We start from the raw sequence: 72089 nt of genomic DNA, 5'->3' as shown, positions 1-72089 counted from the left end.
TTTTGGCAGCTGTTATGGGATAAGTGGTGAAAAATAGGTGTTTTTGACTAGGCTGGATGTCTGTGACAATGTGTACTTGTAACCTATAACAAAAGTAATATATATATATATATATATATATATATATATATATATATATATATATATATATATATATATATATATATATATATATATATATATATATATATATATATATATATATATATATATATATGCAAGTAAATCACTGTAGGTGTGCGTGATCTAGGTATTTGTTCATTTGAGGGTAACAAGCAATTCAACTGATAATGCCTCAAATTACCTTGTAATTCAATTGACAGTAGGAACATCATAGAATCCTCATTAAACATACCGAAGCATTCAACATCATGTACTCCAGGTCAGACCTGACTATATTTAAAGATTAGTATATTATAATACCTGGTGGAATCTCATATATATATATACTAGTCTGTATCATTGTGAATACACATATTATAGCATATATATATATATATATATATATATATATATATATATATATATATATATATATATATATATATATATATATATATATATATATATATATACAGTATATATCAGGGATGTACTGTTGTAATGCCATACAAGACATGTGGGTTTATTTACAACGTTTTGTAAATAGACTGTCAGCTGATGTGTAGCATCACATACAACCCCACTACAGTATATACTGTATGTGCTGGGCTTTGGATATCAATAGCATCCCACCCATACAATTGCTAAGAAACCCAGTCATTTTTTAACAAAAGTTAGAGAAACAAAAAATTATATTCTTGCTGTCTTAAATCGTGGAGTTGTGTTCATATCAATATTTAGATGTTACGCCCTCAACTTAAGCAATAACAATGTGTCATGTATAAGCAATGATATATTTTTTAAAAGTATATAATTAACTATGGATTAATTGGCATATTGTTCTTTGTAAACGTATATAACAAGCGACTAGACTAGCCCAAGCAGGACCATCAATTTCACCACTCTAGCCTAGCCAAGTGCCTCTCAACACACGGGTGGATAATTGGAACTACAGTACTACTGTACTGTATTTGATAGAATTCACATCGCCATTGACTCAGAATTGGTACCCTGTTGCTTACTGTGTAAACACCAGATAAAATATAATGACTAAGGCTCTGATTCTGGCTTAATTTGATGTTATTACACAATTTAACGATTCAAGATGTATAAGTAATATCTCCGTTAGCCGGAATCCCTCAAACCTGGAACTCTCCGATATCCGGAATTAAAATTTTCTTGGAAAATCGTTCCCAAAGCCAAACACACATGTATCACTGACAAAAAATTCCAACACTACTATATCAGAACAAAACAAGTAAAGAACACACACCACATCATATTGTACATGTCTGGTCATCATCACATGTCCCCTTCGAGACTCAGAGGACTCTTGTAGGTGGAGTTGAGACGTTACTCTGACTCCCACACAGCGTCTGGGGTGTCTCATGCTGCTTAACAATATCAAGCTTCACCTCAGAGACAAGGTTTTCTTGGATGCCTTGGCCTTCCCAGACATTTCAAAGTTACACTGCTCACTTCACAGTCACAAAAATAGAGCATAATCACTTGACACAAAAACAGAGTGAACAATGATAACAAAAAACTATGATAGTGGCCGACACTGCTCACATTTTCAAAACAACTGAGTTGATGCACTTTACAGTCACAAAAACACAGAAAATATCACTTCAGTCACTATAACACAGTTCAGTCTAAATGTTAGTGCTGTCCTCTCACTATATAAGAAAAAAAAACTGATGATAAGTATAATGTATGATGTTGGCCAATAATCGTGGAGCCTTGGGCTGGTGGGTTTGCGATCGACAAAGAGCCAAACACAGGGCTGCGGGTTGGCTGTGTGGCAGTGCGTGAAGGTAGAGATGTCACAGACTTGACGTAGAAAAATTTAATTTGCATTGCTGGAATCCTTGCAAGACGGCGATTAATTTGAGTGCGTACAAACCATAGTTTGCACTAGAGATAACAAAAATAAATTCTAACCAATGGATATCGATGACTATTCGATGGATATTGTTAAAGCAAGATATTTTGATCGTATTTAGCGAGATGGTCTTAATTTATGACCATCGTTAAAGCGTAATATTGCTTCTTGGGATATCGTATCTCGAGGTTTACCTGTAATTCTTAATCGCCAAGGTTCGCTCCTCATCGCACTGTTCTGGGTATCTTATGGCCCACTGAAATGCATATTCCTCAAAATCAGTAAAGTCACCCTGATCTTCCTGTTGTAATGGTTGGTCAGTGGGAGGTGTAAGTCTTCAAATTCATCAGCCAGTCTCACCCATGGATGTAATACAAGTTATTTGTTGTTTGTCTAGTAAGTTATAGATTATCAATTTAAAGCAACTGTCTTATCATAAAAATATGTGAGAGCTATTTAATAAAATTTTCAAGAGTTTGGTAAAATACGGGAGCGTGAGTCGACAGAGTTGAATTTTAAGTAGACTTTACCAGCGGCGCCCTAATTCTTAGAATACTTTAAGATAACTAGTTTAATTACCTAGACAACAGGTCATTAGGAAATGGTGAGGGGGTCAATAGATAATTTGGGTTTTTTCTTTAGATTACAAACATCAACAGCCCTCTAATTTAAAAAAAAATAAATAGATAATAGTTTACATGCCTCGGCAGGAATTTATTAGAAAGTAATGGGTTGATAGATTGCTGGAAATTTTTAGAAGACTTTTAAGCCACCAACAACCTTAATTGAAACTTTTTAGAACAATATACATAACCAGCAACCCTTTAATCATTAGGAAGTATTTAAGAGTTAGTTTCAACAAGTTAATAATAGCTCTTTAGAAAGTTTACCAAGGGTTAATAAAGTGCTGAAATCGAGTAGGTAGGTGGACCCTGCATCTAGTCAGAGGTGTGTACTGAGAGCAATGGATTAAGCCTTCTCTATTAACCCACCTTCAACTCCTCATTCACTTACAACCACAGCATTTGACGGATGTTTCACACTTACCCCTGATCCTTCTAGTGATCTCCACTATAGTCCCAACCAGGGTGAACTACATTATGAGGGTACATGCAGGTGTAGTTAGGCCGAGCTTCTCTCTGGTGTAGGGTAATGATGCTCCTGATGTTGAGAGAGTTGGATCTTCCTTACTGAATGCTCAGAGGATTGGACACCATTCTGGAGAGTCTTGAGTCATACAATTGCCTTCTTGTAAGGTGTCGTTGGTGAAGATCTGTGAATGTTGAGTACACTTTACTTAATCAAACAAAATATATAATTTAAATACAGTTTATACAAGAACGATTGTTAATATACTGCAGATAAACTTATAAGTGTGTACAGTATTTGATAGCTTTTGTTCAGAGGAATTAGAGGAGAAGGGTAGTTAGATTAAACATTCTTGGAATTTATGGGAAACATATTCCTGTAGATGGGTACTGGTGTTAAAGGGGACAGTTCAGGGGTTTCTAGTTGGCAAGGTACTTGTTTTGGAACCTATTTGTGTAAAGATGTTTATAATGAGCTGAACTAGCCTCATAAATGGACTAGTGGGGGTTGCATGGGGTAGACCTATTCCCATGCAAACTACTTCTAACATTTATGCCATATCTTATATATATACATGAATGCAAACATTTATCAGTACTAAGGAGAAAATCATAAACAGATCGTGGTATTATTAAGGTGTTGAGTAAGTGGCTATATTGTATGTAATGAGAGTGAATATCTTAATGTTTTGTATGGGGAGAGGGAAGGTGTGCAGAGTTGGTGGAGGGAAACAGCTGATATGAGATAAAAGGTGCCAGACACTGAGTACTGTTCCTGTAGCACCTCACTGTCCTACACACCACTCACATCAGACTGGTGGGATCATGATATAATTTCTTACATTACTTTAAGAGTGATCTTCATTCATAAAGTCTTACTTGATATACTATATATATGCTATTTATCAATTTTAGAGAGCTATAAACATTAAGATGCTCAATCAGCATTTAAGCCTGTACAGTACAGTAATTGATAATTTATTTTTAAAAATCATCCTAGAAATAGAATAATTACATTTCATGTTGTTTGGTCACCAGTTAGCAGGTCAGTATAATAGCCTTTTAAACTTGTCGCAGTTAATGAGCTGATCAGTGGTGAAGAGGATAAAGGTAGCCAAATAGCATTCTGAAGTCAGACCTTCATATCAAAGCAGCCAGCCAATCAGCATTCAGACAGTATCTTTAAATTAAGATGTCCAATCATCATCCAAAATATAAACTTTTTCAATCTGGGACAACCAATCTGCACCTAAAAACAAATTCTTTTCAACCAGAAAGAGCCAATCAGCACCAAGGAAGGTGTTCAAGTAAGACTTTATGTTGTAGGTCAGTCAGTGTCTCCAGATGCCAGCATGATAAAACGGTATCCTTTTCTAAGCAATTTTCCAGACAATTTAGTCTTAGTCATGCAGCCTTGGCCTTACCCTTGTCACCTGTTGAGCCTCTGGTGGGTCTTAGATCACAGCTGGGAAAGTCTTAATATTACAAGTGGGTTTTAGATCACAGCTGGGAAGGTCTTAATATCACAAGTGGGTGGGTCTTTATATCACAGCTGAGTGGGTTTTTGTATTACAGCTGGATGGGTCTTAATATCACAGCTGGATGGGTCATAATATTACAGGAAGGTGGGTCTTTATATCACAATTGGGAGGGCCTTTATATCACAACTGGGTGGGTCTTAGCGTAACAACTAGGTGGGTCTTAATATCACAGCTAGGTGGGTCTTTATATCACAGCTGGGAGGGTCTTTGTATCACAGCTGGGAGGGTCTTTGTATCACAGCTGGGAGGGTCTTTGTATCACAGCTGGGAGGGTCTTTGTATCACAGCTGGGAGGGTCTTTGTATCACAGCTGGGAGGGTCTTTGTATCACAGCTGGGAGGGTCTTTGTATCACAGCTGGGAGGGTCTTTATCACAGCTGGGAGGGTCTTTGTATCACAGCTGGGAGGGTCTTTGTATCACAGCTGGGAGGGTCTTTGTATCACAGCTGGGAGGGTCTTTGTATCACAGCTGGGAGGGTCTGTATATCACAGCTGGGAGGGTCTTTGTATCACAGCTGGGAGGGTCTTTGTATCACAGCTGGGAGGGTCTTTGTATCACAGCTGGGAGGGTCTTTGTATCACAGCTGTGAGGGTCATTATATCACAGCTGGGAGGGTCTTTATATCACAGCTGGGAGGGTCTTTGTATCACAGCTGAAAGGGTCTTATACAATTTATAGACCATGACCCACCAAGGACTAAACAGAGGTCAGAATTCTCAAAGATTCTTAAGCTAATATTTTCTCCTAAATGTAAATGAAAGAACCCATCTAATAATCAATTCAGTTACAAAGCAAATTTAGTGCCATTTTGGCCGCCATTTTATTACTGGAGCATAAGTTAGGGGAAAATGTACACATCTATGAGAATCTGAACTCTGCTGGCTGACAGTGAAACAGTAGTATTGTGCTGCTTAGAGTATGAATGATTCATAGCTATACTAATGAATTTTTAATAGATATCCAGTCACAAAAATACTCGAGGATAATGTATACCTATACATGTGTATGTGTCATTGTCATGGTTATACTGAGTGAAAGTAAGTGTGGGGATTTTGATGCCAAGTGTATTTACGGTATACATAAATGAACATAGAAACTTGACCATTCTATCATTCCTAAGAGATTGCTCTCAAACAGCTAGGCTCACGGATACAGGTACTGTATAACTAAAGCATGTAATGATGCACCTAATTTATTGACTTTAGCTAAACCACAGAAATAGAATCAGAATTACACTAAACCTTGGTCACTTAACACTACTGAATTGATGTAGAGAATATTGCAAAGTTTCTGTGCATATCGTCCACTTGCTGGTGCTAAGTGAACATATCTATAGTCTTTAAAGGTAATAGCATTGTCATAATAGAGTTTTGAGTTATTTTTGTGTTTTAGCTTAGATCAACCAAGAAGGTGATTTCTTTCATCTTCAGTTATGGGGAATATTCATAGTTCGAAGCTCTGAAATCCTGGACCCTGATTTATAAGTAATGAGCTTCACCTGCATGTGCTCTGATTGGATTTCATTTGAGCTGAGAGTAAGGTAGAAGTCCATGTAAACTAATGAAGTGTATAAATATGTCATGTAGGACTTTGTTGAGCATTATGCTTGTTTATGTTTACATGGTGCAATGATCCCTTGTTAACAGTGTGTGGAGCTGATGACACTTCTTATTGTATCTTGTGAAAGTCAGCTGTTGTGTTTGTTATTATCTGCAGTGTATAACTGTCATCGTACATAATGTAAAAGACGGGCAACTATTTTGACTCACATTGGAGGAAGCAGAAAGGACTTAATTACAGCAGAAGAGCTTAATAAAATGGCTGGTCAGTGTCTATCTTAATGAGTCTCGTGTTATACATGTAAAATTTGAAGAGAGCCTTTGCATATACAGTACACACAAACTGTATGCTTGCTAATATAATGGTAGGTTAATTAAACTTAATTTGTTGGTATGTAGGTGAAAGTACACCTTTAGACTGCTCTTTAATAATGATGGCTATCTGCCATGCTTGGGATACTCAGTGTTTCTCTGCATACTGCACCTGCTCCTGACTGACAAAGTGACATATCTCCATCTTTATTGGTGTTTCATGTCACTACGAGTTTGATTAAAACCAACAAAATCAGGCGATTAGATGGGTGATATAAATTTACACCAAGAAAGTGTGAGTCCCTTAAAACAATGAAGGCATGGGGGTAAATTGAAGTTGGTGGGTGGTAATACAGTAATCCCTACCAGTATTGCACTTCCTGATCTAATGACTTGGTCCTTTTCCTACTGCAACACACATGGATACTGTCAGCAATCTTTTGTCTTCACAATCTTATTACTTTTGACAAGTTGAAAACATATAAGTTGATTCTCTATACTCATTCACCTGGTGACATTTTAAATTCACTGTTCACGGTACTATTTGTATCCTCTCCATACAGTCATTGGTACAGATTGCCCCATACATTTTCTTCTAATTTTTTCCCCATGAATTCTTGATTTAACTTGGTAAATTATGACCACCGTTGTCTCACTCACAATTCCTCAGATTCTTGTCTCTGCTTCGTGATCATAGCTGATGCAGTACATGTACTGTATTGTGTAATAATTACTTTACTTGTGGTGTTTTCCTCCTCATCCTCTGTTGATCAGCTGTGCCAGTTCTCCTTGTAAAAATTAGGTAAATTTGCAAAAGTGCACAACTCTGTTAGAAAGTCAAAAATATGTTTTAATAGTGTATTTTTGTGCGTTTAGATCGGTTATGACCTTCATTTCTGTCGGAAATTGGCCAGGGTTTTTTTTTTTTTGGGGTGTCATTTAAAAGACAAAGATTATGGCTAAACGGATACAAAAAAAAATGCTAGAAAAACATAAACCTGACCTAACCTAACTTAACTGACTCTCACTATATGATGGAATCACTTATTTCTTACCTTATTGATCTGGTTCTCGTTCGTTGTTGGAGTTACCACAATGCCACATATGTTGGTCTTGATGATATTTACATTCGTTCTTGCACTTAGGACACTTTATTGAGGTCGGGAGAGCACCATGAGATCTAAAAAATGCTTAGTTTCTTCTTATTTTTTTTTCCCCCAAAACTCGCAATCAGCTCCATATAATTGAAGTGACACCCATCGCAGACTTCCATGGTCGGAAATGAATTGGAATTTCGAAATGTGAGAGACCCAAAATAAAAATTGAATTTGATTGGGACAAAAATACCGCGAATTAAACCACAAATCATTTTAATTGGTTGCCCCCCAAAAAACGCTTTTGATTGGTCGCGTGACGTGTACAGGAACACATGCGCGTGATGATTTATGAAGGAGACATGCAGTGTGGGAGGTGAGGTAGCCGATAATGGCGGAAGATTAATGGAAGAAAATAGAGAAAATTTTGAATAAGCAATCTCCGTTATTATACATTTGCGACGGTAATGTAATAGAAGAAAATTATCTTATAATTAGACGTCTGATTCGAATATGATAATAGAGTAGGGGTAGGAATGTTGTGTGCGGAAATGCAATAATACCAAAAATTATTTACTTTAACCTCTGGCATAATTACTTGACAGATTTTTTATTTATAATTCTACCACTTATCTACTTACTATCTATCCAGGCGGTCAGTTTGTTCTTTGTTATGACGTTCATTGTCCCGTGTTAGTACAGAAGGAAACCGGAATACCCAGAGAAAACCTGCCATGCTTGGTAGGGTAACATTGGTTAAAACCCTTCTCATATCTGATCTGGGAAATTTACCTAATCTGCAACCACAGTGGTGAGAGGCAAACACGTTGCCACTGCACCACCAACACCCTCCACCCATGCCTGTGTAAATGACAGACTGCCTTGCTGTTGATTGATGTTAACCACTAAGATAACTGCAAAGAGAACATTTGTTCCCTTCACAAAAGTAACTTCTCCATTCTGAATTACAGTATTAAAAATCATTTAACTCTCTCAGACAACCATATTGTTGATCACCTCCATCACCCAAAGGTCACCAAATTTGAGAGCTTTTTACAGGCCAGTTACAAGCTGCATTGTGTTGTTCAGGTATTCCCAACTTGGTGAACACAGACCTCGGCTTACATGCCTTCACATATAGCCCCTCTTTATAAAGGTAAAATGGGATGTGCATTCAGGATGTCTGACTAAACTTTGTATCGTGAAGACAACCATAAAGTAACACTCAATATTTTGGTGTTAACAATGTACAGCATCTGTCACTGAAACATTATGTTTCCAGTGATCAATTATAGATTACTGACTGAGTAAATAAATTACATTGACAAAATATAGATTTGTATACAGTATTTATAATATTTATATCAAGATGATGAGTAACAAATGGAAGCCCTTTAGTCTTGTTTTGTATTTACTTATATTTTAGCCACAATAGTAATTACCCAACATGATTTTAAACTGTTCTCCTTCAAGCCAGGGTTGCCAAAGACAGTTCATACAACATAGTTGACCTCATTCTTGATTATCCAAAGAATATTCAAATATAATCTTAATACAGTACCATGATTATGTTTATTTATGTTTTAGATATGTACTGTATCTAGAAATTAATGAACTGTAAATGCAATTATCCACACTTGTTTAATTAACGTGGGTTAATATTCTGCGTAACCTTCATTAACCAGACCCGTGTATTGTATTAATCTTCACACCTGGCTAACTAAGAGTTGTTTATCCCGGATCTGTTGAAGCCTTTCCTTTATTTCCAGGTTCAGTGCATTACAGTGTTGATTATCCAAGTTGTACTGTAGCTTTTTTTTACATACAGAAATTCAGGGCTAGTTTAACTAATATTTTGTTGTCCAAGTTCCAGTTAACCCACATTTTCTTTATTTTTTTCATACCAAATTCATTAGAATATATTGATTATTCAAGATCTATTAACTGGAATATTTCTCATCCAGACCTGATGACATGTAATTAGATTTTAGTTAACTAAGATTCGGTTAACCTAAATACATGTATTTCTTATTCTGACTTAATTGAGAATATTTAAACAATACCAAATTAACCTATACTTGTGTAGGTTAACCATTACTCATAAATTTATTCAAATTTAGATTAACCCAAATTTAAATAATCCAGTTACTGATAAGCTAAATCATCATAAGCTGAAAAGAAATACTTATACAGTACAGTAGTATAAATTGTATGACAACATTATATACCTTAATTGAATGTAGGTAACCAAAACAAATATCAATGGGCTGGTGAAATAGTTTTTCAACAATCAATCTTTGCTAAACTTACTCTGAAGTTCTTTCCATGCTATAGTGTATTAATGTGTATTAATGTGCTTCAACAACTAAGGCCTTAAAGCAAGTATTGTACAGTACAATAAATCTATGTTAAATCGTACACTAGCCGTCAACAACCCTGGTATTAATAATTGTAAGACTTACATCTCGGTGGTTAACACATAATAGACATCATTGTACTGTACTGTATTTTCTTTAAGTCTGTGCTTGTGTCGTATTATAGGTCATTTGTATTGTTATATTGACATTTACTGCCTTCATTTTTGGCTAATTTATTTTAAGTCATCGAAAGTAATAATGTGAATATGCTTATGAGGCAGAAAGACCCAAAAAGCTTTAATAATTCCAGGAAAATATAGTATGAAATGTTTACATGGTTACAATGCAAATAGAAAAAATGCACCGACTTGCTTTTTCACTCAGGGGTGATGGAGGTACTGTTCTAACTGATTTTAACATGCAAGTAAATTTATGGCATAAGAATGGAGAGAAAGATAAATATTTTTCATTAAAATTATCATACAAGTTCACATTGATTCAGCATGTACATAGTGCGGGTATACAAACACTGGTGAACATTATGTTGATTCAACAAAGGATAGTCCAAGAAAGCTATTAAAAGTATATTTTGGTAAAAACTCGGAGAAGGTCGGCCACGGAAACTACTAACAAAAAGAGGTTTTCTAGTGTATTTTGTGGTGTTACATTTGAACCTGACCTTCACATCCATCATAAATAAGCCATTATGGAAATTTGACTCCCAATTACCAACAATATTAGTTGCACAAAGTGAGCAGGGTTTTGAAGTAGAGGGAGGTTGTGGGGTAAAAACATGAAAAAAAAATTAACGAAATGAAACCTAACAAACCACATAACCAGAGGAACCAGAAGGACCTGACCTAACCTAGCCGTCCTCTTGGATCCCCAGGTTGTGGAAAAAACTTACCTTAATTAACAGATGCTGGAGGATAAAGTGATACTACTTGTACGAGGAAGTGGTGGAGTATAATCTTGTCATCATTGTATATTCGGCTTGGAACGTGTACAAAGTCAACTATTGTCAGTAATGTTCCTTCTTATTGCTGGCATGAAGCACCAAACTTTTGATATCCTCTCACAATTGTTCTATATTTTGCAAGTGAACGCTTGTAGCACTTCACAGAGGTTGGCAGAAAACCATGAATGATTTGCCAAGTCCATAAAAAATGCCAGTGCAGAGAAAAGAAGCCAGCTGCCAACAAAATTCAAAATTTGGAGGATACGTAGGAGTATCACGTGACACCAAGAGCAATGCTGATTAGTGAGACATGGTCTGCATCTCAGTTATCCAGACAGATTAGAACACCTGCAACTGCCTAGCATATACGACAGACGGGCAAGGGGTGACCTAATTGAGGTGTATAAACATCTCAAAGGGCACTACTCAGTCGAGTGACCATACCTGGAGCTGGCAGACGCCCACCCCACAAGGGGTCACAGCTCAAGGTTGAAGAAGCAACAAGCCCAGAAAACTGTAAGGGCAAACTTTTTTGGAGTAAGAATTGTGAACTCTTGGAACAACCTGCCAGAGTGTTGTGTCGTCACTGAGTGTGAGCTCTTTCAAGACCAGACTTGACCAACACTGGAGCAGTTTCAGATACAGTCAGGAGCCAGTGTATGCCCAGGACTTGCCAACAGTGCATAACAGAAACGTGACCGACCACCCAAGTGGCTAACGAGCCAATCAATGACGAAGAGGATAACAAAAAAAGGGAACATCGAGACTCATGGTGATTAGCGGAACATACTCACCTGAGTCTGGTGTAAATGTTTATGCGTGAATTTGATAAGTCCAAAATACTCAAAAAAAATATATTTGCTACAGAAAAATAATAGAATAAAAAAAAATTGTAAATAAGAGGTTCCGTGGTTGACCTTTTCCGAATCTTAGCCGTTTATTTCCATTGGGGTCTAGAAATATATTTGATACATATGTAAATGACTTCATTGAGGATTATTATACCCTTTCATTATGATGAAGTATGATGGCATTCCCCTAAGTATGATGACATATACTCAAAGGGTTAAGTCACCATGCACAAAGGGTTAAACCATTATACTCAGGGGTTAAGTTATTACACAATACTCAAGGGTTAAGTCCTCATACTTAAGTGGTAAGAAAGTATGACTGCTATTGGATGAACCACAATGAAAAGCACTCATAAAACAAATAATGCAAGAGCCACAACAGGTACAGTGGGATGGGTGAATATTCAACTGTAGAAAATAAGTGAGAAAAAATCAACAATGATTACAGTACTGCAAAAAGAAAAAAGTTGTCAAGAAATAACAAGTGTTCCACAATGGAAAACATTTGGGCAGGGGAGATTAATTGTTCTGGAGTAGAAACAGCTGGTTAATAAACAGATTGACTGGCATCATGATAAACACTGTAAACATCTTGAATGTACTATATTACCATAGAAAAAGTTTGGAGGGTAAACCCATATTAAAACAGCCACCTTTGAAAATGTATTTGAATACCCATGAGAAACTTTGAAAAGAAAGAAAAATGACAGACTGATGAAGGAAACTATTGAGTGATTATGTTTTTACTGAGCTACCATGAAAATTGGGCAGTGGGTTGAATGGTAAAGTTAGCTTATGTGAGTTATCAGTTGACAGTTGTAATGTTAGTGAGTCTGAATTAGCCACTGATTCGCTAATTTTTGCAGTTTGCAGAGGTACTGTATCAGGAATCCTGAATGAATGAAACTTGTGGCATTACACATCTCTTGAACTTAGACTAAAATTCAAGCACTTACAGATTTATTGCATGTGGAGAAAAGTTTTAATCTCATATAATATAGTACCTTAATATGGTAGTTTGGTCCCCACTAATGATCTAACTTGCAGTTTAAATAGTCCTCTGAGTTTGAGTATTTGATACTGCCGATATCTGTGTCTTCAGAATGCTGGTGCTCCTTGTCCCATATTCCCGTGATGGGTGAATAGGATAATGAATGCTGACTTCAGGGGATGAGCTAACCCCTTGAAATATCTGTCCTGTGTGGGAATATGAGTTATCACTTTAGTGACTGTATTAAAGCAGAGATCTATTAGTGATAATGATGTAAGGTATTTTTTACTAAGCCTTATGAAAGCATTTGCTGTGGCATAGTGGGAAGGTGCCTTGTGTTAGATGAGTTGATCCTTATCATAAGATTAGTACTGTAATGGAAAAAAGTTGTGAGTGTCTGGCACAGAGGATTACCACAAAATCATTAAGTTAGTCATAAAAACCAAACAGAAATAAAGAAGTTCTTTGCCTGGAGATACAAGCTACCCTGCAACATGTAACCATACATGATTGGAGATGCTGAGAAAAATAAAGATATTAGATTGATTACATACAACAAGAAATGTTGACAAATAAAGAAGTAAAATACAAACATTAGATGAATTACCTGTACAATAATATAAATTAATAAGTAAGGAGGTGCCTCTACTAGATGAGTTACACTCAGAAAGACCCACAAGTAAACTATTATTTGATGATATATCATAGCAAACAGAAGCAAATAAGCAGACTTTAGATGAATTTAAAAAAGAATCATCTGACAAGTATACAAATATAACGGAGTTAATTCAATGGGAAATGTCTGGAAAGTAACGTGAATTTTGTGTCTCTTTAAAAGACCCTTGATAGCATAATGGTGACCATGTGTTAAGATGTGTATGGAAGCATGTATGTGTGAGAGCATGAAGGCGCTGTCAACACGTAGGCAATAATACCAGCTGATATGCAAGTGATATATGCAATACGGCTCTTGGCCATCTTAAGGTACATAGTCTTGTAAGCTATCATATTTATAAGGAATCATTTTTAACAGTTTCATAATTACTGTCCCTAGACGAAATAAATACATGTAAGTCTTTTCCTATCAGAGTTTTATTTACCAAGGATGGGTGTGGATGGATTATATTCATTTGGAAAGTAGTGGAGGCAAGTGCACCTGTACAGAACCAGAGAACGGCGACACACCCTTCCCCAACTTGACCTTTCCCCAGGAGGTGAGCGCCGTGTAAACAATGTTATCTTCAGCCACACCCCACAAAATACGACGAGTGCAGTAAACGCGGCAGCTGTTGAGAATGAAGGGAGACCGGAGTTACGACCAAGATCAGAGACATTAACAAGGACTAATTCCAGTTTAAAATTCATGTACAGTATACACTAATACTGACACTACTTGATAAGAGAGTGGAGTTTGAAACCTTACTCATGTCACCTCAACCCGATATAGGGTAGTGGGTGTTGTAGAATTGCTGTACAAGAATATGAGAATTGACCTGAAGGAATGTGAGTTCAATGTAGATGGATATGACTCATTTACAAAGCTTTCTCAGGTACTTGCAAGAAGGGTGTAGTTATCTATGCAAGGCAAGACCTTTTAGCCAGTCAGGTGAGGGTGCAGATGGAACATGTTTTTGAAGAATCCAAGTGATGCAAAATTAAACTAAAGGGGAGAAACTTGCTCATTGTTGGATGTATCTACAGATCCCCAAATTGTACCTTTATAAACAAAAGGAATTTAAGAGCCTTGATAGACAACGCAACAGCACTCAACCCTAGCCACTTCCCCTTCACGGGGGACTTCATCTATGGCGACATCGACTTGAGAAATGAAACCACGCCAAATGACCTTAATAATCCTGCGACTCTTTTTGTAGAAACTCGGAGACAATTTTCTATTCCAACATGTTAAAGATCCAAATCACTACAGAGGGGAACAAACACCCAAACTACTAGACCTCATCATAATTAATGAGGAGGGTATGGTGGCAAATCTGGAACATCTAACCCCTGTCGGCACCAGTCACCACATAACATTGTCCTTCAGATTTAACTGTTACTTGTTTCATGATAAAAGCAGGCCAAGGTTCAAATATTACAAGTGCAATTACGACGGAATGAGGGGTATTCTCTGGCCTGATTCACTGAGATACAAGATTGCAGACACTGCTGAATATCATACCCTAGATTTTGCCAAGGCTTTCGACAGTGTACCCCACGAAAGGCTGAAGATCAAACTATGTAGAAGGGTACGGAATTCGGGGAAATGTCCTTGTGTGTATAGAAGACTTTCTACATGACCGCAAGCAGTGTGTTGTGATTAATGGCAGGAATCATCATCTGTACCTGTCACAAGCAGGGTACCACAGGGCAGTGTATTGGGCCCACTGTTATTTGTTTGTTTCATAAATGACATGCCTGACGTTGTACACTCCTCCATACAAATGTTTGCCGATGACGCCAAGTTATTTCGGGAAATCAAGAACCAAGCGGACTGTGAAGAGCTGCAGAAAGATCTCTGTGAGCGCCAAGAATGGTCAAAGAAGTGGCTGCTGAGATTCAATGTCACGAAGTGTAAGAGGATGCACCTGGGGCATACGGTATGGAGAAGTATCATATGTCCCAACGGGGTGAAGAAACTGCGCTATTTGAGACTGAATGTGAGAAGGACCTAGGTGTGTATGTTGACAATGAGCTGAAGTTCTCGGGCCATTGCGAGAAGAAGGTAAATCAGGCAAATAAATTACTGGGTCTTATAAGAAGGTCGTTCAGATATCTTGACAGTCCATCCCTTGTAACAATCTTCAAGAGTGAAGTGCTTCCCCATCTGGAGTACTGTCACCCCGTCTGGTGCCTGAGATATGCTGGGGACTGTCAGTTGGTTGAAAATGTTCAAAGGAGGACTGACTACCAGACTGGTGCCTGCACTTTGGCACCTCAATTACCCTGAGAGATTAGAGCGCCTGAACTTGCCGAGCTTATACAGTACTATAGATGGGCAAGGGGCGATTTAATTGAGGTGTATAAGCATCTCAAGGGGCACTACTCGGTCGAGTGTCCTTACTTGGAGCTGGCGGACGCTCGGCCCACTAGGGGTCACAGCTCAAGATTGAAGAAGCCACAAGTCCAGAAAACTGTGAGGGCAATTTTTTCGGAGTGAGAGTTGTGAACTCTTGGAACAATCTGCCAAAAGTGTTGTGACGGCACCAAGTGTGAGTTCCTTCAAGACCAGACTTGACCAACACTGGAGCAGGTTCAAGTACATTCAGGAGCCGGTGCATGCCCAGTACCTTCCAACAGTGTGTAACAGAGAGCCAGAACATGACTAGTACTTGCCAACAATGCGTGACAGAGACGTGACTGATCGCCCAAGCGGCTAACGAGCCGATCAGTGGTGAAGAGGATAAAAGTAAATATATACGCCAAGACCAAATCCATTGGCTCCAGGAATACAAGGGGACCATTACAAGTGAACCATATGGCAGTTGACAAAGTTAAAAAAAATAATTTCAGAAATTCTAGATGTGGGCTATGACAAATAACAAACAAGACAGGAGGGTGGATGCCAGGTCCAGGAACCAAGCAAAGTCAGGGTGCAGAAGGGCTGTGAAAGAGTTCCAGAGGTGGATAACAAATGAGGTCAAATCAAACCCAAAGGCTTTCTACTGTTACGCAAAATCAAAATTAAAACAAGTGTGGGCATATCGGATTTGTGGCATGAATTTGGTAGTTAACGACTTAGATGAGGACAGAGCGGAGGTGTTAAATTCTTTTCCTGTGTTACTTTTTTACTTTCCACTTTTATCATCTTTGCCACTGATCGGCTCGTTACTTTACTTATATCTTTTATCCTCTTCGTCACTGATTGTCTTGTTAGCCACTTGGGCGGTAGGTCACATCTGTTACGTGCTGTTGGTAAGTACTGGGCATGTAATGGCTCCTGAATGTATCTGAACCTGCTCCAGTGTTGGTCAAGTCTGGTCTTGAAAGAGCTCACACTCAGTGCCGTCACAACACTCTCTGGCAGATTGTTCCAAAAGTTCACAATTCTCGCTCCAAAAAGTTTGCGCTCACAGTTTCCTGGACTTGTAGCTTCTTCAACCCCGAGCTGTGACCCCTTGTGGGACGGGCGTCTGCCAGCTCCAGGTATGTACATTAGACTGACTAGTGCTCTGAGATGTTTATACACTTCAATTAGATAACCCCTTGCCTGTCTGTAGTATAAACTAGGCAGTTACATGCGTTCTAATCTCTCTGGGTAGCTAAGGTGCCGTATAGCAGGCACCAGTCTGGTGGCCGCCCTCTGGACATTTTCAATCAACTGACAGTCTCTAGCATATCTCAGGGACCAGACATGGTGACAATACTTCAGAAAGGGAAGCACCTCACTCTTGAAGATCGTTATGAGGGACGGACCCTCTAGGTACCTGAAGAATCTTATAAGATCTATTACCTTCATTGCTTGATTTACCTTCTTCTCACAATGGCCTGAGAACTTCAGTTCATTGTCAAAACCCACACCCAGGTCCTTTTTCACACCTCAGTTACCCTGAGAGATTAGAATGCCTGCACCTGCCTATCTTATATGTGCTATAGGTGGGCAAGGGGGTGACTTAATTGAAGTGTATACGCATCTCAGACGACACTATTCAGTCGAGTGTCCATACCTGGAGCTGGCGGACGCCCGCCCCACATGTACGGAAAATTGTTAGGGAAAACTTTTTTGGGAGTGAAAATTTTAAACTCTTTGAATAATCTGCTAGAGAGTGTTGTGACAACACCGAGTATGAGCTGTTTCAAAACCAGACTTGGCAAACACTGTCATGGCTAACATGTCGATCAGTGGTGAAGATGATAAAGGTAAAAGTATCAGATATAGTAGTGAGGCGTCCAACATGGTTGGTCACCTCACTTCAGAAGAGGGAAACGATACATTATCAGGGGTAGATCCAGGATTTTTTGAGGGAGTTTGGATTTTAGTAGCATGAACAAAAACCCCACAAAAATCCTCCCAAAAATTTTCACATTATTCGCCCAAATCCCAATAGAGTATTGTAATTGCTTAAATTAAAACACTTTCATATATTTGTAACTACCTGTATGTAAAATGTATTTAGGCTCATGAATAAGATAAAAAAATTATCAGTAACCATGAACTGCTTATGAACAGTCTATACATCTCGAAATAAAACAAAAGTTTTTTTTTATTTACTGTATTTAGTACATAATTATTATATTTGCATTGAATTTCCTTGGCAATACTTTTTTTACTTTTATCCTCTTTGCCATTAATTGGCTTGTTATCCGCTTGGGCAGTTGGCCATGTCTCTTGTTACACTGTTGGCAAGTACTGGGCATGCACTGGCTCCTGAATGTATCTGAACCTGCTCCAGTGCTGGTAGAGTCTGGTCTTGAAAGAGCTCATACTCGGTGCTGTCACAACACTCTGGCAGATTGTTCCACGAGTTTACAATTCTCACTCTGAAAAAAGTTTGCCCTCAAAGTTTTCTGACTTGTGGCTTCTTCAACCTTGAGCTGTGACCCCTTGTGGGGCGGGCATCTGCCAGCTACAGGTATATACTCTCGTCTGAGTAGTGCCCTCTGTAATGTTTATTCACTTCAATTAGGTCACCCCTTAGCCCGTCTGTAGTATTGTAGTGGATACTCTCCCCTACAACTGCCAACTGATCACCTGCCTTTCGCTTACCAGTCAATCAGCTTACAGCCAGCAACGTCGACAGACTAGGTCTCAGGTGCGGACGGAGGAGTACTATCGCTGACCAAGTCTTGACCTTCCTCTTCCCAGCCAGGATCAGCGCACCAGTCCTCTGTCGCATACTGCACGGTGATTGGCCCCGCACATTTCACACCTCGTGCCTCTGATCCTGAACAGCCGTATAAATACGCGTAGGCTTGGCTGCGGAATTGATTCTACTCTACTCTTCTGAACCAGCAAGACCTCCAAACAAATTCCTCGCCAACCAGCTCCCTCAGCAAGCTCCTCACCCAACAGGACCTCTGAGCTAGCCTCTCACCACACAGCAACTCCTTAGCACTGCACTGTACATACAATATATATATATATATATATATATATATATATATATATATATATATATATATATATATATATATATATATATATATATATATATATATATATATATATATATATATATATATATATATATATATATATATATATATATATATATATATATATATATATATATATATATATATATATATATATATATATATATATATATATATACACAGAAAATGCATTGTGAGTTTCTATTCTTACCTCCATCCTGAGTGCGAGATATCTTACATGTACGTACGTATGTGAGCCCATTCAAAGAGAAAAAGACAAAGATAATTTGACAACTGAGGTGCCATAGTGCAGGCACCAGTCTGGTGGCCCTCCTTTGGATATTTTCAATGAACTGGTAGTTTTATCAGCCTGGAATATCTCACAGCATTGATCTCTGTTCTCTCCCCATACATTAAATTGTATGTGAAGCCAGTTTTCTAGTTCCATGCATTTGCAAGTTCAATGTTAAGTTTATTTCTAAGAGCTTATATCAGTTTCTTTACTTGCCTAAACACTCTCCATATCAGCATTTGACACTGGCAAACACAGAATATTAAGAACCACTGACACAAGTTCTATTAAATATTATTTCTCAGCACTATCTTGATAAAATGTGTGTGTCTAGTATGCTAGTGTCATTCATTGCTTGGATAGCCTGGTGAGCTTGGGTCGTGACCTTGCCTTTTTTTTTTTTGTTACGGAGATTAGCCCACTTGGCCACAGGTCACTGACCCACATCTAAGCCTGGGGGGCGAAAATATTATAATAATAATGATAATAATAATAATAATAATAATAATAATAATAATAATAATACAGGGGGTCCCCGAGTTACGTACCGTACATCCAACTTATGAACGTCCGCCGATACGAACAAGGTCCCATAGTTAAACTTTAAATTGACTTCTTTTTTCTTTTTCTTTTTTTGCAAGGATAAGCCCACCCAGGCACATTTGACAATGCATTATGCTTTCATTATCTTCCCGGGCAGGAGTAATTCTCTGTTTGACTTTTTTTTTACATTCATTTACCGTATTTTGTCATTCTATTTCTACTTTTCTTTTAAATTAAGTGATTTTAGATGTACAAGGGGCCCCCCTCCTAAATTCGCAGGGGTTAGGTTCTCAAAATAGCAGCAAATCCCCAAATCCAAAAAATAACATTTGGTGACTGGGGGGCAGGAGGGGGGGGGGGATACATTTTGACTTGTGTACAAAGAAATGTATACAGTGGTCCCTCGGTTAACGAAATTTCGGTTAACAAATTACATGTACCTTCCATAAGAATCTTCATTTCGGTTAACGAACAAAAATTCGGTTAACGAAATTCTTACAAAAATGTTTCGACATGCTTTGGCTTGCTCACCAGTTGGAAGATTAGTCCGCAATACAGAAATCGGTTCTAGGGCTTACATTCGTTAAAATTGGAGTAAATATCAAGAAGGTTGTACTATTCAATAATTTTCCAAGTTTTATATTAAATTTTTTAGTAATTTTAACACTTATTAAACATAATTGCAGTACAGGGAACTAGTTTTTGGTGTGCCCATCAGCCACTTCATTCACCCACCAAAGCCTCAGTTTGTATCTCTGTTCAGTGGAGGAAACATCTTGCTTGTGGGTCTCTTGAACACAGAGTATTTTTATGTTTTTACAGTACAATTATTGGTCATTCTGAAATTTATTTTACATATTGACAATATATAGTGCAGTGCAGATTTAAAGAAAATAATCTTGAATTACACCTAGTGAACTTTAAATTTTATGGGTGAAATGACAGCATCCAGCATGGGGTGATTTCTCTTCCACCCCAATGCCTTCTCTTCTCCCTTTTCCTCCACCCCAATGCCTTCTCTTCTCCCTTTTCCTCCACCCCCACTTCTAATTCCCATCATCATCAACCAGGTGCCTTCTACATACACACCTCAAAGTAAGTGTACTTTACTGCATTTATTTTTACTTTGTATGTAATTTTCGGTGAGCTGGAACCAATTACCCAAAATCCCATTGAAACAATGGTTTCGGTTAACGAACGACCTTGTGGAACAAATTGTGTTCGTTAACCGAGGAACCACTGTATTCCCTTTACAGTATGTGTTTGCCCTTAAGGACAATTATTTCTTTTACCTGTATTGTATATATCTGTGTGTATGTCGGCACACACATACAAAACACATACAAATAAATAATAATGGGAAAATACTCTCACAAATAATCAGAAACAAATTTATTAAAAACGTGACATACCCAGAGTGACGCCAAACATTACCTGACGCAGCCAAAGTTTGACCCACGCAAGTGTGAGGCGTCAGTTGTGTCTCAGCAGAATATAACTTGCATTGCTGGAATCTTTGAAAGACAGCAAATAATTTGAATATAACATCATAGATTTTGCACAGGAGATAAAAATTTTAGTCTATAGTGTAATACAATTAAGTACAGTACACGTACAGTACAGTACAGTACAGTACAACTCGTATTTTTGGTTAAATTTAAGTAACTTTCTTCATTTATTTTTACTCATTTACATGCACACACTATCCTAAATACATTTTGTGAAAAAAGTAAAAGAAATAATTGTCCTAAGGGCAAACCTGTACTGCACTCAAATTTACTAAATAATGACTAAAATTTTATGTCTAGTGCAAACTATAGAATGTTTATACAATGATCCCTCGGTTAACGAATTACCTTCCATAAGATCCTTAACTTCGGTTAACGAGCATTTCCTCGATTAACAAATTCCTTACGAGCGCCCCTCAACATGTTTTCGCTTGCACACTAGCTGTCGTATTAGTCCGCCAATACAGTAATCGGTTCTAGGGCTTAAATTCCTTACTATTTTAGTAAATATCAAGAAGTTTGTACTATTCAATAATTTTAAGTCTTATATTAAATTTTTTAGTCATTTTAACAATTATTTAACATAATTTAAGTACAGGGAAACTAGTTTTTAGGGCGTCAAACAGCCTGTCAACACACCATACAGGCGTCAGTCTCTGTGTCTTTTCAGTGGAGGTAACATCTTGCTTCAGACTCTCTTCAACATAAAAGCTTTTTTTGTGTGTTTCCAGTCAAATTATTGGTCATTTTGAAATTTATTTTACATATTGACAATATATAATGCAGTGCAGTGTTGATTTAAAGAATATAATCTTGAATTACACCAAGTGAACTCAAATTTTATGGGTGAAATGGTGCCATGGGGTGACTTCTCTTCCACTCCAATGCCTTCTCTTCTCCCTTCTCCTCCACCCCCATTCTAATTCCCATCATCATCATCATCCAGGAGCCTTCTACATACACGCTTCAAAGTAAGTGTACTTTACTACCTTTTTGGTTGACTTTAGGCAATTTTCGGTGAGCTGGAACCAATTACCCAAAAACCCATTGAAACAATAGTTTCGGTTAACGAGCAACCTTCTGGAACGAATTGTGCTCGTTAACCGAGGGACCACTGTATTCAAATTAATCACTAACTTACAAGAATTCCAGCAATGTAAATTATATTCTCCCAAGTCAAATCAGTGACATTTTATAAGCGAAAAACTTAAACTCCTTCTGTATGACTGATAATGACGTCTGGGTTAGTAATCTCTGGAGTGTGTGTGTGTGTGTGTGTGTGGGGTGAGGGTGGTGCTGGAGGGTGTGTGTGTGTGTGTGGTGATGGTGTAGGTGATGTGGGGTGAGGGTAGTGCTGGAGTGTGTGTGTGTGTGTGTGGTGATGGTGTAGGTGATGTGGGGTGAGGGTAGTGCTGGAGTGTGTGTGTGTGTGTGTGGGGTGAGGGTGGTGCTGGAGGGTGTGTGTGTGTGTGGTGATGGTGTAGGTGATGTGGGGTGAGGGTAGTGCTGGAGTGTGTGTGTGTGTGTGTGTGTGTCAATTTGGAAGAACTTATGTTTGTGAGGCAGCTTTTTCGTCAATGGTGTTTATAAAAAATGATTGTAACCGTATATCAAACTTCCACTTAGATGCTATGTTGCTTAAACTCACATACCCCCAGGCATAGAAAATTAATCAAATGACGATATGTATAGTCCCCTTCACTAGTGCATTTACAGGGGCTCATCATATAAACATTCCACAAATCACAACATTGAGATATTAGTTTTAATTCTGTTTTACTTTGATTCCATATTACATTTGCTATTTCGAGTTTTCTTCTGTCGAATGTAAATAAGCACAGAGCTGCCATACTGCACAAAATCTGATAAGCCCCTGTAAACGCACTAACAAAAGGGACTGTACGTATTAGATATGAAATGTGAGTGTAGCATATGACAGAGTTGTAACTTAGAAAATTGTATGCTATATTGTTTAATCACATAATTATACCCTCATTTAACAGAAAATTTATTGAATGATGATGCACATGTCATATGAAATATGACAGAGTTGCAACTAAGAAAATTGTACAGTACTGTATGTCATGTTGCTTAACCACGTAATTATACCCCTAGTTATAGAACATTAAATGAGACAGAGTTGTAACCTGTTTCTTTCAGTGTTTACTGAAATCTCAATTACAGTACCAATTAAATTTTCCTTACAGTATTTGTTTTTACAGTTAAATAAGCATGTATAAAAATATGTCCATATTTATTCTAAGAATATATATATATATATATATATATATATATATATATATATATATATATATATATATATATATATATATATATATATATATATATATATATATATATATATATATATATATATATATATATGACTTGGGGTCACACTGGAAAATGGTTGGGAATCCCTGACCTAGATGCAAATCTTCACGGTCTTAGGCCTTCAAAATAAGATAGTCGTGCATCTTATTGGCCTGACACCCACTCAAATAACAAAAAAAGCCAAAATTCCCACTCATATCACTTTTCCCCCAATAAATGATATGGGGAGATGGAGGCAGAACCTGCAATCACAGCAAAGGTGACAGGTCCAGGTAAAACCAGCTGGGAGCTCAATGAATACCTTAACCTGATGCGATTTAAATTAACGTGACTTTTCTGATCGTTCACAGGGTTGATTACGAAATAGTATAAGAGTCTTTGCACAGCTATTAAGTGACCACCAAGTTTTCTAGTAACTCCATCTATTGTTAGTAATACGAAAGATCTAAAACCCTCCTCTCCCGTTAGGTTTAACTTTTGTAAGTTTGCCCCGTCTTAGTTGGTGCAGTCTCATAAGAAATGGGGACCTACCACAGAATATTAAAACAAACTCCAAATGCTGAACAGCAATTAAAAACCTAAAATATAGGCATCACCACCACACCATGATACTCCAGCTACACTTTCGGGGGAATATTATAACTAAGGCTATTAGTTAACTTGACATAATTACCAACAGTTGCTCCCAGAGATCTCTTGTAAATGATGTGTTGAAAGACTGTCCGAGTTGGGAAAATGTCAGTCAGGTATTGAGGAGTTGTAATGTGCGTGTGGCAGCATTGCAGTGCGGACAAAGTAGATTCAGGAGTTTGATATTACCGGATAAGCAAAAATCATCTGGGGCTTTCATAAACAGGCCCCAGAAGCCAACGACAACGGCGAAGAAAAAAATCTACCCACACATTATTATAAACCTTGATAGTTATTCACAACATACCACTGCCAGCTTCTGGATCCCCTAATACACACTAGAATTTGTAGACTCTTGAAACAGGTTACAGTATTCTGCTCTTATTTCTTAAAGATTCTTTACTTGTAATGTTGGTCATCTGCTTCTGTCAGTAACCACAGGAGGTTCAGGTAGTTGGTACTGTATTGTTTTACCATCACTGTTACAGGGCTGTACTTTAAATCCTTGATTTTCTTTTTAGTTGGTGTAAGAGATGGTAAAATACCATTACTGTATATGATTACAGTTATATTCTTTATTGTATCAGAAGCTTGTATTTTGCACAACGAAGACATTTCATGCAGCATAATATTCAACTCTCCTTACAAGCTACATCAAAGTAATATCTCCGTTAGCCGGAATCCCTCAAACCCGGAACTCTCCGATAGACAGAATTGAAATTCTCGGAAAATCGTTCCCTAAAGCCGGAATGTTCCGGAAAATTCCGGGGATGGGGGACATTTTTCCGGGTTCGAGAGATAATGTAATGGGCAGTTTCTGGAACTTCAGAGATCATTTTTCTGTTACCCGGACAATTCCGGGGAGGAGGGATTTTTTTTCCGGCTTTGAGAGTCGTCTCGTTACCCGGAAATCTCTCATTCCCGGAAGTGCTCTGGACCAATTGTTCTGGCTAACGGAGATATTACTGTTTGTATATGGTACAGTATATATATTCATAAACAGTCTTCCTCCATGACAGAAGGGACTTCTCTTAAAAACATATTGGTGTGTCTCTTGGCAGGATTAAAGGATAAGACATCACAGTCTAAAACCTTTATATAAATACTGTATACAAGAAAGAAGTACTGTATGTGTTGCCAAAATAGTATTTATTTCATTATGTAGGTCACATTACAAAATACAAAAGGTTTCAGATATGATTATAATACTGTTAATACCTGTAGTTTGAAAATTTTAAGTCAAAGTGAGTATCACTTTGCAGTAAATTTTTGGAACAAATGAAAAAAATAGTTCATACATAATTATGGAAAAGCTAACTTGGAGTACAATGACTAGTAACTAAGAATGACTTCACAGGTATATTGTATAGTACTTATTTATTTGCTTCTAGCATATGAATTATATACAGAACTGTAATTTACTATGATCTTCCATGGATTGGAAAACCATAATCCATAAATAGTCAATTTAAAGCAAGGCATCAAGTACTTCCAGACTTAGTTTTGTGACCAAACTTAAAGTACATCAGATAATTCTGCATCCCGAGACTTGATATTAACCATTTTTTCATACACCTTCAAATGATGATTCAAATACATAAACAAATTTCTAGACATTAAAATACTAATCTGCATTCTAACAAAATTTTGTTAATCACTAAATTCCATTACATAAGTAGACATCTTAGGCACATACACTTAATGATCTAATGTAGTGGTTCCCAAACTTTTTAACATGACGCCCCCTTTTGCTTTTTGCGAAGTACTCACACACCCCCCCCCCCCATATTTTTGTATGTAAAATCTACATAGATTTAATTTTTTATTATAATTATATTTTAGTATTGTTGAGGATCAGTGACTGGTAGTGTTGTGAAAGATACGAGTAGTGCGAGAGTCAGTATGGTATCCATGACATGTACAAGACGCATAAGAAGAGAGATGAAATGGAAGAAAACGGATAGGGGTGACTGCTATACTTTGGTTTTGCATGGATGTGTGGAAGATTCAAACGGAGAGAGAGTTAGTCCTGAAAGAGTTTCTTCATTATATTCCTTTTGAGCAAAAAAGGCAAATATTTGGCAGATGGCTTCACGCCTCCCCTGTACCCACCTCACGCCCGCTCCCCAGTTTGGGAACCACTGTTCTAATAGTTCTTCCAGTGTTGAATATTCACAAACTCTAATAAACCTAGTCTTCTTAACTAACCTGATACGGCATACCTCTTGCTCACTACCCATCGCATTTCCACATGATCCTTATAGTAATAAACATCAGGGAAGTTATCAATCAGTATTGTCTCACTTTGGTTCTATTCAGAGTTAAAAAACATACAGATTCTTCCAAAATTTCAAACTTCCTGATACTTGATAAAAAGTAAGTTCAATAATTCTGGAATAAACCAAGGAAGAATTTTATATGTAAGTATGACTGCCATGTACAGTACAAGCAGCAGCAGCCATCCTGCTGTACAGTACATTAAAATAATATAATTGCCAGTAAAAAAAATCCTTAGTTTTAAAAATTATACACAAGGAGGAAATTAAGAGAAACCTACAACAAAAATACAAATACGGTACAGTATATAAAAAATTAGCGAAACAAATATTTTCAGGATATTATATTGTATGGCAGGATGTGCAGTGGAACTCAGTTGCTTCTGCAATATGAAAAAGGCAAAAGGAAACGACTACAGTGTTATCTTCGTCAGCCGGAACAATTGGTGCAGAGCACTTCCGAGAATGTTTAATTTCCAGGTAACGAGACAATTCTCTCGAAACTGGAAAAAATCCCTCACCTCCGGAATATTCTGGGTAACGGGAAAATGTTCTCGGAAGATCCAGAAATTGCCAATTACATCTTCTCTCAAACCCGTAAAAATATCCCCCATCCCCGGAATTTTCCGGGTATTGGGAAAATGTGCCCCCTGGAAAATCGTTCCCAAATCTGAAATGTTCCATAAAATTACGACTTTGGGACCGATTTTCTGGAAAAATTTAAATTCTGGCTATTGGAGAGTTCCGTGTTTGAGGAATTCCGGCTAATGGAGATATTACTGTACCATAAAGAAAATCAATTTTTTTAACCTGTATCATGATCATCCTTCCATCGGTAACGGTAGCCAAGAGGACTGCTAACTAAATGGGTATTAAAAGTAAAATATCAGTAGCCAAGCATGAAAATCAGTACAATTATACTTAACTTCAATGAAAAGATTTTTTGGAACCTTTCCTTACATTAGAAAGAAACTACTAAAACAAATAAAATCAGGTACAGTACTGTACTTATGTATATGAAGTATGTACAGGTATAAGTATAACATATTAAGCATCCATTTTTTAACAGTTTTTAGTGTTAACTGATTTTACTCTAGTTTCTTGTTTAAGACTACAGTATGCAGTACTGTATTTGATGACAGCACATATTACAAATTTTTTTTTTCCTCGTTTAAATTATCTGGATGGCTGTTAAATGTACCCCAACAGTATAGTGCTAGTACTGAAAACACTGCATTAGAAACAGTTGGTGATGTACAGTATTTGGAATATAGTACAGTATAAGCACCTTCATACAGGGTGCCCCATAGGTTGCATGCCATATGAAACCTAAGGCCACCTTGATTTCTTCCTCTGGTGTAACCTAAAATCTTTCATCTACTGTACTAAGATTCTCATAGAACCCGAAAAAAAAAATTTTCCTATGGTATATAACCTATGAGACACCTTACAATTACAATATAATGTCTTACGTTGATTTTTCCCAAAATATACATATCACAAAATCTTTAAAAATATTGTTGCTAGAGATCTAAAACCTGATAAAGAATGGATAATTTTACAAACTAGTAAAGCTAATACACATGTAAAATAGTTGTCTGTGTTAAATTATGATACTATTTAGTACACTCGAGGCAGACAGAATAATTTGAATATGACTTACAGTATTACATGGTTTGTCTAAATTTAATGAAAATAAAAATGGCAATTACTTTGAAATTTTTCCTAAAAAGAAAAAGAAAAAAGAAAATTAACCTGTAGTAGTAGCAGACTGTATTTACATAATGCACCCATACAGCATCTGTGTAATGTAACACTTAAACGTGCTCAAAATATATTTACAATTTTACTCCTCCTCCCTTACTCAAAACTTCTATTACATCTTGGATCCTTTTAGCCAACATCTTTTGATTAACATTTCCTGTTTTCTTTGTTCTCAGAAACTTGAGAATAAATATTCTAAGACTCTGGCGAAGCATATGGAGTTTAGGAGATGCACAAAGCTCAGAGAATATACGTTCAACTGCATCTGCACCGGCCGGGTGAAGGATTAGAGCAATGAGAGTTTGCCTTAAGAAGCTTATCATCTGGCTACTCACTTCCATGAAAGATATATTCTTGAACACTGATAAATTTATACCATTTTCCCCTATTAAATGTGTCACAAATTTGCCCAAATTAGCAGTTTCTCTGGGATTCATGGCCTCAATTACTGTAAACTTGTCCCAAAGAGCAAACTGCAAAAGTCTTTTAAACTTCTTGTCAAATTTACACATTCTGTCAGCAAGATGTGCAAAAAATGGGTTGTAAACTTTGCTTTTCTGAGAGCATAACAATATAACATTGAAGAGTTCTCGTTCTTGTTGACTCGGTAAACTTAACTGAAGAAGTTTCTCAAAGGCATCAAGATAATCTTCTGAACCCTCTGTGATAATGTACAATATGTTTATTCTAGGTGGGCGTGACAGCTGCAGTTTACCTGCCCTTTCTTTAAATTTTTCACTGAACTTATTTTCTAAAACCTTATTCTTGTTAGCAATGTCTAGTTGTCTCTGACCTAAAGGAAGTTTTTCTCCAGGTAAGTCCCCAGACCAAGCAGAACCCACAATCCACCAACGTCCACACTCTCTGGCCTTTAGAAGGTCTTCCAAAGAAACATTAAGTGGAGTTGAATGCATCCCTTTCCTCACTAGTCCTTTGAGAACCTTTTTAAGATGTTCTACATTTGAGGGATCATAGTTAGGCATCTTAGCCATGTTGTTGTTACGAATAGCCTGTAATACTTCTAACATGAAACGCACCCGAGAAATTTCCACATTGCCCTCATTTTTGGCTTGTGCTATAGAGGCTTGGGCCTGAATTTCAGTAATGAGCGATTTTAGAGCCAGAGGATCGTCTTTCCGTAAAGTAAATCCCACGCTGCGAAGAACCAACAGGATGAGCTCCACCTGAAAATGTATTCTCATTTTATAATTAAAGCATGTATGCCTATGACTGTAAATCAAATTCTGAAATTAAATTGCAAAACATACATATATATAAATTTTTATCGAGTACTTAAATTCATGAGGTGCAATAATTTGTTTTAAAAAAGAACTGACAATACTGTAGTCATTACCTAACCCAAGCTAGCTTTTAAGAATTTGAAGTTTTAATTAAAGTTTGGCCAAGACTAGTGTCCATGTTCTCCAGCTATTGAACAAAAACCAATATTGATTAGCAATCACATCAGAAATGGAATTCCCCCTGACTGATTCATCAAGTTTGGTCTGTTGCAGATATAAAGAGCACACAATACTACTCAAGCAAACATTACAGTCAAGGCTAAAATAATCCAAATTTAATTACACTAAATACAGTACAGTATTACCCCGCTTCACGCGGTTTTTTTTTATGCGTTTCCACGTTATTTGGTACCCTGCCAGACCCGGAATGCTCACTTTACACGGTGCATGTACTCTTTTGCGTGGAGAGCGGCGCGGGCAGGGTGCGCACAAGGTCGCCCAGTCATCAAAACATTACCGAGTTCTTCACCCGCCACCCACCACAGCCGGCCCAAGTCAGTGATAGTGAGGATATGGACTTATATGGACTTTGAGGGGTTTGACAAAGAGGCCCTGCAAGACTCTGTGGTGGATAGTGATACAAGTGATACAGGTGAGGGCCAATAATCTGCCCTCTGCCTCGGATCCAACCCCCCATCCCCGTGTGCCCAGCCATCTTTTCTACTAATGTAAGTGTTAAAAAACCTAATATTATTGATATTTTTCTTAATTATTAATTGTGTGCATACCATCATAAAATTAAGAAGTTCTTTTTACTACAACGTAGATATTGTGTCTGAGAAAGTGGAGTTTGGGGGTCAGCCCAGTCTCTATTTCAATTAATCCCATACGTTCTGTTGTTCACTTTACGCGTTTCCTGCTTTACACGGGCCTCCGTGGGTTCAATTGACCGCGTAAAGCGAGGTTTCACTGTATACCGGTATGCTATGATGAGGAAGCAGTTTACAACTTTCTTTTCCTTTGACTCATAACATTTGGCTCATGGTTGTGAACTATTCAAAAAATTAAAGTACAGTTCTATTTAAAATTTGTGAAAACTAATGTTAGTTAAACATATTGAAAACTTACAGTATTTGTATATTGTGGAATCTTACACTATTCCTCACCTCTTTATCTGTAAAGCCAATGGTCAGTTTATGAAGAATGTCATACACGAGTTGAGGATCCATCACTCTGAAGTTATAAAGGTTGGCTATAACCAGTAGCAAGTTGTCCACTTCTTTAGTGACGTCATTCTCACCTGGCACCAAGCAACCCATTTCATCATTCCATCTTATCACAAACTCATTCATGATGTGAGCACCAACCTATGAATGAATGATAATAAGTAGTATACTTATTTACACTGTTATGATTAATGATAGATACATTGCAGAAGAAAATGGGTGTAGGCTTGGGGGAGGGAGTCATTCTTGTATGGCATGCTAAATACTTCAATAAAATAAGAAATCCATTAAGCTATATTACTTTAAACATAGTTTAAAAACATATAGTGTACAGTACTTGGTCATGCTCAAAGGTCGCAGATGTAGAACTACCAACCTTTCAGAAACATATAGAGTAACATTGCTCGGAAAGCCTCAAATCACATCCACCCCACGGTTAACGATACCTTTAGGGGACTGTACAGTGAGGTCTAGCTTAACGAATACCTAATTAATGAGAAGTCAGTTTAAGAACCTTAGTGTTTAGGGTACGTACAAGGACTCGATTAAAATTGAATTCAATTTAATGAACAAAACTTTAGAGTGAAAAGACTTCACAAGGTGAACTGAATCTGAAACTCCAATTTGTAACTGATGCCATGTCAATCTATCAGTTAAGTGTATGGGTTAAAGCCTTGGCCAACCACTTACACAGCAGTTATGGATTACTCGAAAAGAAAAGTCCAACCTTTCCCTTACAACTAGAATCCTCAAACAAGGTTCTTTGGAAATAAGAATTAACATTTACTGTGCAAGATATTATGTTGGCTCATAGCTCTGTAAGCAGTGCACTGCACCTCAGTCATTTGCCTAGTCCAAGATGGTAACCACAACCCACCTTAGTGTTAGCCATTTTGCACAAAACTCGAGAAAGAGGTGGGGAAACTAGATCCTTCAGTGAGATCCGTCTTAAATTATTTTGATTCTGAAAACCCATTTTATAACAAGAGCCACTTAGGTGCGACCCGTGAATATGTAACTACAACCATTCTTTTCACAGCTTCCCCAGAAAACCCTTAGGCTATGGTACCTGGTGGTTATCCAAAGATCTCTCACTCCCCCTTGACACCGACTTCTCAAAATAAGTTTTAAAGGTCAGTTTGTACTCTGCCCCGAGACATGGAATGTGATGTGTCAATGCCACAGATCATTCACTTCACTGAACATACCAATGTCATTTGACATTCTCATAATCCAAGCCAACGTCCAAGGACATGCCAAGGAAGTAGGCGGGATCAGGTTTTAAAGATAAATAAAAAATGTAAATACTACAACAACTGTTTCAAGATTGACAACCCCAGTTACCTTCACTGACCTACATCGTTAAGGTAATTTGTATGAAATTTTGAGGTCACGTTTGTATTTTGAATTTTGTATCTGGCTTATAAGACGACCTTTTGTGTCTGTGTGTGTGTGTGTGTGTGTGTGTGTGTGTGTGTGTGTGTGTGTGTGCGCGCGCGTGATTCTGGTGTCGTCTTATCACCGAAATATATGGCAAATCTGTAAAAGGGGTTTGAAAATAAGTTAAGTATAGTAGTAAGTACCAGTAAGTTGTTGCACAGTAAGGATGTACTTAGGTCACCTCACTGCGCAAGCCATTACTACACACAACCCTCTACACTCCACTCTTCTCTAAACTGCAGTAGATCATCTATGAATGGCACTAAAAATAAAACTCCTACAGATGACCAAAAAGGAAAATAAAGGTTTTGTTTTTGGTCACAATCCACTCTTCTGCATGCCCCTCTATTACAAGATTAATTTCATATTTTTGCAAGAGCAGACATATCAACATTGTGGAATTTATTACTGTGTGTGAGGTGTTAGTTTGTTTAATAAACCAGTGTAACAATATTATTAATTAACCCATGGAGGAACTTAGTAGACTAATGTAAATTTCTCTGTTTGTAAAGCGAGATTAGTCCTGGGATACTGTACTCTGCTATTAATGGTGGGCCACTTCACCTCATTACATTTGTACTATATCATGAAGGACTGTGTGTACATACAGTACTGTATAGCCTATAGATAGTATACTGCACATAAATAAGAAAACCTAGAAGTATTTTTGAACAATATAAGATGTCTTAATTACCTCATTGCCCACATTCGCAGAGAGGATTGCCACAAGCATAACGTGCTCCTGTACTAATCTCTCAGGGGTTAATGATGGCGCCACAAGGGAGTCCATGAAGAGATTTGTCAGGATGTCATTCATGTCGTTACGACTGTATTTGATGTACAGCCCTTCAATCTGACTAGCAATCCCAGCCATATTGCTCTCCGCTAGACGATTCAAGAGTCCCTTTAGAGTTTTCTTGAGATTGGCAAGTTGTTCTTTCTTCTTTTCATCAGTATCAAGAGCCATCAGCTTGCGAAGTGCTGGTGGAATGTATTTCCCATCACCAGCTGCATCCTTCTTGTTTTCTATCACATTTCCCTCTTTATCACGTAAACGGCCATATATGTCTTCTGTTACACCGTCTTCCTCCTGCTGTTGGTTTTCACCCTTACTTGTAACACCTTGGCTGTTTTCCTTATTTTTACTGAATTTTGCACTAGCCAGAGTGTCATCTTCAGCCTCACTGAATTCAGCACTTCCTGCAGACTCTTTCTCAGCTTCACTGAATTCGGCACTTCCTGCAGACTCCTCTTCAGCCTCGCTGAATTCGGCACTTCCTGCAGACTCCTCCTCAGCCTCGCTGAATTCAGCACTTCCTGCAGACTCTTCAGCTTCGCTGAATTTAGCACTTCCTGGAGAATGATCTCCATCACTAAGATGAGACTTTTCCTGTGTTTCATCATCAGACTCGTCACTAATGACTGGTATACTCAAGTATTTCCCCGCTTGGTTTCTCTTACAGGATGATGCAATTTGGGCCCTTTTCTGCAGAACTTTACCAAAATTCTCTTCATTTGCCTTTTTGTTGACTGGACCAATTCCTGCCTCATCTTCACTTATAATTGGTATATGAAAGAAATCTTTTTTATTTTTACAGTCTAATGGTGGTTGATCACCAGAGAACATTTTCTGTTTCTTTTTTAAGGTCATCTTGCTGTGCTTATTACCAAGTCTTTGTGCAAGAGTATCAGTCTCCCCTTTGTCATCTGAAACTTTCTCCAACAAATGTCTCTTATTTCCTTGAGGATCAATGTCAGTGTCATCTTCAGTACTGTCGTTTCCTTCATCAATTGTTTTGTTCTTTTTACCTGTTATTTCTGGCTCTTCTACGCTGCCTTTGCTATCATCATCATTATTATCAATTAAACTTTTCTTCTTTTTCTTTTTGCCTGTTATTTCTGGCTCTTCTACACTGCCTTTGCTATCATCATCATTATTATCAATTAAACTTTTCTTCTTTTTGCCTGTTATTTCTGGCTCTTCTACACTGCCTTTGCTATCATCATCATTATTATCAATTATACTTTTCTTTTTGCCTGTTATTTCTGGCTCTTCTACACTGCCTTTGCTATCATCATCATTATTATCAATTATACTTTTCTTTTTGCCTGTTATTTCTGGCTCTTCTACACTGCCTTTGGTATCATCATCATTATTATCAATTATACTTTTCTTTTTCTTTTTGCCTGTTATTTCTGGCTCTTCTACACTGCCTTTGGTATCATCATCATTATTATCAATTATACTTTTCTTTTTCTTTTTGCCTGTTATTTCAGGCTCATCTTCACTGCCTTTGCTATCATCATCATCAATTACAGTTTTCTTTTTCTTCTTATATGTTATTTCTGGTTCTTCCGTACTGCTACTACTGACGTCATTTAGGGTTCTCTTCTTTGTATGTATTGTCTCCTCTGGTTCTTCACTGTTGCTGTTACAGATAATTGGCACAGTCACCTCATTTTCATCATCACTTGTACCTATTATTTTCTTTTTATCCTCCTCGTCTTCATCATCGTCAATTATGAATATTCTTTTCCTCTTTTTACCTGTTGCTTTTTCTGGTTTCTTGCTTCGCATGTCCTTTAGTTTACCCTTTTTCATCCAAGGAAGAAGAGGGATATTATGCACGCCTTCATCATCACCATCGTCACTGTCACTGCTAGTTATAATTCTCTTCATCTTCTTAGGAGATGAATCACTGAACTCACTTGGAAGTTCATCACTCACATTTTCAAACTGTACCTCATCATCACCAACGACAAAATCTTCGAGGTCTTCGTCGTCATCGCTGTTACTCGAGTACCTGTCGATGTCATTCTCTTGGCCATTTTTTAAGATCTGTGGCTTACTGTAATAGCCTGAGCCCCCTTCAAAGGCAAACTCAGGTTCATCCCTAAAGTCATGAACAAGTTCCTCATCACACTCGCTCTCTTCTTCATCACATTCCTCTGCTTCAGAATCCAGTAATCCTTGGTGTTGTTCTCTACCTTCATCATCACTTGAAGCTTCAGTTAATTCATCCCCATACTCCTCATCACTTGGAACATCAGTTAATTCATCCCCATATTCATCTGAAATGTTATCTTTTCTTCTGGGGTTCACACAAGCTTTACGCAGCGGTGCATTATTCATATTTTCCATGGTATCAGTATCAAAATCTTCTGTACCGTTCAAGTCTCGGTATTGCCCAGTGCCTATCCGATCAAAGGAAGGCACGTTATTATTAAAGGCCATATTTTCTGTGGTATCTGTGTCATATTCCTCCTTACTATTTTCAGAATCTTCCAAGGCCAATCGTTCACTGGCATTTGAGTCGTATTCTTTACCTCTCATGCCATCACTATCGCTGGAGACTTCAGAGTCGCTATAGTCATAAAAGAGTTCTTTCCCCCCAGTTTCATTATTTGACGGTTCTTCGTAATAGACTTCACCCTCATCAGTATCCCTATTTGACCCTTCTTCATAATAGACCTCGCCCTCATCAGTATCCTTATTTGACGCTTCTTCTTCGTAATAGACTTCACCCTCATCAGTATCCCTATTTGACCCTTCTTCATAATAGACCTCGCCCTCATCAGTATCCTTATTTGACGCTTCTTCTTCATAATAGACTTCACCCTCATCAGTATCCCTATTCGACGCTTCTTCGTAATAGACTTTACCCTCACGAGTATCCCTATTTGAAACTTCTTCGTAATACACCTCATCCTCGTCAGTATCCCTATTTGACCTTTCTTCTTCATAATAAATTTCACCCTCGTCAGAAAATTCTTCACCTTCATTGTCGTCACCCATTTTAAAATCCTTACTTGTACTTTCCATTTTTTGTTTCGTTTTTAATCCTTTATTCTTTCCTTTGTTTTTTAGATTCTTTACTTCTACCTGTCCAAGAGCAATTGCCATGTCCCTTTCAAATTCATCATCACTGTCATAAGCCTCGTCCTCATTGGCTTTGTATTTATTGGCATTAACCATTGTACCTTCTTCGATGTCTTCTAACAGGCCTCCAAAATCATCAGAGAATATTGGCGCCACTTTCTTCTTCTGGTGAGGCTTCTTGTACCCCAAAAGTTTAGCCAACTTGTTTATTTCCTTTGTATCGTCTTGCTGATCCTTTCTCAGACTTTTCAATTTACGTTTATCTCTGATCAAATTACCTTCCTCGTCAAATGACTTACTTTCAATCTGTCCAATTTTCTTGTTGGACTTCTCGCTATGGTCATCCATGCGACTGGTTCCAGCTTCCTGGTTGACGTATTCCTGTAGTCTAGACATGCGATCAGTACTGGACGATGAAATTTTAAAGCCTTCACTTTTCTCTAGAGGTTGTTTAGGTAAAGTGGATTTACCAATACCTGTACCTTTACTGGACTTACCCTTCACAATCTTCTTGATTTTTCCAGGACTCGACTTGACAGTATGTGGATCCATTTTCCCTGCCTTCACTTTCTTTTTTTCTCCATCGACAAATTCCTTCAGCTGCTGCAACTTTTTCTTAATAGAAATTGTACTCTGATTCTCACTGTTTTTCTCCTTGAGACGAGCAGCAAACAGAGCCCGTTTCTGTTTCTTCTGTTGCCGTTGTTGTTTCCTTCGTTGATTTCGTCCTTTTATATTTGTTAGGAATTTTGAAGAATGTGCTGGTTGATTACGCCCACTACTTGTCTTTTTAAACTTCATAGTAACGACGAGTGACACTTTAAAAGATAACAATGCCGTTGATCAGACACCGTTGCATGTGTCGAGCACAACTGTTGTTTGAGTTAATACGACCCCAAAAAGAAAATTTTAAAGAATTATAACACTGACTGCTGACGATAATAAACGAATTTAAGGGATGAAATATCCTATAGTACTTCGATATATTATTATTTTTATGTTAGATTAGTGATAGCTTCAGTAAATGTATTGACGGAAGAAACAATATTAATTTTATTTTAATATTGATATTGAATAATAATCATCAATAAATTTAATTTTTCAATTATTTATATTGTAAATTGTTATATGAGTAATAGTATGAGTCAAATAAAATGTAAGCTATTATAAAGTATATAGGCTTGTACTCTTTTAATTGGAGCTCGTGGGTATATATCTTACTATTTATCATCACACTATTAGTTTTTAGTAAATTATATGTTTATTCGTCATTTAAAAACACCAATAACATATAAATTGAGTTATAAGTGAAATTAAAAAAAAGAAATATCATATTTCTCCTCCGAAACCTTTATCATATAATAGATTTTTTTATGAATGAAATGAAATATATCTACCACTACAAAGAAATATAGATATACAGTTGTATTACTCGTATATTATGGTGTAATTTTGATAATAATTTAATAATATAGTATTGTAGTAAGGTGTTGGCCTCAGCTGAGAGAGGCTCGCCATTGTTGTCACATCTCGCTCCTGTCAGCCTGGATTTGGCCACCACTGTAAGTATTATGGCAACGCGTCTAATGCACAGTCAAAACAAACATGTCAACTTCCACCACCAAAGATGACATAGCTCAGTAGACCTCAGAAATAAAGCTAATTGGTGTATAAAAAGGTGTGTATGTGGTATAGACGACACGGGGCTGACCTTGGCGAGATATTACGGTTTTGGTTACTGGGGAAAATGGAGGAAGAGAATGGCTCATGCCGCCACCACTACTGTTAATATGACTTTATATTCTAATTTAACTTAGTAATGTATGGAGTTTAGTCTGATTGCCTGATTAATGTATGATCGTTGACTTTATTAGCTCGAGGTAATTTCCTTGAGTTTATGGAGATGACTTTTTTTTATTTTTCACTTTGTTATAAGAATTTGGTGCTGGGAGAGGAGAAAGAAAACAAATATATAATCATTAGAGGCTGAATTAAGTGATCTATTTCTAATTATGGGGTAAATATTTTTAAGTTGCCAACACCTACCTATATAGTCATATAGGGAGAAACAGAAAAGAACTAAAAATAATTTATTCCTTAGCATTTGTCAGAAATTTATGTTTAACTTGTTCAATGTGGCTAGGGCTTTGAAGTAAAGGGAGAATGTGGTAAAATTATTGTTTCGGTCACCCACCTATTTCGAAGTTGAAATGAGGGTTTTCCAGTGATTTTTGATGTGTTTAGAACGAATCTGACCTTTATTTCTACTGCAAATCACTATTTTTTTAACTACCTACCCCCTTTAGCCAATGATAATGTGGTACCTCCAGTGCAGTGGCGGCCCGTGACTGTAATTCGTGGGAGTGCTGCTTCAAAACATTTTTAATAATTGTTTTAATATTGTGTAAGACACACACACAGAAATACAGTAGGTATATGTATATAATGATAAAAATAATAAAATACTAAAAGTATGGTAGAAATGCTAAAAAAAACATTTAACACTTACGGATAAAATACTCCAGTCTAGCTTGATTCAAATTTATTTAAAAATAAAATCCATTCTTGTTTTCTTTTGAGCGAAAAGGTCAACAACTTTCTCATTGATCTTTGGATGACTGTTAAAGAAATTTTTCTCTGTTGAAGACTTTGCATATGCATTTAGCCTTTCCTGATTCATAGTGCTCCTCAGAAAAGTTTTTATTCTTTTTAATGTTGAAAAGCAGCATTCAGGCTCTGATGTAGTAATAGGAATTGTCAAGAGGATTTTTATCAGTTTCGTAATTTCACTAAGAACACCATCTAAATTATTTTCCAAGATAAATTTCAGCAGGTTAATTAACCTGCAATATTCATGCATATCGGACCTACTGTAGTTCAGTTTTCTTTGTCACTCATCGGATATGCTTCAGTGGCTCAATCCTATCTCTGCTGTAGGCAGTTTATTCTTAAAACTTGTGAAGCTTTACTTGTTGAATAATTTAGCAGCTAATAATTGTTTAGTGAAAGAATATCTCTCCACTATATCAACACATATGCAGTCACATACTTCCTTTGCTTCTGCCATGAGCGTCTTTGAAGGATTCTCACAGTACTTCGAGTTTCTTATTTCTAAAATAGCAGTTTTGAAATTTGTGATATATTCATGTACTTTAAACACATTAATTTCTCGAGACTGCATTTGGTTGTAAATTACTTCAGCATGAGGCATGATCTGACGAAAAAGCTCCAACCAGAACATGAATTTTTTATTATTCAGGTAGTGCAAAATTCCTGTTGCTTCTGAAATGGTTCGATCTGCATTTACCGTCGACTGGATTTCAGCAAGGCAGCTTTTTAAAGGTTGCAAATTTTCATGAACTTTGTTCATGGTCTGTATGCTAAAGTTCCATATGCTTATTGAGAATGGATACACGTTGTGGTGATCTTGAGAAAAATGTTGGTATAGCCTAAACGTTGGAGAAAAATATTTTTGAGTCCAGTGTAATACTTGCTGCATTTCTCATTATCAGATTCAGTTGGTGCCCATAACAGTGAATGAAATGTGCATTATTATAAACTGCTTTTATTTTTGCCTGAACGCCCCCTTTTTTGCCTTTCATGACATTTGCACCATCAAATGTCTCAGTTATCAGTTTTTGTCTATTTCCTTGAAGGATTATATCTAACTGCTCTAGATTACATTTTGATATGCCATCTGCAGTTTGATTTTCTGGAATAAAGAATCCCCTAAAACGCTCAAATATTTCTTCATTCAGCACGTACTGTAGAACAATTACCATTTGAGTGTGTTCTGAAACATCTGTTGTGTCATCAGCCATGACAGCTACAAATGAAGCTTCTTTAATCTCTTTCTTTATCTCATCATGGTATATCTGCAGCAGGTAGTCAAGTATCTCATTCTGAACAGTCTTAGAAACACCTGTGAAGACTGTACTTGTTTCTAAATGGTTCTTTAAATCTGGGTCTAATTTAGATGCAAAATTTAGTACCGGGTAATCCCCTAGATACACCTGGATTTACTGAATCATCTTCTACACAATAAAGTTTCTGGAAAAAACAATGAGTACAAAATGTAGTCTCTATGAGTATGAATCATACGCATCATCCTGTTCCTGTGTGGTGCTTACGCGCCGTCTGCTATATCAAGAGTATTTGAATGTGATAAATTGTAGATGATGTGATATCATACAGTATGATATCACATCATCTACAATTTATCATGTTCAAATACTCTTGATATAGCAGACGGCGCGTAAGCACCACACAGGATGATGCGTAAACACTACCTCCCACACTGATAACCAGATCGGCACTGTGTGAACCACAGTGCTCGCTCCTGCTTGCCTCCAGGACATGCGCGCATGCGTGAGACAATGCAAACGCCCGTTATTGGAACTGTCGAGTAAGACAGATCCACATACAGTACAGGGATTTTTGTTGTTTTCTCGGAATTAGAGGATGGCCATTGACATAAAGTTTAAGGATTATTGATAATAGTTTTAAATATCTTGTACAAGTATAAATAAATAAACATATATGATATGTTATATTATATAATATATATCGGGTGAAATAGGGGGTGCTGCAGTTCCACAGTGCCTACCGACGAGCCGCCACTGCTCCAGTGGGAACCAGGGGTTTTGGGTGGGGCAAAATCATGGTAAATATTCGTCCATTGACTGTCCTCAGAGTTTTGATACAAAAAAAAAATTGTGTTTGTGTGTGTGTATTATGGTATGTTTACTCAAATCTGACCTACTTTTCGGTATTTTTTTATGGTAATTCACACAACAGTCTTACCCCAAATCTTTTATCATATTCGAAAAAGACGATAAAGCCTTAAGAAAGCGCCACCAGCAGAAGTTGTTTGTTGATTTTATTTATTTTTGCTTTACTGTACTTATTGGTTTGATGATTTTAAGTATATTAAAAGCAACGAAAACTTTCTATTGTAATTTTAAGTATTTTTTAGTAAATTTTTAAATTTACTCTATCCCGCTTCACTATTCTCCTCCCTGCGCCTTTTTTGTTGTTGTTGTTGTTTATCTCGCTGAATCCCTCTTCAAGAGACGTTTTCTAAATGATGGTGAATGCTTCCACGATTTCCTCCTTGCCATTGCTGATGTATATCAACTTTAATGTTATTGTAAGTTGTTTAACACCAAAATTAACACGATATGCATAGAATCTAATAGAACCTGACCTAACAAACCCAACCTATTGAATTTGTTAGGTCAGGTTCTATGCATTGTCGTTTCCGTTTTCACATTTAATATCATGCTAATTATGTGTACAAAAAGAATTTAACCAAATCGCACCTTTTCTTGTGGTGGTAGCGCTTTCGTAAACCTTTACCAAGACGTCTAATTTTAAGATAATTTTCTTCTATTACATTACCGTCGGAAACGTATAATAATGTTGATAGCGCTTGCCTACCCAACCTCCCACTTAGCGTGTTCTCTTCATAAATCGTCATGCGTTTCCGTACACGTCACGCAGCCATCTAAAGTGTTCTTTTTTTTAGGTTAGGTCATCCAAAAAAAGGTAATGTTTTTCCAAGTCTATTTTGGTGTGTTTTGTATTCACTTGGCCATGATTTCTGTCAGAAAATGCTTGTTTCTCTCCACCCAAAACCCCAGTTCCCAACAGAATCCCCGATCTTGTTAGGGGGAGAAGGGGGCGATAACTAAAAAACAGGTAATTTCCAGTGGAAATCAAGGTCAGAACTAATTAAAATGCACAAAAATACACTAGAAAAATATAGTTATGACTTTCTAGCAGAGTTGTGTGATCTATAAATTTATCTTCATTTCTTGTGCAAATTAGTTTAAAAAAAATGTAATTTGTAACCGAAACCACTAATTAGCACCAAAATGGCGGTCAGGTTTGAGTAAAACATCACAAAACACACACACACACACACACACACACCCAAAAAAATCCTAACCTAGCATAACCATTTTTTTGGAGTTTATCTGCTTCTGTGGTGGAGGATATAGCTGGATGATCTGGTATGCTTAAAGGTAAACAATTTCCACATGTAGGAAACAGTCTTGATGTTGGTTGGACACCATGCTCTTTTAATATTTGAATTGCTTCATTGTCGTTCTCATAAACTGCTGAATGGAGAGAACATTTATCATGCGCCTTCAAAATTCTAAAGTGCACAGTGGAAGGCTGGTTAAAAATTATTGGCCAGCCAAGTCACATGACACGGTACTTGAAGGTCATTGGTTGTCAGGTCGCAAAGAGGAGGAGGGGGGGGGGTGGAGGGAAGTGACTCTGGCAACATGGCGGGTACAGAAATTTATTCCCAGAAATTTGTGAGATACTGTACTCCGTAAATGTTGATTTTTGCACAAGAAATGATATGAAGTCGTATGTTTGGTTTTTTATAGTCTTTGTGTCTGTAATATTAAAAATTGGAAACCTGCGGACAGCCAATGGACAAATATTAAACAAAATCACAAAAAGTAGTAATTTGCGATAAAAATGAAGGTCAGAATCATCCCAAACCCAACCTAACCCTAAACTTAACCTATCCACTTGTGTGCTTACCTTAATTAGACTCCTCTTCTTAGACTTGGGAATAACATTTCTTCTCAGACAGTAACAAAGGTGTTTTTCAGCTCCTTAACTACAAGGCCTGTTACACCTTAAGCAAGTAACTTCCATGGTCTGACTAGCGCGCCCCGGGTGACGTTCCAGAACATCCGCCTATTTTCCTGCCATTTTTTATTTATTTTTTATTAATTTTGGAAATGTTGATTTTTTTTTCTCGATTTAACCCTGCGTGAGGGTTACTGCCAGCAGCACCCTAACCTGGGGCTTAATGGTTAAAACCAAACAAAAAATAAGGTACTGTATACAGGGTACTAGTATATTTACCATAATTAATATAATTATCAAAAATTATTTCAGTAATATTACATGCACAATTTAGCAAATTGTTCATTATTGTGATAATTTTTTAATTTTTTAAAGTACAGTAAGATCTTGTGTTTCGTAAGTAATATAGACTGGAAAAATTGTGCCAAATTCAAATTCGCCAAATGCACTCTACATCAACCTCTGATTTTACCATTTATAACCTCCAAATGATACAAATTCTTCCTTTATTGACTTGATTGTGCTTTCCAGAGACTAGTTTTTAGGCCTTCCTCAAGTAATTTAATCACACGTTGCTTATCCTTCATCGAGTGCTTGGCAAACTTAACTCCCTTATGATAGTCCCGCTTCTCCTTTTCCTTATTTGGCCGCTTACGTGGGTCTCCCATCCCCACCAGCAAGACCCCCCCAGTAGAGGTAGAGGCCATTATCTTGACTCGACAGGTGGCAGCACCACCCAAAAAAGCACACAACAGCAGCCCGGGCGGTCGCTAGGATGCCTCGGGTTACAACACTATAGTTGTGTTCTTGTAAACCTCTTATTCATTCACCACCGGCAGTTCGATCACCAGAACGCTTCTTGGAAACATTCCTCTTACCTTGTCTTTCCGTATTCATCACTAACACAACAAAATTGGAGAAAATGGCGAAAATCACGGAGTAATTGACAGAAACCGCGTGATTCAACTGATCACGTGATGTAACAGAGAGCGCTGGTGTAAACTGTTATTAGTCCTCACTGCGAAACATTCTTTTTACTTATTCTTTTCATTCAGTATTTATGGATAACCGCTAAATTTGTAAAAAAAACGAAATTTACAGAGTACCTCTCAAAAAACACTTCACAAACAAAAGACATGAATCAATTGAACATGTGATGTCGAATGTGAACTGTAAACATTGCATAACCCCGCGCCACGCTTAAAGCGTTGAGGATGGAATCAAAACATTGTGGATGGAATCGCGCTATAGCCAACATTCGTTTGCAAAAGTTCGCGTTTTACAAACAGCGTTCCCCTATTCATGAATCATGTTGCAACCAATTTGCATTGACAAAACTCGTGTTGTAGCAGAAGTGATTGTAACTGGTATGAGGGCTGTGATGTCATTCTAGACGATGGCCAGCATTCAGCTGGCTGGATCTCGCGAAATTCATGATATTTTACGCCAAATATAAGACTTGGTTTCATTAGGAAGTGCTTGTGAAATATGAGATCTTACTGTAGGTCATTGTCTGCACTACTCTCTTCTGTGCAGTAATCTGGGGTTGTGTTTTAGTAGAGCAAGAGGCACCCCATAGTGTGTGACAGTGTAGCAAATATTGGTAAGCAAGATCATAATAGATTTCTTTCATTGCTGCAAGAGTGAGTGACTGATGGGTGTAATACAGGATACTGCACTGTTTATTGACTTTATTGTGAATGACTTGTATGTGGTTTCTCCAGCTAAGTTTTGGCTAATGGAAATATCCGAGTAACAAGACGACTCTCAAAGCCAGAAAAAAATTCCTCATCCCCGGAATTTTCCAGGTAACAGAAAAATTTTCTCGGAAGTTCCAGAAATTGCCCATTACATCACCCCTTGAACCCGGAAAAAAAATCCCTCGTCCCCGGAATTTTCCGGATAATGGAAAAAATTTCTCAGAATTTCCAGAAAATGCCCCTGATTTTCATCTCTCAAACCCCGAAAAAAAATCCCCCATCCCTGGAATTTTCTGGGTACGAGGGAAATTTTCTCTGAATTTTCAGGGAAAATTTGCCCCTCGGAAAATCATTCCCAAAGCCGTAGTTTTCCAGAAAATTCCAGCTTTGGGAATGATTTTCCGAGAAAATTTCAATTCCAGCTATCGGAGAGTTCCGGATTTGAGGGATTCTGGCTAACGGAGATATTACTGTATATACAGTATACAGGGTGTCCCATAAATTTCCATACATAGGAAAAATAAATTTTATATGAAAATGCATTTTTATTTATATAATATGCTCTACATGACTACCATTCTGTTGAAAACACTCTTCAATGCGTGTCCTCCACTGCTGAAGAACACGTTCAAGCACAGCTGGAGTTATGCTTGTAATGGCGTTGGTGATACGTTGTATGGAAACCTATGGGACACCCTGTAGTATATCAAGATAATTAGAACCCCTTCTTCCCTCAAATATTGTTATTGGAAATTTCTGGTTACAAGAAGTGAGATTAATGGGAACTACTGTAATAAAAATATTTAATTTTTTTCTCAAAGCAACACATCATGATTTTGTCTCGTATGTTTTAATACTTCTGTTTGAATTCCTTTGAAAAGTATGGATACAATTTATGATCATGTCTAACTTACTGACCCCATTTTCTTTTAGGATTTTCAGCCTTTACTGAGTTTCCATACAGCATATAAGGGAAATTATAGTTTAAACTTGGTTTTACAGGTGTGAGTGATGTCAGAGAGCGAAGATGGCAGCATCTTGGGAGGCAGTGGACCTTTAGATATGAATATTGTTAGTTTACCCAAAATGGATGCAGCACAGCTTGACCAGCTAGGGCTTAATGGGCATGCAGGAACCCTCAGTACCAGTGGTCTGACTTCCTTGGCTGCAAATCCCCAACAATATGCTCCTGCATCTTCAGGCAGTACACAAGCTATCTTGGAACGTGTCATTGCACAGGGACCCCGCGCTCTGAGTAATGTGAGTCCTGCGGTGACATTCACAACTGCAGGGAGTAGTGCGCAAGATTCCTATGGTAGCCTGGAATATGTCACCCAGATGCCTCTCCAAGATGACCAACAGGCAAAGTTCCCAGATACCCTTGTGTCAGTAGATAATGTTGCTTTTGTAGACATGAATGATGCTGCCATTAAAGGGGCAACTGCATCAACTCCCTTGGAACTGTACTTTGATGTTATGAACCCAACTACCACTGCTGCTCCCACAACTTCTAGTGGTCACCATGTCCGGCATGAGCACCAAAACCCAAAGTCTCAGCTGTTAGAGAGAGCTTATTCTGACATTTTCCTTCAGCAGCAGGAACAGCAACAACAACAGCAACAGACGCAAGATCAAGAACCTGAACATATCCTTCCAGATGTTACGACAGCTAATCTAGTTCAGATAGAACACGAAGGACTTTCACATACATTACATGATTACCGAAAACCAAATAAACTGGAAATACAGAAAAGACAATTACAACAGCAGTTGCAACAGCAACAACAGCAGGAAAGACAACTTCAGCAGCAACATCAGGAACAGCAACAGCAGCATCAACAAAGACAGTTGCAGCATCCACATAGGTTACAGCAGCAGCAGAAATCCTTTCAGTTTCAACAACCACAACAGCGACAAGTCCAACAACAGCTACAACAGCAGCTACACCAAAAACATCATCATCAACAACAGCAGCAACAGTCACAGTTACAACACCAACAGAAACAGTTCCAACAGCAAATTCCTAAAACCCAGGAGCAAAATAGTCAAGACGATGATCAAGAGCAACAGCAGCAGCAGCAACACACCACTCAACACATGCCTCTTGTTTCTCGCAGTGGCCGGCCCATCCGCCGCAGACCGGAATATGTTGAGTATGTGAGCCAAAACTTGAAAGAGGAAGAGATTTTACCTCACCTTCCGGAGCAGTTGGTCAAAGTTGAGGCTATGGTTATAGGTACAGATTATGAAGAGGAGGACCCTATGGAAGAAGTGATGGAAGAGGACGACCCTTTGGAGGATGAGATGGACTCTAATGATGAAGATCCAGAGACCAGTGGTAATTATAGCACTGATGGGAAAAAATCTCTGCCACACAAGAAAAGAATTCCAAAGAAACTAAAAACCACCAAAAAACATGTGAAGTGCTATAAGTGTGCACAATGTGGTGAACAGTTCACAAATCAACAACAGTTTGCAGCTCATAAGCAGACACACACACCACCTCCAATGAAACCAAAACCTTTCAAATGTGAAATTTGTGCAAAAGGATTTGATAGTCAACTGAAGTTTTTTGAACATTTAAAAATTCATTATGAACCATACAAAAAACACAAGTGTGAAGTTTGCAGTGGAGAGTTTGAAAGTGCTGATGCTTTGCAGGAACATTCACTGGTTCACTCTAGGGAACATTTCACTTGTGAATTGTGTAACAAAACATTCCGTAAAGAAAGCATGCTTGAAGTCCACTTAAAAGTTGCGCACATGGAAGAAGAAGAGACAAATTCTATTGATAAACCTTATACCTGTGTTGCCTGTCCCAAGAGTTACCGTACACAGATGGCTCTTGACTCCCACGTCCAGTCAGAACACAGTGAAAATCCACCAGAATTTAATTGTGAAGATTGTTATAGAGTTTTCAAGTCTAAGACAAAATTGGTGACTCACAGAAAAACTGAACATAAAGAAGAAGGACCTCAGAATAAGGGTGCACCCAAAAAGAAGATCAAGATAGGAAAGGCAGTAAAAGGTGGTTATGCTTGTTCTATATGTCCAAGGGTGTTCACGCACAAAAACTCACTCGTTTATCACATCAGAGGACACACAGGTAAGAGAGTTTACAACTTATCTCTGCTACTCTTAAATTTTCTAGTGGTGTTGATTGTTTATCTATTTGATATACGTTACATGTAACCATCTCCTTTTACCATACAACTAGAGTTAGATGTTAGGGCTTCATGTAGTTTTGATATAGCTACCTTACCTAAATTTTAGGCTGTTAGATTATGCTTCTCCTACCGTTATATGAGATGATGACTGGATGCATGAACCTCTAAGGAAGCAAGGAAATTAGTAGGGAGAATGATGTAAGACAAGTGTAGGAATTGACAAGAAAGGGTTATGATAACAAACAGAAATATTCACACATAAAATCCTCAACCTGCATACATATTGAACCTTACTGACCTTATTGTTTCAATTCATAATGCAAACTGAGTTGCTAAAACATTGCCATGCAAGTGAATGTTCAGAAGTTTAATTTCTAAATTCAGAATAGAGGATTGGGTTTCCTCTTAATACACTCGCTATCCCCTGTGCACTCGGCAATAAATAAGAACACCATCTGTACACATACCAGTGGTGGAACAACCTATCAGTGGTTTAACACTACCCAGTGAGTGAGGTAACACTCGCTATTGGAGCTATGCTAAGAAGCAAATGGTAAGCACCTGCCCAGCCACCCTGCATCAAAACAGGAAGTGACTTATCTACACTTGTATTCATAAAAAAAAATTTCTTACCAGACTGATCTATTACTTCCCCACTCCTGAAACCTTCTCATTTGACATGAAACTTGATACATGGTAGATGTATCCTAGTGAACTTCGTGTGACTTATATTGTCAGTTTTTTCTTAGTTATCAGTTGAGTACCTTGATATTTAGAAGGTACTATCATTGTTTTGAGGGCAGCCTTAAGCTCATTTCTTGCTCATATGTATGTATGTATGTATGTATATATATATATATATATATATATATATATATATATATATATATATTGAATTTCTTTCGCCTTTATTCAAGATGTCTTGAAATAAAGATTTAAAGCTAAGGTACTCTGTTTCCATTTTCCCTGCAGATTTTATTAAGATTTATCTTATCCACGTGTTTTCATTGTGGATTTAATGAAATATATATATATATATATATATATATATATATATATATATATATATATATATATATATATATATATATATATATATATATATATTGATAAAATCACACGGTAAGGGAAACAACGGAGCACCTTAGCTTTCGTCTTTATTCAAGACATCAATAAAGATTAAAGCTAAATGCTCGTTGTTTCCCTTTTCCCTGTGATTTTATCAAGATTTATCTTATTCACACGAAAATATATATTTATTTATTTATATATAAATATATATATATATATATATATATATATATATATTGTATATATACATATGATATATATATATATATATATATATATATATATATATATTATATATATATATATATATATATGTATATATGTGTATATATATGTATATATATATATATATGTATATATATATATATATATATATATATATATATATATATGTATATATATATATATATATATATATATATATATATATATATATATATATATATATATATATATATATATATATATATATATATATATATATATATATATATATATATATATATATAATTGTTTTCAGGTGAAAGGCCTCATCAGTGTGAACAGTGTGGTAAAGCTTTTTATGCTGCAAGTGCTCTCAAAGTTCATCAGAGACTACACAGTGGTGAGAAGCCTTACAAGTGTCAACTCTGTGAAAAATACTTTAGGCAGTGGGGAGATCTCAGATACCACACAACATCTGTTCATTCAGAAGATAGGTTAGTGTCATTGTTCAGTGTTTTGTGTAACCCAAAGCATTGGGACAATGTCCTATCCATTTTGGGTTTAACTGCTTGATAAATGTTTGTACAACAAACTCTGGCACATTCTAATTATATGTTTTATTTATCCTCGTTATTTCACATAACTAACATCACCCGTCAATACTGTATCCATCTCTAAAACTCGTGACACTGGTTCTCCTGAATTTCATGCTCATCACTGCTTTCAAGATATCCGACCAGCTTACTTTTAATGCATTCTTCTATCTCCTTGGTCTTTCCTTCTCTGTCATATCATCTATTTCTGTAATAATGCACTTATTTTAATAAATCTTTCACTTAAAGTAGAACGTCGATTTAAAGTGATACAATTTTAAGAGTATTGATTTAAAGCAACACCCACAATTAAGGACAATGTTTTAATTTAAAGCGAATCTTTCCTATTTTGCGCGAGTCAATCTGGCGCATCATATTTTAAAATTCACGCTTAATGTTTCTCTGAACAAGCTACACTGTCTTAAGGGCAAAGCTGTACTGTACATGTACTAAATGATTACTAAAATTTTGTCTAGTGCAAACTACAGTGGTCCCTCGGTTAACGAACACAATTTGTTCCAGAAGGTCGTTCGTTAACCGAAACCATTGTTTCAATGGGATTTTGGGTAATTGGTTCCAGCTCACCGAAAATTACATACAAACTAAAAATAAATGCAGTAAAGTACACTTACTTTGAGGTGTGTATGTAGAAGGCTCTTGGTTGATGATGATGATGGGAATTAGAATGGGGGTGGAGGAGAAGGGAGAAGAGAAGGCATTGTGTTGGAAGAGAAAAGTTACTCCATGCTTCCATTTCTCCCATAAAATTTTAGTTCACTTAGTGTAATTCAAGATTATTTTCTTTATATCAACACTGCACTGCATTATATATTGTTAATATGTTAAAATAAACTTCAGAATGACCAATAATTGTACTGTAAAAACATAAAAATAGTTTATGTTGAAGAGAGTCTGAAGCAAGATGCTTCCTCCTCTGAGCAGGGACACACACTGACGCTATTTTGGGTGTGTTGAGTGGCTGTTTGGCTCACTAAAACTAGTTCCCTGTACTTCAATTATGTTAAATAATTGTTAAAATGACTAAAAACTTTAATATAAGACTTGGAAAATTGTTGAATAGTACGACCTTCTTGATATTTACTCAAATGGTAACGAATTTAAGCCCTAAAACCGATTACTGTATTGGCGGACTAATACTACAGCTGGTGAGCAGGCGCAAACATGTTGGGAAAAATTCGCAAGGAATTCATTAACCGAAGTGAAGAATCTTATGGAAGGTAATTCATTAACCGAAATTTCGTTAACCGAGGGATCACTGTATAGCATGATTATATTCAAATTAATCACTATCTTATACAAATTCCAGCAATTTAAATTATATTCTCTCCGGTCACTTCTGTAACATTTTATATATAAAAAACAAAAACTCAATCTAAAGGACGTAAATAAACAAATAAATACTTCACTAGACCTTCGGCGCCAACTGTCAAATGTGTCACTGTCACCCCCCCCTCCACCATCTTCCCAGCCAGGGTTGGGTGGTTATAGGCATACAGTTTTATCTTGTACGTATAATATCACAGACTAAATTTAGGAAAATATAATTTGCATTGCTAGAATCCTTGCAAGACCGAATAATTTGAATATAAACGTCATATATTTTGCACCAGAGATAAAAATTTTAGCCCTTTGTAATAAAATTAGTTAGAATTGTAATTTGTATGTCTAATGCAAACTATAGCATGTTTATATTCAAACTATTCACTATCTTATCAGAATTCCAGCAATTTTAATTATATTCTTCCTGGTCAGTTTAGTGACGTTTTATAAGAGAAAACCTTAAAGTCACTCTTAAGGACAGATAAATAAATAAGCACTAGACCTTGGCATTAACTGTCAAACACATCACGACACCTCCCCCCCCCCTCCCCATTTTCCCATCAGATGATCGCTAGTAAACAGACCATTTCACGTCCCATAATTTTAACTGTGTTGATCAATGAGTTTGTTTTAAAATAATACTGTACTACAAAAAAGAAAGTTTTATTTATTCTAGGAGATGGGCTGAGGTGCATCTGGGTAGACTCTCAGTCTTTTTAGTATTTTGTGTCTTTAAAGTACCAAACTAAATTATTCCATTGAAACAACACTTCGATTTAGTGCGAATTCGATTTATAGCGACTTCTCTTGGAACTTATCTCGTGTTATATCAACGTTCTACTGTATAAGTTTTCTCATTACAGTACACTACAGTACAATATTTTTTTCCAGAACATTGTTCTAATTTTTTTCCATTTCTTGTTATACCCTCCACCAGGTGGCTCTTCATCCAGTTTCCTCAAACAACCCTAAATTGTTGAGCCAGGAGCATTAGTTTAACCCCTATAAGTAAACCAGTTGCCCTTTCCATCCCACATACTTAATGGCCCCAAAATGGGGAAGGTCATGTGCAACACATTTTCTAGGAACTGGTCTTTTAATGGCAGTGTCTGACCAATCAGCACACTTCACATCAATAGTCATTACTCCATCACCATGTTCATGCCATTTCAACATCTTTGATTAATTTCTTAACCAATCACCATTGAGAGTGGACATCCTTCACTGCTTCTCCCTTGGCCTGCTTATTTACTACAAAACCTAGATTTCTGCCCTTTTCATGAGACAATAAGAATAACCTAAGTTCTTTTTCTCTTTTCCGTTGAATAGTTATTAGGTGTTGAGAATATCATTTCAATGAGTTTATTTACTTTGTTTACAGATCGTTTTTAGTCCAGACCATCTGTGATTTGGTTTAATGATACTCTTCTTAGAACTAAAAAGACAATACCATGTGAAGGTTTCTTGCGGAGTTTGTATTTGATTTTGTATCGAGTCTAGAATAGATCTATATGCATAACTGGACCTATTGTTTGTGTTGAATAATTGGATATCCCCTGCAGACAGTATCAGTGTGAATACTGTGGGAAGGACTTCAAACGCAAGTATTGCCTGGTTGTGCACCGCAGAATCCATACTGGTGAAAAGAATTACAAGTGTGACTTCTGCAACAAGGCATTCCGGGCTGCATCTTACCTACAGAATCACAAGAGAATTCATACAGGTACTGTACCGTTTAATTATGACAATGAATTTTATTTTATAATTAAAAATTGGTTCACCTGAAGATTGGCCCCATCAGCTTATTTCACCTGAAGATTAACCTCTTCACTACGGGAATGCCATTTGTAATATTTTATCTGGCTAACGCCAGACAATTTTATTGAGCACGAGGTGAGTTAACACTACCTGGGGAGGTTAGGCTAGTGTAGCATTATGGAGGTTAATCTTCAGGTGAACTAAGTGGAGGCAAATCTTCCACTGATCTGAAAATTTTTTAAGGAGCTTTGTTGGTACCATATGCAGTGAGTTCTGCTATAACGTGTGTTTTGATAACGCGAATTTGCTCTAACGCGATTTATGAATAGAGGAACGATATTTGTATAACTCGAATACTTGTTTGCTGTAACGCGATTTTTGCTTACTATTTCTCCAATTTTGTGGTATTAACTGTGAATATGGTAAAGAAGAATATCTCCAAGAAGCGTTCTGGTGATCGAATTCCCGGTGATGATCGTAAAAGAAAGGATATAACACTTGAAGAGAAGCTCGATGTTATCAACCTCAAAATCACCCTTCTCCCCCATCAAGTTACATTCATATTTTTTCAAGGTAAAGTGTTACATTTACTCTATGATTTCATTATTAGATGTGAATGTAACATTTATTTAGACTGTGCTATCCTTTGTGTTAGGCTAACTACTAAATTTTTTCGATTTCGAGTAATCTGCACCTAACCCTATTTTCTCCATAAGCCCTGTTATTTCTATTACGCAATTTTCTATAACACGATATTTTACAAGAACACAACTATCGCGTTATAGCAGAACTGACTGTGCCTCATTTCTTCAACACTCTTGGGTTTAGAGAGGTGCTTTACAGTGAGACGCTTGGGGTCTGGCTGGTCACTAACCTCACTGCACTAGACTGCACCACATAAGAGATAATTGTATGTATTGAGTCATAGCAGGCTTGCTAGTTGAGATAAAAAGGTGGGGTTTGATGCATTATCAATGCAAATAAATTATCTACAAACCGTTATATATGAATAATCACAAAATAATTATTTTTATACGTAAGCACGAGTAGAACAGAAATTTTTTGTTTACAATTAATGAAAATGTTTATGCATCACTTTATACCTTTGTTATTTTATGCTATTGCAATATGAACTTTATACTACAGGTCCACAATCCTTTATCTGCAATTCTGATATCCAAAGAGCTCTGAAAACTTAAAGTTTTTTGTGGAGCATCACTCCGTGCACAACATACCCAGAGTGACGCCGAACATGACCCGAAGCTTGACCCAACCAGTTGCGAGGCGTCAGTTGTGTCTCAGCAGAATATAACTTGCACTGCTGGAATCCTTGAAAGACAGCAAATAACTTGAATATAGACATCATATATTTTGCATAAGAGATACAAATTTTAGTCCATTAGTGTAGTACATTTTAGTCAAATTTTTCAACTATTTTTGTGTAGATATACATAACTTTCTTCATTTATTTTTACTCATTTACATGCACACACTATCCTAAATACATATTTATCCCACAATTTCATTTATACCTAACCTAACCATTCTGAAGTCCCAAAAATTAGAAAAAAATCCGTAAAACATTGGCCCCAAGGATTTCAGATAAGGGATTGGCGACCTGTATTATAAAGCATATATATTTAATAAAAAATAGTTTTAGAAAAAAATTGTGAAAAATTAATATTTCGCTAGCTAATAGTGTAAATTGTGTGTTTTGATGAGCACTCCCAGGCCAAGTACAGATTAGGTATTAGTTTTTTCCCTCCAAGTGCAAAAGATAATTGTACATATTGAGTCACGGCAAGTTTACTATGGAGATAGAAAGGTCAGATTTGTAAGTGTGAGTATAACACAGATTGTAGTGCATGGCTGCCACTCAAGCTTCCTAATGTGAATACTCCTTGCTCAATGTTTCTATTTTTTACATAAATTATACATAATGTGTTTATAAACGCTTCTAATTTTTTTTAATTCATATGAAATAATAATGTAAATTATTGGTTAAATGTAATGCAATTTTTTTATTTTTTTTTATTTACTTATTTATTTTACAAAAATAAATTAATTTCTTTACTTACATATTGTTAGATGTTGGATCACTAGTGATGTCCCTGTCCCCCCACCCACCCTTTCCCCTCTTCCCTCTGTGCCCCACAGATGTACTTAGCCTGAACAAGGTGACTAAATCTAGTTTTAGTGGGAGTATGGATAATGCGCACTCATGAGGGAAATTAGAGGTCACGAGGTAAGTCACGCTGTGATGGTTGAGATACCACATGTGCAACACTTTCTTATTTTTATTTTTAACCACAATCACATGCAGGGCAGTTCCTTTTGCATTAGGACTGCTTGTTGAAGGGCCAGACAAATTATCCTTTGCACAAGAAGGGCCAGGGACACTGGGACAGGCCTCAGGAAGCACCACACTATCACCATGTGGTACAATCTCCTTGTACTTTTTACATTTTCTCATCCTTCCACCTTCCTCAGCAACATGAGGCATAGTTCAAAACTATCATAACACTGTTATCAGTAAATGAAATCACTGTTATGAACAAGAAAATGGTGGGAAATATAGGTCAAAGTTAGTTATGTCCTGTGCTGTTGAACCACAAAGGGTGACTGTTGTGATCACTCAGTAACCTTGGAGGTAGTCTACATACATGCCAGATCGCACCAGCATTTTCAGATGTGCTTCTTGCATATCTAGCATTCATATGCAAACAAAATTATTTTATTGTACTTTTTTATTTCATACACAAATTTGCATATGAAAACCCTAGAGCAGGGGTCACCAAACTACGGCCCGCAGGCCGGATCCCAAGTCCTTCCCCGGCTCGTGGTAGCTCCGCCTACGCTCTGACGTTACCAGAGCTTTCGTTCTGGCTTGCAAGTATTGAACAGAATGATTATGCGGCCCGCGCTCGTCATTCTTTCAGTTATCCGGCCTACTGTGAAAAAAGTTTGGTGACCCCTGCCCTAGAGTGATAATTTGGATCTTACACAAATTTGGCCATGAAACCCCCAAGGGTGTTAATTGAGAAGTGTAGATCTACTCGGCCTGAAAACTGAAAAAAATTCAATACATAAACTCAATCATTAGGAAGAGTAAATTTAAAGGAATAATAGGAATATTGGGGAGATATGAGCTGAAAACTACTGTTTAGCTTGTCCATCAGTTATGGTCATTAACAGAAAAGGTTTATTTCAAAAAAATATTTAAAAAGACCCTGAGGGTTGGTGGGAAGAATATCCAACTGTAAAACTTTGCTTCAACATACCTGATGGCAACTGGGTTATCAGAGTTGTGTCCTTCCTCTGGTCCCTGCTGTATTTTCTAAGGTGGCACCCTGGGGTTTTAGGGGATGAGCAGAATAACCCATTCTGGTTTTACTCAACAGCTGTTATCAAACAATCACAGCTAACCCACACAGGCATGGAAAATTTTTGTTAAAATTGATGATGGTGATAGTACAGTCTACCTGTAGACAAAAAAGAGTTTCTCAAAACCCCATATAGTGTAAACCATAGCTATATGTTGACAGACAGGAATCAACCAACAAGTGTAACTAATGAACAAATATTTAAGGTTATTAGGGTAGATTTGGTGTGGTTTGGTTTATGATTATTTTTTTCTGTTGTAGCAGATGGTAGTGGGAAGATGTATCCGCTTAGTTGGTCTAAATTTTGAGAATGATTGGATGAATGACTGATTTTATATGAATATTTAAAAACCAGTTCCAGTAATTCAAGAATGTGGGAGTTTTTTTTTCCTGCTTGCCTATACATTGGAAGCGATCATGTCTACTAGATTACAAGTGATAATTTAGATAATTTCTCATTATTTTTGCTGAAAATAGACCGGGTGGGTCTAAGGTTCCTGTAACTACTGTAATCCACTTGGGTTATGATCTGCTTTCCTGACACTTGAATAGGGAAAAATCAGTATTCTCCTAGGATGGATAAGAGGTTTGGTCTTACATATATATTCTGATTAAGATTAATATTCAATAGGTGAACGACCACACCCTTGTCCAGACTGTGGAAAACCTTTCCGTGTCCGTTCGGACATGAAACGGCATCGCCAGACTCACATGCGAGATGCCGCAGGCTCTGGGTCTGGGGTAGGAACACCAGCATCAGGTCATGTCAATCAAGGTGGCACTCAGTCACCATCTCCAGCTGCTCAGGTATGTCCATACACCCAGCCTCTTGTTCAATTATCACATCATTTTACTTCCTCTGATTGGTAGGATTAACTAACTGCCTTTCCCAAAGTGACAGTTAATTATGTCCTTCAAATTTTTTTATTTCATACTGAATATTAGCACCATTTATCGCTATGTGATGCCTAAAGATCGGTTTTATGCTGATCGCTACCAGATTGCTTTTCCTTCATTGTCACTACTATGAAAAAGAGATGTGCAATAACTTGCAATATTCCGAGATATGAATGGTTTAACACATGCGACCCACTCGGGGTGCGTGAAAATTCTGCCAGTCCCAAGTGATTCCCAGGCTAAGCAGTTGAACTTGTCATGTTGCTCAGAGGATGGTTTGTGTGTTGAAGAAGCTATACTTAGTACTTAAAACAATATACTGTATACTGCATGAGTAAATGTGAAGAATAAATAAAAATGATAAATAAAAGAAAAGAAAAACATTGCTTTGCCATTTGGCAATCTTGTCACAAGCATGAGACAGCAGATGCATGAGTGAATGCCACTCCCCCTCTCCCTCACTCTTGTGCTAGCTCCCACACACATGTAATAAATGTAGAATCCCTTTATGTTTTTGAATATATATATATATATATATATATATATATATATATATATATATATATATATATATATATATATATATATATATATATATATATATATACATTACAGTAATGTATTCATACATATTATATATATATATATATATATATATATATGACATTACAGTAATGTATATATTATATATATATATATATATATATATATATATATATATATATATATATATATATATATATACATATACATATACATACACAGAATGTATACTGTGTTTGTGTGTATATATATATATATATATATATATATATATATATATATATATATATATATATATATATATATATATATATATATATATATATATATATATATATATATATATATATATATATATATATATATATATATATATATATATATACATATATATATATATACATACACATATATATATATATACATACACACACACACACACACACACACACACACACGAGTACAGTATATGCGCATTCTGTATGAATAAGTGTGTGTACACGTAACAGGGTAGAAAAATGGGGTGGTGAGGAAATTACGTATATCTACCTAAAGAATACGAGTTGTTAAATAACCAATAACTCAGCTCACAACTTGGGAGGCTTGGATACCAACACACACACACACACACACACACACACACACACACACACATCCCCCCACCTGTGGCGCTGCTACTCCCACGATTCCTGGGGACGTACAAAATTTTTATTACTTTGTTTTTCACCTTAAGATAATTATACAGTAGGATCACATGTTTCGCGACTAATTGGTACCGGTTTTAGCGCCACAAAAGTTAAAGTCTCAAAGCGAGTGACATTGAAATACATATAAATAAGCCTAATCAGTTCTGCGGTGTCACCCAAACCCCCCTATAATGACCAACAACCCACCAAGAAAATGACATTACAGTAATGTATTCATACATATTATATTGTTGATAACAATATTTATATACATTCATACTTTAGAATAACTTACCTTGATGGAATCAGTGAAATGTTTGACAGGACTGGTTGATGGGTTCTGAGGCAGGGAGGGCTGGTCACTGCTTCCTCTCTGCTCCCTCCTCTACACCATCTCTAACCTCAGCATCAAGTCCCTCAAAGTCTTGAGGTAGCTCTTCCACCAGTAAGTCACCCAGCACTTCAATGTCATCAGTGGTGCCATCATCATCTCCAAAAGTGATGTTTGCCAAGGCATTAATAACAGGCTGGGCCTTGTACGGGTACCCAGTATTAAGGGCCTGCTGACGAGCATTAACACGGGACATGTACAAGGCCTTATATTCCTTTATAACCTTATCAAGGGCAGAGCACATAAGGTTCCGAGGATGAGGCCTGGTATTGTAGTCTTCTAGCTGTTCACCGAGACGTGCAATGTTTGTGAGCAACTCAGTCAGCTGGCGTGTTGTAGGTTCACCAGGCTTAACGTCATCCTCATGTGTTGGTTGCTGTTCTTCTTGTTCTTCATCCTCCTCCAACGTTTCTTCAATTGTCGGTTGCTGCTGATGTTGACCAACGATTTCTTGCAAATCTTCAATCTGAATATCTGAAAATCCCAGTGCTGGGACTGAGCGCGCTGCCTCCACTGTGTCCATAAGTGTTGCCATCACGGACTGCCTCTCCACGCTTGCCTCGGTCTGCTGTGCCCCACTTATCTTGGAGTTAGCGAACAAAGGCTTCCATGCGTGTAACACTGTTGCAACATTAATCTTTGCCAGGCCTCAAAAATTCTGTCCACTGCATTTTTAATATTATATTTCTTCCAAAATTCACAAACTGATAACACTTCACAGTTGCGGGGTGGTGAGGTGCTAGGAGTCGGGTCATTTACCATCTCCTCCTCGTTAGCTGGTAGAGCCTGGTGACTGTCAGAGTTCTGCTTTGATTTGTTGTAACTCAACTAATGAGTCTGTCTGCTGACAAAAGTCTTTATAGAGTAACTGATAGTAGAACAGTTTAACATTTTTGATGAATTCCTGGTCAAGTGGCTGCAGAAGCTATGTGGTGTTAGGAGGAAGGAAGATAACTTGTACATTAGGATGACATCACCTGGACCACTTTGGAGTCAATGTTCTTCTTCCAGCAGTACTGTTTGGCGTCAGGAACAAAGTGGTTGTCAAACCAACCAGTGCATAAAGACATTGTAACCCAAGCTTTCTTATTAGACGTTCAATAAACATTGAGCTGCCACATATTGGCATGACAGTAGGATCTAGGATGGGCAGCACAGTTAACAACCTGGGGTTTCATCAAGAAATCTCCACTTGCATTAGTTGTGAATAAAACTGTAATCCTGTCTATTGAAGTCTTTGCACCCCTCAGTTTTTCTTCCTTGACAATGAAAGTAGTCTTCTGTGAGCACTTCCAGAAAATGCCAGTTTCGTCACAATTGAAGATCTGGTCTCGGCAATAACCACCCTCTTTCACAAGAACTTGAAAGACAGGTAGATATTTTTCTGCTGCTATGACATCAGCCGATGCACTCTCCCCATGGTAGTGGGTAACCTTGACTTCATAACACTTCTTAAAGAGAGCCAACCAACCAACAGAAGCATTGAACGGTGGAAAGTCAACACGTTTCTTCTGTGCAACTTCAGCGTAATAAACACGTGCCTGATGCCTTATCTGTGACCCAGACAGGTCGCCTTGCCCATGGTTTCTTCATCCCAACCACTTGTGAAGGTAATGTTCTGTGATAGCAAGCAGTAGGTGTTGTTGTGAAGTATCGGAGAACGTCCTGTTACTTGAAAATGTTGAGAATACATTCACAGAAGCAGTTAAGGCTTCCTTGTTCTTCTTAAGGGAACATATGGTTGATTTAGGGCAGTTGAACCTACACATGATTTCACAGGTACGAGCACCACTTTTGATTATTTCAAGCATCTCTGTTTCATTTCAAGGGTGTATTTCCTCTTCTTGACCCCCTTACGGTAGTTACTCGTGGCTTGGGGCTTTCCTTGTTGACCTTCTCTACGGCCATCATTACCACCAGAACCGCTTCCGACATTTACATTACACACTTCACTCATTGTTAATACAGGTACACAAGAATTGTTAATGGTTAAACAAGAATCTCGCGAACGTAACCACAATGGGTTATATAATCCAAGTCACTGCACCGCTCGCTTATTCAAACTAACTGCCGTTACGCCGTAAACAAAAAACACTCGGCGGGTCGACTGATAACAAAAGACTGTGACAATGCTCGCTGTCCACTCAACAATGACTCGTGAAACTGGTAATGAAAATCGCTCTTCTTGAGAGGCTGGAAATTTTAAAGGTGACACAGAACATATGAATCACGAATCTAACTCTCATAACTTTAAATCCTGTACTTATGAACGATTTTGTGCATTTAGCAGAGTAAAGAAAATAAGAAGATTACATATATCTGCTCAAAATTGCTTGTTGAAAAATAACAATAACACAGCTCACAGCTTGGCTGGATGCTGAGATACCTACACTGCACTCCCCTTCCTCTCCCACAATCCACACTAACTCACGGGACATAAATTTTCTTTATTCTCGTTAATGTTTTTGACCTTATTAAAATCATATCTTTTATATTTTTTGCAGTCTTTTTTGAATGATTGTGTGTGCACGTAACAAAAATTAAATGAAGAAAATTACGTATGTCTACCTCGCTCTGATGAGTCCCGTGCACATAAGAAATGTTTACCCCCCTTTATGTTTTTGACCTTATAATAATGTTTTTTTCACATTCTGTACAAAAGATTGTGTGTGCTTGTAACAAAGTTAAAAGAAATATGTATGTCTACCCAAAATTACTTGTAGTAACAGTTAGAGGATCACAACTGAGTACTGTACAAGTACAGTCTTGTTCAAGAATTTTTGAACACTGCTGGAGACAGCTGGCAACTCAAGGCCGTTTGTTTACTATAGTATAAGTAAGTAGTATAAAATAATACGAAACAACAAAGCCCAACCATTAAATTAAGCAGCGGTTAACTAAGTAACCAATCACCGATAACCTTTTACATTTATTTTTACTACCTACGATAGTAAACAAACGGCCTTGAGTTGCCAGCTGTTTCCAGCAGTATTTGAAGAATTTTATTTTTATGTCTTTATATTGTATGAATTTATTGATTTTATTTCTACAAATTATTTGAGTTATTTAGACATTATTTAACCTTTACAACAGCAGGATATAAAACTTACTTGGATTCTTCAGGGGCTCAGGAATGGAACTTCTTTTTCCCCATAAGTTATAAATATTACTGTATATGATCTGTCACTTAGCGATTGCTTTTTGAAGTCCCTAACCCCATTGTATAATGGTCATTGCCTGTAATAAAAAAATTGAAGAAATCAATCAATAGCTGCTACCATGTGCATTCTAAACTGAAACTTTGTTTACAAATGGTGGGCAGCTTCATTCCCACTTGCTAAGCAACTTCCACGCCTGCCACGAGGGTGTAACACATCCATTTCCTGGTGATTGTTTAAAACTTTGGTGATGTATGTTGAGCATCGCGTTCAGTGACATTAAAAATTCATTCGACTTTTGTCGAACATGGTGTCAAAGGGGTTAAAGGAAATAACATACTGCTACAGTCAGATGATTTATTCTGTTCTCTGTAATATTTCCAGGTTGTACCTGGAACAATATCACAAGCAAACAGTCAGCCTCAGCTAATTTTATCAGACCAGGTGTCAGTTCCTGGAAATGTAGATCAACCAATCCGAATTATGGTTTCTAGCCTAAATGCACAACAGGTAACGACTGCAGTTCACCCACCACCAGCTCATAGACAGTCACAGGTAAGCAAGTCAAGACAGTAAAATTAACAAGATTTACATTTTGATTAAGAGTTATAAGTTTATCTGTAAGTTGAGTAAAGATGAAATATGTTGTCAATGCTTATACCGACAAGGTGAAATTTTGATGTGTATTTCTCTATACAGTAGTGAGAATTACATGATATATACTACCATTGATCTGTCACAAGTCTTACAGGAAGATTCTTGTAAATCTATTTACATTTTTTTTGCTGCACTTATATTTACAGGGAAATTACACGGTAATATCTCCGTTAGCCGGAATCCCTCAAACCCGGAAATCTCTGATAGCTGGAATTGAAATTTGCTCGGAAAATCATTCCCAAAGCCGGAATTTAAAAAAAAAAATTTGGCTTTGGGAAAAAAATTTCCAAGGTTGAAAATCGAGGCAATTTTCTGAAAATGTCTTGAATAAAGATGAAAGTTAAAGTATTTTTAGAGGGGAGACCTGACCTGGCCTGGCGTGAGTCAATGTCAGGTGGAGGTAGGGTGGGGGATTAGTGGTCTCATATTACTGACCTTCTGATGGAATGTCAGGTCACCTTTCTTGTCTGGAGGATTAGTGGGTCCCATGACCTGAAGATGTCTTGAGTAAACACTAAAGTATTTTTAGGGAGTTTGTGATAAGTATAAGTCTAAATGAGCAAAGTTGTATCCCTTCAACATTACATAACATTTTAAAATACGGAGTTGCGAAAGCAGAAAAGTGTGGATGATTGGAGAGATGAAGTGAAAACATGCACCAGTGTTGCCAAGCAATAAGCTCCTCAACAGCTGATCTTTTAATTCGTCTCCATGCAGTCACACAACAAGACCCTTGCTGGATCCTTGCTGTCTTGATTCCCGTGTGTGTGTTTGGTTGTGTCTATGTGTGGTTTTGTGTGTGTGTGTGGTTGCATCTGTGTGTTGTGTCTGCATGGTGTGTGTGTGGTTCTGCGCGTGTGTGTGTACTCAAGTGTACTAAGTTGATCCCTCCTCCTGGGAGAAGGGTCCAGTTGGGGAGGTAGGGGTCAAATTCATCTCCGTCAACACACCAACGCCGCCTACACACCCTCCAACACACACACACCCTAACACCACTCACACACCCCCAACACATCTGTGGTGTGTGTGTGACTGCATGGTCACTTCTACTGTACATACAATACATAACATTAAATAAAAGCTACATACAGTATTTTTTATGTTAATTTTACTATATCTACAACCATCGTTAGTCGAGACATTAATATACACAAAATCAATACAATAAGCTCTAATACCCACACATTTTATCCCAAATATTGATGGATAGTTGCTTTGGAAAAAATCCACAATGGCAACTGTAAGCTGACGTGAATCAGTCCTCTCCATATGGTAGGAGATACCGACTGCACCCTCCCCCCATCACCAAGAGATCACTACACATACATGTATAGTTCATGAAACAAAAGTCAACTTGTGGCATGATGGATGACTCATTAATGAGTAATACAGTATAAAATCAAGAGATTTTCTGGGAATTTTTTAAATATACTGTGGTCCCTCGGTTAACGAACACAATTACAGTCTCCTTCCCCAATCATGGGGATATGTTCTTTGGCAAGACATGAGTATACCAAACGTCAGCTCGTCTTAAAATCCATGTCCATGCTTAGCAAAGGACCATACAATTTTGTTTTTAATGTGGGAATTCCACCTGTGGTGGTGGAGGGCCCCCCACTGGGACAAGACCCTCAAAATTCCACTTTTGACACTTCTGGGGTGTATTTTCCTCAGTGGACAGCATCCCTAATCTCTCACACAGTGCAGTTGCCATCTTGTTCATGTATCTGAGTGATCTTTTCTGCCTATCTCGATAAATCTGTGCCATCCCCTGATAATTGTGAGTGAACAACAGAGCTAGTGAGAGCAGTGCTTTTACAGTATACCCAAAAGAAAAAGAATATTTATTTTGTTGAAAATGAAATGGAATGTTTGCATTCACAAATAACAAGGGATGAGTGTACTTTAATGAATTTGTACCTCTGATGTACTCAATCCACTTAAAGGGATATACAAGTATTTAGGACCCATAATGATGATGATGGTACCATCTAGTGCCTGAATTTACCACCACCATCATGAAACCCCCAAATTGGAACATTGAGAGTGGAAGCCAGTACTTTTAATATGCTATGAGAGTTGGAAACTATGATTGGTGAGGGATACCTATAAACAGTTTATTAAGGATGATCATTAAATGAAATACTGTATGGCGTCGATCATATTTTGCCTTAAGATGATAAATGTGGGCACCTTTTTACAGGGTGACTTGTGTTATGAAACAATTTATTTGTTTTTTATTACAGTATCCTAGTCTGTTGCCCAAATCACACTAAATCAGTGCAATATATTACTGTAGGTATTTTCCAACTGATCTTTTCAATATTCTTTTGAGTAAATGTGTTAATCATGACTGTTTTGTTTAGCATGTAACAGTGCCAGTGTCTGGGAACATAGCAACTTTAACCACTGGTCCTGTATCTCCGGGGGGGACAACCACCACCTTGAGCCCAGAGGTCATCATTATGGATGATAACACTCACCAACCCATCAACCTCAACATAATTCCTCGCATGATCACCCAAGAACAGGTGGCATCCTCACCACACACCAGCCATGCCACCCTTGTCACTACTGAAGAAGAGGTACAGTATATGATTTCTTTATTGATTTAAGGTATGGATGATATTTGTAGTAAGTCAAAAGAAAAGGGAAGGAGAGACCAGAAGGGATGTAGAGGGACGATGTTAGAGAAACTCACTTTTAAGAAGAAGCGTGACCTTGGAGGAGTGGGTGAAGTTTTGTAAGGTTTTTAATTTGAATGTGAGTAACTTAATTAAGATTAGAACTAATTATACTTAATTTAAATCTTCAACCCCTTTAAAAAGAATTTGATTTGGTGCCTTTTTTGGAATATTGCCTAGTGAAACACTTTTAAGAAGTTTTCTCAAATGGCAGGCATCAGTGTATAGAATGCTCTGTGTGTAGACTATACACACATACTGTAGGTGGCCAACTGTGGGTCTTACATACATTGTGCATCGTCTAATAGGTTCCAATTGGTTAAAAGGAATCCTTCAGATCCAAGAACCAAAGCAGTTTTTATTAACAGATTTTGCTTTTTATAGATGACTGGTAGAAACTATTTTATGTACTCTTTTAAATTGACATAGCATTATGTCTGAACTCCATATGAGATGCATTACTCTTTGACTTTTTTCTGGTACTTAAAGGTTTTACAAGCTTAAATTGACTTTTTATTACTGTACATCATTATTGGATCAGAATTAAGAGAAATGATATGTTGTTGTATGTACATCTTTTATTATATTGATATAACATGTACTTTGCATAATTTATGTCCTCAGTATCTTGCTAACTCTGGCCGCAACACCCTAGAGGTCCGGGGAGAAGAGGGAAGTGTTTACGTCTGGCATGGAGTATTTACTGATTAAATTTAAGCTTGGTAAGTTTGTTTAGCCACCTAGAAAATTGACAAATGCATAAAAGAGTTTGAGAAGCAGATAGTAATGGAAGGCCTGGAAAGACGATAAACTTGGGTAGTTGATGAATACCTTGGGAAAAAAAAGGTGATGTCTATCCACCCATATTTACATTGTATTTATTGTCTTTTGAATAGGCCACATTTTTTTGTGTTTTGTGCATTACACCATTAATGTTTTATAAATACAATAGTATAAGATAAACATCAAAGCTGGTATGTGGGGTTGTGTTTTCTGAAATTTTCGTGTGTCTGGGTATTTAGGTTTGAGCCTCTTAGGGTGATAAAGCTATACATTGTGTGTTGACTTCGTCTGTGAGGATCACATTCTTTCCATCTTGTTCACATGATTTTTAGTTATTTCATATTAGTAGTAACCAAGAGAGGGGTGTTGAGATGGTCACCCACTGAAGTGTTCGGGGTAGGAGTTGTGGAGATTATTAGTTGCAGGTATTGTACAGCACCTAAAAGATATAAATGGATAGATATGTTTAGAAATATATAAATGGGTAGATATCTTGAATAGTTCAGAGTGAGATAGTTATACAGTGTCTTATTATCTTTGACTACTGTTAGCTACATTCAGTTTACTTCTTCCAGATGTGAAGCACAAACAAGTAAGTATATACTGGAGGCATCATGCTTTTCATTAGTTACAAGAATAGTGGCCAGTTGAGGCAATTTCTACTTGGACTTCTTTGCTTTGCCATTTTCCAATGGATTGCCTCTTGGCTGTGTTTTCTTCCTGCTATGAAAAGTTATAATGGGTAAGTGTTCATTATGTCAGCTAGATGTTCTGGAACAGTACTAACACAGTACATGCCAGATAAAGTAATAACAGACTGTAAATGAGAAATAATTTGTTGAGAAGATCGTGTACCTGATATCTCCAATATTTTACTTCTTTTTATGGAATTCATTACTATTAATATTAATGGCAGTGCAGTTGAAGTATTGACTTGCCGTAGACGTTCATTAGCTACCTCAGGTTGAAATTTTTTGTACTGTGGTACTTCAGAACAAACATATTTTGAAGCTGTGCTAGAAAGTCTCAGCAGAATATTGATCTGAAAAGTTTTTGTATCATACAGATCAAATATTCACTATGTTTAAGCTATCCAACAGTATTTTATACAATTTACTGTAATATATTTATTATAAAACAAATAAATATGCAATATTGGAATTTATGTTGAGTCCATTTTCTCTCAGACATGATTTTTTATGTTAATTTACTATTGTATTTAAAATTTTTTTACAGTTTTTACGTTAAATAGTAGTTAGATATTTGCTATTAAATTGGATTGGATTTGTTTCATTAGGAAGGAAATTTTGACATAGCTGATAAGTTTTGAAATTGGTGAGGGTCTTTCCAGTTTGTTAAAGATGGATCAGTCTGTCGCAGAAGAACTGGCCGACTCATGTTAAAACGTCCAACCCAAACACGTGTTAATTTTTATCATGTCTCCAGAGTATTTCCTAAACAACCAAAGTAGGTCGATGGGTGTCATTATTAAAGAGTGTGATGAGGTAGAGGTTTCTTATATAATTGATAGTTTTCTTTGACATCTTGATAAACTTATTTGCAAATGTGTATAGCTATAGAAAGATTTATTGGTTCAAACTTGAATCATCTCGGTGTATTTTTCCTTTTTTTTATCAAACCACATTTCAACCCCAAATAAATTAAATGGAACCGATATACCATCAACCTTCACAACAAACTGCAGCAAATCAAATCATCCTCACCTCCTGTAGCAAGACAAATCATTTAACGTATCACTTGATGGATCGTAACTTCACTGTTGCCACTACGTTAATTTGTCAGGGCGCGCCATTATTTTTCATGTTTCCAGTCTTTTGAATATTCTTCCAATCCATTCAAAGACCATAGCCAATTGTTGTAACACATTTAAACTTTTCTGACTACAGTACTCCTTTCTGTTTATTCCAAGATCCTAACAGCTCTTTTTGCATACTCTCGTGATGTATTCATGAACCATAACAACTCCTGATATACTTAATTCCTGACTTGCTACAGTGATCTAGGCATTGACCACAGCCACTACTCTCACATCCTTTACTGATATATCCATAAGCCATGACAACCTTCCTGACAAACTCCACTGTTACAATCAATACCCAAAGAACTTGTATTCCAACTTACAACTTTTGAAACAGTCTGCCTCTCATTTTTCAAGCTGTAACCATGGCCCTTCATAAATTCTCACCAGCCTGTTATTCATCATACATTCCACTTGATCAGTTCATCTCCAGGTCTTTTCATCCATGTGTTCTAAACTTGACCACTTCACACATTACTCTTCATGTCCTCGTTCTGTCTACTACCATTTTACTTCATTCTTATAATACTGCATAAGGTATTCATTTACACTACAGTACTGTGCTGCCATTCTTTTAAGTTTTGCTAATATAATTTTAAAGTTATTTTCAAGATGATGTGCAGGTTTTGTGTACAGTATATGCAAGTTTGGAGACCAAAATTAACTGGGAAGACAAATGTACATTTTATATGTTAAACCAGAGGAAAGGGTGAAAATTAATTCTGTAACAAACTGCCAGGGCTGTTTTATTGCCAGCTGTAAAAGATGAAGCATGTTAAAGCTAGAAAAAATAATTCAATAAATGTTTGTACTTTTCCGTAATAACTATTTTGATTTGAAATTGACTTCTCAAGAAGCAAGTGTAGATCAAGTAAAATTCCCTTAGTGGGAAATAAGGAGGCATACTATATATTAGAAAAGATACTATGATAAAGTAATATCTCCATTAGCCAGAATCCCTCAAACCAGAACTCTCTGAGAGCCGTAATTGAAATTTTCTCGGAAAATCATTCCCAACGCTGGAATTTTCCAGAAAATTACGGCTTGGGGAACGATTTTCTGAACAAAATTCTGAGAAAATTTTCCCAATACCCAGAAAATTCCAGGGATGGGGTAGTATTTTTCCAGGTTTGAGAGATGATGTAATGGGCAATATCTGGAACTTCCGAGAACATTTTTCTGTTACCCGGAAAATTCCGGGATGAGGGATTTTTTTTTCAGCTTGAGAGGGTCGTCTCATTACCCAGAAGTCTCTCATTCCCGGAAGTGCTCTGCACCAGTTGTTCTGGCTAACGGAGATATTACTATATATTAAGTAAAGGGTCATTTAGTGAAAGGCAACTAAGAGTCATATGTAAAATGCTACAAAGAAGAGTAATTAGTAAAACACTACAAAGAGAGGAGTTTCTTGTTATACAAGGTACAAGGACCACCCAAATTCGCGGATTATTATTTCGAGGTTCTCTATTATTCGCTGATGACACCCTGGATGTACCCAAGAATGTCTGCAGGTAGTTTTAAAGTTGCCAGTATTTTTTCGGCCAGGTCAGGGAGCCATTCATTTTAGAGACAGTAATTTCCTTTACCTGTATTGTATATATATATATATGTGTGTGTGCGTGCGTGCGCACACACACAAAACACTTACAAATAAATAATAATGGGAAAATTCTCTCACAAATTATAAAAAAATTATTAAAAATGCTAGTCTACCCTCAAGTCTGTGCTTTATTTCTTTATTATTAAAGCACAGACTTGAAGATAGACTCACATTTTTAATAAATTTGTTTCTGATTATTTGTGAGAGTATTTTATCATTATTATTTATTTGTATGTGTTTTGTGCGTGAGTGTCTACACACACACACACACACACACACACACATATTTATACAATACAGGTAAAAGAAATAATTGTCTTAAGGGCAAACGCATAAAGAGAATATACATTTCTTTGTACACAAGTAAAAATGTTTCCCCCCCCCCTCCCCTGGGTAAGCAAATGTTATTTCGCGGCCATTTTCAGAACCTAACCCCCACGAATTGGAGGGCCTACTGTACTAGTAAGATAGTGAGGACCTTCAGAAAAGGTCAGTAGATATAAGCTGCAAGGAAAACTGTAGGTGGGGTCGAAGGAGAGTGAAGAAGAACAAGAAGAGAGATGTGGTGGCAGTAGAGAAATGTGCAAATAACTTGGTGTTTGGAGCAAGCCCTAGATAAGTTTTCCTGTCATATATTGGGAAAGACAATATTATTTAGCTAGAAATATGCACTATACAAAAATTTTAAGTATTGTATATTAAAATACTGTAATTGTTTTCACATACTGTATTCCTCCACTTCTTATAATGACATCCAGAATATGAAACCATCTTGCAAGTCTTAGTCTTATTAGTTTTTAAAATGCTATATGGATTTCCTTGGGAAAATGAACAGTTCCTATTTACTCTTGTATCACCAATATGGTTAGCTTGTGGTGTGTTATGGGGTGATAAAACTAATATTTTTCCTTCAATATGACATGTGACCCCTTAGGCATATTCTTTTTAGCCAAGAGTGTCCAACAATTTAGATGTGCCTATAATTGTTAACCCCAGTGCTGCAGATACAGGTAATTATGACAGTTGTTCACATCATAATACACACACATCAAAGTGTTCCTTGGATGAAGTAAATTATTTTTATAAAGCAAGACATTTTTCATAATGGTTTTATTTTGCTAACCAATATGAAACAATGAATTTGAGACTGATTAAAATAAGCTTGTAGTACATGATATACAATACATAAATTTTTTATTTTTTATGTACCTTCCCCCAAGTTAGACCCTCACATTGAATCTGTGTTTGTGTTCCAGTCAGCAGATGACCACAACAACTGTGGTATTATTCTTTGCACCAAAGTTCAGAATCTTTAGTACAGTACAGTAAACCTGCGGAAATGTGATTACTGTACAAAGGTACGAGCATTTCTGTGCTGTACATGATTACATTTTAATATTGTATGATGTTATGCTAGTTTTCTTCACTTGCTTTGTAGAATGCCTGAAATAAGTGGGTTATATATCATTAGTTGTTGCTGCAGCGAATTAGGTAATGCATTATAATAAACTCTGATACTTTGAGATATACAAGTAAGGTAGAACCTCGTTTATTTCCATCACATTAATTTTGACCTTGTATATTCTGTATCTCTTTGTTTGTAGGAGTGGCACACTGCTGCACTTTAAATAGTACTTTCAGATAGAGGCTTAATCAAGGTATCAGAATGAGCCACATTACTTGTCACTGGCATTCAGTACTCGCAGGCAGACACACATCAAAATACTGACCAGATATGGCTTATTTAAAAAAAATTAATTGAATGACAATATGTTGTCTTTTTATCAGGAAAGTTCAGGTACCCTATAATGGTAAGTATTAGTTATTTATGAAAAATCTAGTACAGATAGGTGTTATGCTGCTCTTCATGCAGCATTCAAGTGGATATACAGCTCACCTCATGTCCAATAGGTCTCTGGTTTGCACCAAGGGCACCATTAATCAACCCAGCTATATGTGGGTACTTGAATTTAGTTGGGAAAGTGATGGTGGTCAAGTGCACTACTGGCCATCCAGCCTTTGAGACTCACCAGCAAGTGTAAAGAGACTTTTAAATAAATGACAGGGTATTATATAGAACAAGAGAAAATTGGCTATTGAAGCTCTTATTAACACACATACTGTATATAATTTATTATTTGATATCATGATTTAAGTAGCCTGTATACCAAATGGTAAATCACAGTACAGTATATTGTACAGTAGTGGTTGATGTGTGTGCATCAGTTTTTTATATTTATATGTAGATTGTATAGGAAGTGGGCATTAAATTACAGTGGCTTTTTTTGGATTTCTAGAAAAGAGGCATAGGATGAAGCAGCCGGGTTGTTCTCACTGATAAAAAGGTTATTGGGGAAATACAGATTTGGTGGTGTGGTTCATCATTTGTAGCTGAATACCAGATATCTACATAATCTGTGTTGCACTGAAGTGCTCCTTCTCAATTTACTGTGATGAACTAATGAGGGGTAACAACATATTTTACATTTGGGAGTCCAGTATTTAATAGAGTTTTTCATCATATTGTCATTCATTTTCCAAACATTAATTATGCCATGTCAGTCTGCTTAGTTACCTCTGCACTGTCAGTGAAACTTTACAGTGCCCTATGCACTTAATGATAACCTTCAGAAAAAGCATTATTGGTTACCATCCTAGTGTCATATTCAGGTTCAGTGTTGGAAAGTCTTCCTGCAGTATTAGGTAAAAGCAAGTAAGAGTCCTATCAAGATTCAAGTAAGGATGACTAGGTATTACTTGCTGTGATATACACAGGGTCACTTCCTATCTTTGTAATCCCCAAATCAGACTAATATTTCTTGTCTAGGTAGATGAAAGTGCAAACAACATGGTACAGTATAATGATAACCACACATTTCATAAAGTTCTTAGGGATCATATGAGTGACTACTAATTGGCTTTTGGTATTTTTGCCTGTGTGTTTGATACTCTTGTAAATGCATGTGCTTTTGTATGCCTCTAACAGCATTAAGCATTCCTCCACATACTTGGTGCAGGGTGATTGAAGAGTTGTACTTTCTTGTTCTGTATCATTGGTTCAGTTATGATTTTGGCT

At 37.0% G+C, this 72089-nt stretch overlaps 3 protein-coding genes across 5 annotated transcripts in view; 2 read left to right on the top strand and 1 right to left on the bottom strand.

The window, feature by feature from the left end:
* Positions 1 to 89, top strand: part of LOC121878579 (proline-rich protein 36-like) — a 49484-nt gene extending 49395 nt beyond the window's left edge. For both annotated transcript variants that reach the window (XM_042384918.1, XM_042384917.1), the window contains one exon: positions 1 to 89. This exon is cut by the window's left edge and continues 1410 nt beyond it. The gene's annotated coding sequence lies outside the window, so the exon portion shown is untranslated.
* Positions 90 to 24694: 24605 nt separating this feature from the next.
* LOC121878583 lies at positions 24695 to 36863 on the bottom strand. Its single transcript, XM_042384924.1, has 3 exons — positions 32781 to 36863; positions 30587 to 30787; positions 24695 to 29363 (listed from the first exon to the last, which is right to left on the bottom strand). Exons 1-3 carry the CDS (start codon positions 36765 to 36767, stop codon positions 28254 to 28256), a joined length of 5298 nt encoding a protein of 1765 aa, XP_042240858.1. The 5' UTR covers positions 36768 to 36863; the 3' UTR covers positions 24695 to 28253.
* Positions 36864 to 37448: 585 nt separating this feature from the next.
* Positions 37449 to 66759, top strand: LOC121878581 (zinc finger protein 37-like). 2 transcript variants are annotated; one of them, XM_042384921.1, is made up of 9 exons: positions 37449 to 37528; positions 45281 to 47384; positions 49037 to 49214; positions 52217 to 52377; positions 56427 to 56602; positions 61855 to 62025; positions 64494 to 64712; positions 65436 to 65533; positions 66170 to 66759. In XM_042384921.1, the coding sequence occupies exons 2-8, from the start codon at positions 45290 to 45292 to the stop codon at positions 65520 to 65522; spliced, it is 3087 nt and encodes a 1028-aa protein (XP_042240855.1). In that variant the 5' UTR covers positions 37449 to 37528; positions 45281 to 45289; the 3' UTR covers positions 65523 to 65533; positions 66170 to 66759. The 2 variants fall into 2 exon arrangements, with proteins under 2 accessions (XP_042240855.1, XP_042240856.1); XM_042384922.1 differs by lacking the exon at positions 37449 to 37528 and adding an exon at positions 37550 to 37644.
* The last annotated feature ends 5330 nt before the right edge of the window (positions 66760 to 72089 follow it).

The sequence above is a fragment of the Homarus americanus genome, unplaced genomic scaffold, assembly GCF_018991925.1.
Source record: "Homarus americanus isolate GMGI-L3 unplaced genomic scaffold, GMGI_Hamer_2.0 scaffold55743, whole genome shotgun sequence".
In the NCBI taxonomy this organism is placed as follows: Eukaryota; Metazoa; Arthropoda; class Malacostraca; order Decapoda; family Nephropidae; genus Homarus; species Homarus americanus.
This window is presented reverse-complemented; position numbering and strand designations above follow the sequence as displayed.

Excerpts from the sequence above, each read along its gene's own strand:
- LOC121878581 (XM_042384921.1), top strand. The coding sequence starts at position 45,290 with ATGTCAGAGAGCGAAGATGGCAGCATCTTGGGAGGCAGTGGACCTTTA. Across the intron at positions 47,385-49,036 it reads TCACATCAGAGGACACACAG|GTGAAAGGCCTCATCAGTGT; the intron begins GTAAGAGAGTTT and ends AATTGTTTTCAG. Across the intron at positions 52,378-56,426 it reads TCACAAGAGAATTCATACAG|GTGAACGACCACACCCTTGT; the intron begins GTACTGTACCGT and ends AATATTCAATAG.
- LOC121878583 (XM_042384924.1), bottom strand. The coding sequence starts at position 36,767 with ATGAAGTTTAAAAAGACAAGTAGTGGGCGTAATCAACCAGCACATTCT. Across the intron at positions 30,788-32,780 it reads CTGCGAATGTGGGCAATGAG|GTTGGTGCTCACATCATGAA; the intron begins GTAATTAAGACA and ends ATTCATTCATAG. Across the intron at positions 29,364-30,586 it reads TTGGCTTTACAGATAAAGAG|GTGGAGCTCATCCTGTTGGT; the intron begins GTGAGGAATAGT and ends ATACATTTTCAG.